Genomic DNA, 72,089 nt, shown 5'->3' on the forward strand with positions numbered 1-72,089 from the left:
TATTGAATTCAAAGCTGTTAATTAGATGTTGTGGTGTGTCCTTTTGATTTTAGATAGTTTTTGATCTTCTAGGTTTTCAGTTCACGAAGCTCATCCCGTGGTTAGATTATTAAATTTTGTTTTTTATAAGTTTAACATTGCTTGATTTAGAATCGCCTCCGTTATGAAACTGATACTACTTTCTTTTCCCAATCCATGATGAGGTTACGCTGTTATTGAATTTATCAACATAAACACATTTTCCAAACAGAAGACGTAGACACTCTGATCGAAAAAGAATCTCCAAACCCGTAATTGTAGTCATCCCTGTTACCTCTCGTGAACCTAAAAGGAATGACTTGAGTTTGGAGGAGTTTTTGTTTTCGTGTGATAGAATTTATAAAATTTCTAAATTTCGGAAATAGTTTATTTATTTCTGGTTTTCTCCTTAGCAGCAGAAATGGTCCGTTTCTCTTCTGTTGGACGACTGTTTTTGCTTCTGCAATTACTTCCAGGAATTCTAGCTTGGGGAAAGGAAGGACACTATGCTATATGCAAAATAGCTGAGGTAAAACATCTGATATGTCTATAATTACTCACGGATTTTGTTGTTGTGGTTTCCTCCCATCAAGTGGGTTATATTTAAGTTGGAACTATTTGTGTTGAAATTATTCCTAGCAAAATCCCATTCCTATAGGTTAATGCACCTTATTTCCTTACATGAGTGGTTAGAAAATTTTCCTTGAATAAATCTCTAGATTTTTTGGAGCGTAAAACGAAAGCACTTTTGATGGATTTGCCTTTGCAAGACTAGAGGTCAGGGTCGCTTCTTATGAACTTTCAATAAGGCTCTAAAACTCTTGCTAGGCCGGGATTAGTACACGGTCTAGAATATGCTGCCTATTTTATCAGATTCACTTGTATCTAGGCCTGATCCTCTTAATTACATTAGATTAAGCATTTAATGGTTTCTAACCATAAGTTCAAGAGTAATCCACCTAAGAATGCATGTATATTGTCTAACTTTGGTGTTTCTTCCTTTATCCATTCTCATGATAAAGAGAAGAAAGAATGGTCCCACATTGGATGCTTAGTAAAATGAGAATAAATTTTTATATTGCATGTCCGGGCTGGTTCATTAATCTTCCTCAATTGTTCACCCTTTTAAACCAGCACATCTCTCTTCTGAGATGTCTCAATCCTTTTCCCTTTTGGTCAACCACCCGTCCGGCTGGTTCAATCCTCCCTATGAATCGGGCTCAGCTCCTCGTACGAAGAGCAAGGAGTCCCTCCTCATACGTTTTCCGTGTCCTTCATAAAACTGAAAACCGATCTCTAAGATTTTTATTTTTATTAATTTTTTAATGAAACAAATGGCACCCACACCCTTCTTCATTTTCTACCTTCTTCGACTTCTTCCTTCAACTTCTTCTTCGCATAAGGACAAAGAAACACCACCGCCCCAACCCCTCTGCTTCCTCCCAATGCATCTGCAACCGCACTCCCAGCACCTATAACCCTACCCTCAAATCCCACGCTGACAGGCTAACCCTCTGTTTCGCCCTCTAATCCCACACTTGCCACTCCCTGCAACCCACTCCTGAATCCCCACTTAGGTAGCTGAACGATGTAGGTTTCTGCTATTGGTGGGGGCATAGTTGTCACGGCGTCACGGCGATCCAAGTCGGTGGAGGGGTGTCACGTCGATATATCGACATGTCGCCCGCCATGGCAACGCGAGCATGTCGACCATGTTTTATTTTTTATTTTCTCTATTTTTAATGTTTTAATAGATGTATACTCAAGCCATGTTTTATTTTTTCTCTATTGTTTCTCAAGTTTTAAGAAGAAAATTCAGAAATCGAAGAAGAAATCGAAGAGGGAAAGAAGAAATCGAAGAGGGAAGAAGAAATCGAAGACAGGAAGAAGAAATCGAAGAGGGAAAGAGAGACAGGAAGAAGAAATCAAAGAGGGACGCCATGGCGTAGGCCGCCATGCAACCTTCTCCAACGCCAGGACGCCATGGAGGAGCCATGGCGGCTATGGGTGGGGGTTTCTTGAGCATTGGATGAGTAGTTGCTTGCAGTCGTTTCTAGAAAAGATGGTGATCTTAGGTTTAGGTTACGGTTCTCTTCATCGGTGGTTGAGTTTGAGTTTCTCCGGTATAATTTGTCCGCCATTAGAAATCTAAGTTTTCACCTATTCAGAAAGAGCCGAAAAAAAAATCAGCTTTTGAACAAACTATATCAATGGAGAAGAAATTCAGAAAATGTAAATATGAGTGTACGAAGAAGATCAGATCGAGATGGGGAAAAAAATCAGAAATTAACTAAATAGAATCCTAATTTCAGATTAAAAAAAAAAATTGCGTTTCAGGAATGAATGACTAATCTGAAATCAGAATTTTCAATTTTGGGTTACCGAGAATTCTTAGTTGTAGATAACTTGACATTTCAATTCACATACAAACACACACATAGCGAACGGGGCAAGAACCTTCTTCCAAATGCTTGCTTGCAGGGCTGGGTGGTGTGGAGTTGCAGATGCGTATGGAGGAACCACTGGTGTTCCGTTGACTTCTACAAAGAAGAAGCAGAAGAAGAAGATGGAGAAGAGGGGTGTGGGTCCCATTTGATTTAAAAAAATAAAAGATTAACAATTAGAAACCGTGAGTGAAAGTAGCCGGTATTGTGGAGTACACATGGCATCCAATTACTGCACAAGGAGTGAGATCTCACTCCTCGTATGAGGAGCTGAGCTGGACTCCCTACCTACTGGGGTAGTCCCTTCCTTCAACCCAGGTGTGGTTGCCTCCTTTGACTCTAATGTAGTCCTAGATAGGTAGGAGACCTACTAGCAGCCAGACAACAGGATCAATCGCAAAAGGGGTTGCTGGTTCGAATGGACAGCACTAGGATTTAGGTTAATTCTAGGGTTTAGGATGGGAATTTGGGAATGGGTCTTATATGGCTTTAATATGCAGGTTTAGGGGGTTATTATTGGATAAAATAATTGGATTTGGAAATGTTTTAAAATTCTGCAATTCTGGACAGAATTGAGTCGCAGGTTTTGGGTTTTAATGGAGTGGAAGACTGGAGGGGATAGAGTTGGAGTTATGAGCTGGGTTTAGGATTGAGTGTAGGGAGAGGTATGGGGGTTGTATGCTGGAAGTTTGGTTTGAAACTGATGGTCAGATCTGAAGTTATGAGGGAGTCCTAGTTAAGGTAGGAGTTGCAGGTTTAATGGAGGTTAGGGTTTGATGGATGGAGGGGAAGGATATATACAGGAAACTAAACTACTTACTGGTTTGATCTCCTTCAAAGGCAGCAGCAGCAGCAGCTTGAAGAAGCTCAATTGAATAAGAAGGACCTCCCGATCTACAAGATGCAAGGAGTCGATCGGAGTCCACCAATTCCTTCACCTTGATATTACCCACAAGGTAGCCTTGATATTACTCACAAGGTTCACTCAACAGAGTAGAGCAGCAGCTATGGCAACAAACAAAAGCTTTTTTATTAATTAAATTCGTATTCAATACTTGGCCCCCTTGCAACCTTATATAAAAGATTCAAAATTAGACTCCTACACTAAAAAGGAAAGGTTTAACCCAATCCTTAACCTATTAGGTAACTTAAACTAACTAGGAAACTAAAATACTAAAAGAAATAGACTCAAAACATGGCTGGACTTATAGAGTCCTAATCCATCCCAACTTACATCATATGACCACTTAAGTTATCACATGATCACTTAACTAAGTCACATGATCACTTAAATTGAACCAATTGGATGTAACCAATTTGAACCGGTTCAATTAAAAAACATAAAAATAAACTAAGTATTGGACTAATCCCGTATGCAACCTATATACCCCTAGTTTAGGCTCATTAAAGTAGCCTAATACATAGAAAACCCTTGGGAACAAAGGCCCAACATGTATATAACCCAACCCTAGGCCTATTTCTAAAGAAATAAGCCAATTTCTAAAGAAATAAGCCAATTTCTATGAGGAACCTACATCAACTCTCCCCAACTTGAAAAAATTCGTCCTCGAATTTTGCAGTGATGGGGGGGGGGGGGGAATCAACATGTGATCAGCAGTTTTGACCATCCTCAAACAAAATTCCGATGAGGCAGGAACATTGGGGATAAAGTTTTCAATGCGTGGAGCTTGCTCTTCGAAGAACCATGGTGGCATAACAAACTCTATGTGTTCTTTCTTTGAATCAGTAGCAACTGTCAATGACTCGTCCATAGAGCCTTCAGTGTTAGCAACCTTCTCATCTAATGCATGAGACACAAGCTCCACCTCTTCAAGAACAGCATCTTGAAGGTCATTGTTTTCCTTTGGAATGCTCCCAATCAACTTTTCATCTTCTACTGTTTTAGCTTTGTCTACTTTGTTCTCTTCAATGTATACCTCTTTAGTAGAATCTTCTACAATTGTGTTTTGGACCTCCACATCAATTTGATGGTCGAGCTTCTCAATTATGATCTCAACTACTGGTGCAGCTTGGTCTTGTTGAATTTCTTTAGCTATCAGTTCTTGAATCTCTTCAACACAAACTGCCTTAGTAGAATCTTCTGTTGGTACATCCGCCATTGGTGAAACTTCAAACACAGTCGATGCCACTTGCCTTTGAGTTGACATGTTCGGCAGTCCCTGTGGTTGTACAGTCAATGTGGTCACCTTTGGTTGTAACCCTTTTAGAGTAAACAAATGGTATAGACGGTGTCGATCAGGTAGGACACATGAGTTATTTTCAGGTTCAATCCAACCTTGTCGCTCGTCTAACCAATTACAACCTACTACAATAACGCTCCTTGGAGATGGTACCGGCTTACACCAAGCACCGTCAGAGTATGAGGAACCCTCAAATTCAACAAAGACTTGACCTGTAGGCATGATGCAAATCTCTCCTGACTGGGACAACATATCAACCACGGATTGTGAAATAATGTTGTTACGTCGCCTCTCATCAACAATTAATATGGCTGTGCTCCCATTGAGTAGACGAACTCGGGTCTTAAAAACGAATGGAAGTGGGTCTTTCGAGGCCATAGCTCTGATACCAATTAATGTAGTCCTAGATAGGTAGGAGGCCTACTAGGAGCCAGACAACAGGATCAATCGCAAAAGGGGTTGCTAGTTCGAATGGACAACACTAGGATTTAGGTTAATTCTAGGGTTTAGGATGGGAATTTGGGAATGGGTCTTATATGGCTTTAATATGCAGGTCTAGGGGGTTATTATGGGATAAAATAATTGGATTTGGGAAGGTTTTAAAATTCTGCAATTCTGAACAGAATTGAGTTGCAGGTTTTGGGTTTTAATGGAGTGGAAGAAGGGAGGGGATAGAGTGGGAGTAATGAGCTGGGTTTAGGATCGAGTGTAGGGAGAAGTGTGGGGGTTGTATGCTGGAAGTTTGGTTTGAAACTGATGGTCAGATCTGAAGTTATGAGGGAGTCCTAGTTAAGGTAGGAGTTGCAAGTTTAATGGAGGTTAGGGTTTGATGGATGGAGGGGAAGGATATATGCAGGAAACTAAAATTACTTACTGGTTTGATCTCCTTCAAAGGCAGCAGCTTGAAGAAGCTCGATTGAATAAGAAGAAGGACCTCCCGATCTACAAGATGCAAGGAGTCGATCAGAGTCCACCAATCTTGATATTACCTACAAGGTAGCCTTGATATTACTCACAAGGTTCACTCAACAGAGTAGAGCAGCAGCTATGGCAACAAACAAAAGCTTTTTCATTAATTAAATTCGTATTCAATACTTGGCCCCCTTACAACCTTATATAAAAGATTCAAAATTAGACTCCTACACTAAAAAGGAAAGGCCTAACCCAATCCTTAACCTATTAGGTAACTTAACTAACTAGGAAACTAAAATACTAAAAGAAATAGACTCAAAACATGACTGGACTTATAGAGTCTTAATCCAGCCCAACTTACATCACATGACCACATAAGTTGTCACACGACCACTTAACCAAGTCACATGATCACTTAAATTGAACCAATTAGATGCAACCAATTTGAACCGGTTCAATTTAAAAACAAAAAAATAAACTAAGTATTGGATTAATCCCGTATGCAACTTATATACCCCTAGTTTAGGCTCATTAAAGTGGCCTAATACATAGAAAACCCTTGGGAACAAAGGCCCAAAATGTATATAACCCAACCCTAGGCCTATTTCTAAAGAAATAAGCCAATTTCTATGAGGAACCTGCATCAGACCCCCTTGCTTCCTCTTTTTGACCAGAGCGAATTGGCCCCCTTTTGCTTCTGGCCCACCCTTCCCATATTCCCGCTATTGGTTCAGCCCCTTTCCCCATCCAGCCCTCTGTTGACCCTCATCTCCCCCTTAGTGTCTATTGCCGTCGCGAAAAAAGCTCCCCTCCTTCTCCCAAGAAGCAATCCCACTTGGTCTTTTTCTTGCCCAGCAATGAGAAACTTTTGCCTCTAAGTATGGATATCCATAGTCATGTCCTTTGCCGAGACATCTTGTCGTGATATGTTGGGTTTATTTGTTGAGCTGTGGTAATGTAGTCCTAGATAGGTAGGAGACCTATTAGGAGCCAACCGACTTGGATCTGTAAGCTGCTGGTTTGATGGGGTAGAATTGAAGTTTTAGGTCAAATTTAGGGTTGGGGTTAGGGTAATGGATAAGTATCTTATATGGTAAAGCTAGGCAGGTTTAGGGGAGTCTAATGAACTAGGTTTTATTGTTATTGGATGAGTAGAAGTAGTTTAGATGTAATTGAGCAGCAACTAGGGTTAGGGTTTTGGGAAATAGGGAAGTGATGGAATCTAGGGTTTAGAGGTGGAGTTAGGGCAAGGGCTTTAGGTTGAGTGTGGGTAGGGTGGAGGGGAATATATGCTGAAAGTTACAGCTAAATCAGATGGTTAAATCTGGAGTTATGGAGGTTTTCTAGTAGAAGTAGAAGAGAGGGGTAAAACTGTAATTTCAGACAATCGGCTGGGTAGATGGTGCTGAAATTTGAATCAAGTCTCTCTTAGGGTTTGAGGAAGATTCGTTCGAATTTTTAGTAGGTTCTAACGGTTAGATTTGGCTGGGCAGAATTCTCACGAAAATTACCTTGCATGTGACCTTCTAGAAGGGAAGAAGAATAGTTGCAGGTTTTAGGGTTCTAATTGATCTATGGTATTAATGGTGGATGAGGAAAGTAGTAATGATTGAGTGTTGGCAATGGGGATTGATGGGGCTGGGTATAGAGGATTAGGAGAAGAAGGGTGATTGTTGAAACTGTAAAGTACTTAATTGAACACCGATCTTTAATGGCAGTAGCTTTGAAGATGAACAATGGGGTCTCCCGATCTACAAGATGCAAGGAGATAAGTAGCGGCCCTCCCGATCTTCACGATGCAAGGAGTCGATTGGAGATCCACCAATCCCTTCACCTTGATATTACTCACAAGGTAACCTTAATATACTCACAAGGCACACTCACGATGGAGTAAAGGCAGCAAGCATAAAGCTGAGTTTTTATTAATCAAATTCGTCTTCAATGCTGGCCTCCCTTACAAACTCATATAGAAGACTCAAAAATAGACTTAGGCACTAAAAAGGAAAGGCCTAGCCCAATCCTTAACCTATTAGCTAACTTAAATTGACTAGGAAACTGAAATAGACTCAAAATAGAGTCCTAATCTAGCCCACCTAAACAACCAAATGAAAAACTAATAAAATCACTTAAATTGAACCACTGGTTCAAACTAGCTTTGGACCGGTTCAATTTAAAACATTAAAACATGAAAATAAACTAAGTATAGGGCTAATCTCGTATGCAACTCATGTACCCCAACTTTAGGCCCATAAAAGTGGCCTATTACATAAAAAACTGTTGGGATCAAAGGCCCAACATATATATATATATATCTCCCAACCCTAGACTTATTTCTAAAGAAATAAGCTTATTTCGATGATGTATCTGCATCAACTCTCCCCAGCTTGAAAAAATTCGTCCTCGAATTTTGTAGTGATGAGGGGGAAACAACATGTGAGTAGCAGCTTTGACCATTCCCAAACAAAATTCTGGTGATCCAGGAACATTAGGGATAAGGTCTTCAAGGCGTGGAGCTTTCTCTTTGAAGAACCGTGGTGGCATAACAAACTCTATGCGTTCGACCTCTGAATCAACTGTGTATGCCCTATCCATAGAGTCTTCAGTGTTAATAACCTTCTTAGACACAACCTCCACCTCTTTAAGGACAACATTTTGAATGTCATTGTTTTCCTGTGGAATGTTATAAACCACCTCTTCATCTTCTACTGTATCAGCCTTTTCTACATTGGTTTCTTCGATATAGACCACTTCAGTAGGATCTTCTACATGTTGGCTTTCCATCTTTGAAGCTATAGGGGTGGTCTCTTTCTTTTCATCACAATTCACTCTCACTTCAGCTTTATCTTTAACTTTTGTTCTCTCAATTTCCTTTGGTAATGGAAATTTGTATTCAGCTACTGATTTAACATTGGTGATGTCAGATTTCCCACTCTTCAACTTGCAAACTGAATCCCATTGATGGAGGCTTTAAGTTGTCTTCAGATTTGAAGGCCTTTTGTCGAAGGGAATTTAAGTTACCTTGTTGTAGAGCTCTTGTTGTTCGTGGTAAATATTTTCTACTTAGGTCTTCCTTCATCTCTACCCAATTAATAGGAGCTTTGCCGTCGTACTAAAGATTCCTCTCAGTAGTTCTCCACCACTCAAGGGCTGGCCCGACTAGATTAGTACTGGCTAACCTCATCTTCCTAGGCTCAGATAGATCATACCAATCAAAATAGTCATCTAAAGCAATTAAACAATCACAAAATACCTGGGGACCTGATCTGCCATCAAAGTCTCTCAACTCATATGCCTCTGGAGGTCTATGGCGTTTCTTGTAGTCTCTGTATCCTCTGTTCCTGTCTTCACTGTGATCTCTGTACCTTTCTCTGTCTTCTCTGTATTGATCTCTACCTGGGGCTCTTTGTACTACCGAATTGACTTGATATCTGTTCTTTTCTAGGGGAATGTTGCTGTCCCTATGAGGGGTAATCCTCTTCTCTTCCAATCATGTCACCTATTCATTCAACTTCTGTAGCATCTCCATTATAGCAGCCATAGGATCAGGTGGAGGGGGCAGAACTGGATTGCCATGTACATCCATGGCTTTGATACCACTTAATGTAGTTCTAGATTGGTAGGAGACCTACTAGGAGCCAATCAACTAGGATCTGTAAGCTGCTGGTTTGATGGGGGCAGAATTGAGGTTTTAGGTCAAATTTAGGGTTAGGGTTTGGGTTAGGGTTAGGGTAATGGGTAGGTATCTTATATGGTAAAGCTTGGCAGGTTTAGGGGAGTCTAATGAACTAGATTTTATTGGTTTTGGATGAGTAGAAGTAGTTTAGATGTAATTGGGCAGTAACTAGGGTTAGGTTTTTGGGAAATAGGGAAGTGATGGAATCTAGGGTTTAGAGGTGGAGTTAAGGCAAGGGCTTTAGGTCGAGTGTGGGTAGGGTGGAGGGGAATATATGCTGAAAGTTACAGCTAAATCAGATGGTTAATCTGGAGTTATGGAGGTTTCCTAGTAGAAGTGGGAGAGAGGGGTAAAACTGTAATTTCAGGCAATCGGCTGGGTGGATGGTGCTGAAATTTGAATCGAGTCTCTCTTAAGGTTTGAGGAAGATTCGTTCAAATTTTTAGCAGGTTCTAATGGTTAGATTTGGTTGGGCAGAATTCTCACGAAAATACCTTGCATGTGTCCTTCTAGAAGGGAAGAAGAATAGTTGCAGGTTAGGGTTCTAATGGATCAATGGTATTAATGGTAGATGAGGAAAGTAGTAATGATTGAGTATTGGCAATGGGGATTGATGGGGTTGGGTTTAGAGGATTAGGAGAAGAAGGGTGATTGCTGAAACTGTAAAGTACTTGAACACTGATCTTCAATGGTAGCAGCTTTGAAGATGAACAATAGGATCTTCCGATCTACAAGATGCAAGGAAATAAGTAGCAGCCCTCCCGATCTTCACGATGCAAGGATTCGATTGGAGATCCACCAATCCCTTCACCTTGATATTACTCACAAGGTAACCTTGATATACTCACAAGGCATACTCACGGTGGAGCAAAGGCAGCAACAAAGGCAGCAAGCATAAAACTGAGTTTTTATTAATCAAATTCGTCTACAATGCTGGCTTCCCTTACAAACTTATATAGAAGACTCAAAAATAGACTTAGACACTAAAAAGGAAAGGCCTAACCCAATCCTTAACCTATTAGCTAACTTAAACTGACTAGGAAACTGAAATAGACTCAAAATAGAGTCCTAATCCAGCCCAACTAAACAACCAAAAGAAAAACTAATAAAATCACTTAAATTGAACCACTAGTTCAAACCAGCTTAGGACCGATTCAATTTAAAACATTAAAAACATGAAAATAAACTAAGTATAGGGCTAATCCCGTATGCGACTCATGTACCCCAACTTTAGGCCCATAAAGTGGCCTATTACATAAAAAACCCTTGGGATCAAAGGCCCAACATATATACATATCCCAACCCTAGATTATTTCTAAAGAAATAATCCCATTTCAATGATGAATCTGCATCATGTGGTTTGGTCTTTGCCTGCTTTGGCCTCCTACCGGTGCGCCACCTCCCTTATTTTAGTTTGTTGTGGTTGTTTGGGGTTCTCCTCCTCATAGTTGTCACGACGCCTAGACGACCCATGGCGTTGGAGAGGGTCCAAAAGCAAGATGGTACCAAATAGACGGCCAAGGCGTTCAAGGCGCCAGTCTAGGCGACTAAGGCGCCTTGTCACGGCCTTAGACCTTACTAAGCAACCGCGCCGGCACTTAGCACTCACTCTAGCACTAAGTCAGCCTTTCACCAACTCTAGCAAGGGACTTGGGAAGAGAACTTAGAGAACACTAGAGAGACTTTGAAAGAATGCACTTGAATTACTTGAAAGCTTTTAGTACAAGACTTGATAGCTTGCTTGCCTGATCCCTTGGCCAAATGAGGCCACCTCTATTTATAGGCAACCAAGCCTATAATGAATGGCTATGATATTTACATGTGTCCTCCATCCAACGGTGGAGAACCGTCTAGAATAGAGTCTAGAATAATCCTAAGAATGCTCTAGAAGCTTGCTAGATCTTTCCTAGCTTCTAGAGGTTCTTCAATACTTCTAGAATGAGTCTAGCCTCTTCCAGTATGGAGAGTTCTAGACCTTGGTTCTTCCTTGGCCCAAGGTCCATGTCAATGGGCCTTGCAAGTCTTAGCCTTGGGCCATAATTAGGCGGGCTGTGACAGCCTGGACGCCTAGGCGATGCGACACCTTGACAACTATGCTCCCCCCTTCTCGTTTTCACTCCCTTGCCTCCTCTATAAAGGCAAGGTCTTGTAATTTTCTTTTCTATAATCTGTGTTCTCTCCCCCTCCCTTTCTTCCCTTTGGTAATGAATTTTTTATTCACCCAAAAAGAAAAAAAAAAAAAAAAAATTGATGCCTTCTAAGAAATCAGAGTCAGATTTCCTTAAATTCGTCATTTTTTCTTCCACTCTAAATATTTGTCAATGGATCAGTGCTTTGAACCTTTTGAATATTTCCTATATGGGGTTACGGTTTACCTCTTTAATATCTTTGCAGATAGTTTCCATTACAGAAAGCAATCATTTTCAACAAGTCAATCATACTATATAGCTACTGCAAAGGTACTACAGGAGTCATCCAGTGCGTATACATAACCTCAGTATCTATATGCTCCAAGTTTAGATGGGCTTCATATCTAATAAATGAAAAAGAAAAAGAAAATATATAGCAAAGAGGTATCCATGTTAGAAAAAAAAAGTTCTCCTAGCAAGTCTTGGAATCAGTGATATCTTATAATCTTTGACCTGGAAAGGGAAAAATACAAATAGAAATGTATTCTTTTGTTGATGTCTATCAATATAAACTAAAAGTGAAGGTCAAAATTTTGAACTTTATAAAGAAGTTTTGTAACATAGCAAAGATATTGCAATGGGAGAATAGCCATTTCCCTTCCTCTATTTGCTTGTTTAGTTCAAATTTCTCTTTGAAAAACTTTGTATAAACATTGAAATTGAATCTTTGACCTGTAACTATTAAGTATAGGATTGTGAATTACAATTCCGAACAAGTCATTTCTTTTGAAAAATATGCAATAATATTCTGGAAACTGTACTAGACATACATGTGTATTATATTAGGGTCTTCTGATACAACTTTCAGCTTATAAAATGCCTAAAAAAGGGCGTACTCAGTGCACAAGGCTCCCATCACTGCGGGGTTTGGGGAGGGTCATACATACGCTTACCCCCGCTTCATGGAGAGGCTGTTTCCCGACTAGAATCCCTGACCACTAACTTGCAATGGAGCAACCTTACCATTGCGCCGAGGCTTCAATGAATCGTAGAAGTAAGTCACTAAGTGACAATCTGAAGAAAGTTAATTTATATGGTTTGATCACGATTTACGTAAAGAAATGGATGCGCTGCTGGGGAGTGATATTTTGCAAGTTGAAGATGTTAAAGAGACAAGTGGAAGGCCAATAAAATTATTTGGGTTGAATTGGTGAGGAAAGAGATCATCAGTTATGAATGCATTGTCATAGGTCTTACTGAATCGAGTCATAATACTTAAATTGTGAGGGCATAATATCCTCATCCTTCCAATTCTCCACTGTGATTTGAATCCGCCTAAGAAATCTAATATGAAGCTTGTTGCAAGTCTTCAGGGACTTATTAATCAAGAAGCTGCTGCTGCCGTGAAAGTTCTGCTCCCAGAATACGCGGAAGGTGAGCTTGCTGCTGTTTGCTCCTGGGCTGATGAGATTCGCTTCCACTATCACTGGAGTGGGCCTTTGCACTATATAGACACACCAGATTTCATGTGTAACTATGAATACTGCAGTAAGTTTTTCATATCTCTTGTCTTGGCTAGTTTATTTGTTCCATTATGACTTTTTATTTTCATAAGATGATGTTTTTATGAGATAACTTCAATGAACTGCACAGTTCCAAGAGAAATTTGTGGCTTGAACCACCATGCATGCTGTCCTTATGAAGCTTGGTTTGCACTATATTATCTGATCAACTGTTAACCATTCTATAGATGCACAAGACCCCTAGGTTGAGGAGATTAGTCCCATCTGTATGAAAAATGGAATATATCATTGTAAATATGAATATATCCTTGAATATTTTCAGTGCTATATTTTCTTATGGAGTCGTGCTGTTTGTATTCTTTCTACTGAATTATCAATGCTTGTTTCCAGTTATCAAACTTGCAAATCACTATTTTTTTTAATATTCTTTTAGGTTCCAAGTTTATGAAATAGATGGTCCAAAATCATTTTTGCTTAGCTTGGGTTTGCACGTAGCATTTCTACCCTTCTTCCTTTTTTGCTATTGCATGCTATGAGATCTGATTGACATGATGCATATTAATTTTGTACCATTTTTTTTGCATTCTTGTGGTGGTTGCTCTTCCCTCCTTATAGGACTTTCATCTCTTAGTGTTAAAGTGTCTAGATTCAATGAATGTGTCTAGATACAATGTGCACATGTTCCACATGTCAGGATTAGGATTGTGACTCATCCTTTTCTAACATCCCATAATTGTAAGGTCTCTGTCATTGTAGACAAACCAAATAATTCTTCCATAATTCAACTCTTAGCAATGCCGCCTTTATTCTAATTGTTATACATGTAATTTTTCTTTTAATGCAGGGGACTGTCATGACTCCTCGAGACGAAAAGATAGGTGTGTCACTGGAGCAATTTACAACTATTCAGAGCAGTTAACAACTTATCAAGATCCTATTTTAAAATCGAAATGTAATGACAGTTCATAGTTTTTTTTTTTAAGTTTTGGTGCTTTCACTTGCAGTTGCCTGAGTTTTTGCATAACATACAGTGTCTGGTATTTATTAAGCAGAAATATTTCTCTGTTCAATGCAGATAATTTGACAGAGGCACTGATGTTCTTGTCACATTTTATTGGAGATGTCCATCAGGTGTGCTTTTCTGACTTAAGCTGTGAAAATCCAAGAATAATCCCGAACCACATGCTGTGTTCATTAGAAGATTTTTTTTTTCGGGGGGGGGGGGGGGTTGGATAAAGAACATTTATGTGATCTTTTGCTTACTCAAAGAGAAAGATTCTGCATTTGAGATTACGTAGGTTGTGCCATGAAAGTAAACTTTATGTGAGGTTTAACATTGTATCAGTGCATAATATATTAAAAAAATGTGTCAGTGCATGAGTGTGCATTTGGTGCCATCTTTTGGGGTGCGATAGCCTATAATTCTTACTAGTTAGCCGTGTTAATGGTCAACAGGTTGAGGAAATTTAGGATTATCCCAAATGGAAAATTGTTGGTGATTCCCTTTTAAAGAAGGCCCACCAAATGCACAGTACAGATCCACTCATAGTTGGGCTGTAGATTTGGTATAACAGGACTGTGTTAACCATTTGCGTTCTTCACAGTGCTGAACTCTTTGGGATATAGTGGATGTTGAGAATGGGCCCTTGTGCCGTGATGGTACAAGGATAGTTTGGCTAATTTACCATGAATAGGGGGATTGTCCCTATCTTGGTTTCTTAGTTTGTTTCCACCATTTTATGTTAGTTTCCCTGTTAGGGTTAGTTTCTTATTATTTTTAGTTTCTTGGTTGATAAGGAATGAGTTTCCTACTTTGATGTAATTGGTTATTATTATAAATACAAACTGTGGGAGAGGAACTCAGAGCATCGAGTTCTCTTCTTTTCTTCCCCATCTCTTCTTCTTCTGTTGTTTCTTCTCTGGTTTTTCCTTTTCTTCTCAGGATTTGTAACATGGTATCAGAACTGATGGTTTGAATCGATCTGGGTTCAAAACGTTGCCGGTTCGAGAGTCATTTAAAGGTCTCCATTATGGTTTTGTATGCTGATGATTGAAGTGTTAAGATTTTGATGCTGCAAAGTGTTCCTTTTATCTATCGCTGATGTTGCTAATTTGCTACATCATCGGGTAATGAAGACAACTGCTACTGGTGTTTTGTTTCTTAAACTACTGATGATCGAAGGAAGTGTTGCAAGGTTTGGTGATCGAAAGAGGGCTTTTGTTGATCGTATGCTGCCCCTATTTGAGAGATGTGGTCTCCCTACCCCTCTGATTTGCTTTTATACCTCGACTGCTATTAATCTCTGTTGATTTGTTGTGGTCTGGTGTTTCGTTGAGTCCAGAGGTTGAATACAAGGTTTCCGTCTCTGTTGGAGCTTTTCTGTTATTGAAACCCCTTCTGTTTGATTTCCGCCTCTGATTTTCTGATGTTTGAGATTTGCGATTTGTTCAGTTGCGATTCTCTTCCGATGCTGCTGTTCTAAGGCCATAGCTACCATCTATTGATTTAGATTCTTCGAATCTGTTGGGGGTTAGAAGTTTCAATTTGGCCTTGCTTCTACCGCCAGGTCTGTTTTCATAACTGTTTACTCATTTTTCATATTGGAGAATCAAGCTTCTTGTTGGTGTGGGTATAAGGGTCCTGAGTTACGAACTCATCCCTGAATTTCAGTCCAAATAAGATTTGTTTTGAAGGAGTTCTTTCAATTGGGGTCGACATGGGTTACCGCTGGACTGCATTCTTCTCCCATCGTGTGAGGTCGAAGACAGCGTTATATTGTGAATATTTTAATCCTCAACTCTCCAGAATTACCCATCCTTTCTCCCATCGTGAGGTTGAACTGTTGAAGACAGCGTTATATTGTTTTGGCTGGTTGCGTGAGGAAGACATCCAATATCTCAAAGTGGGTTTCCTTTTATGAGTTGGTTTCCTTTTTGGTTACTCTACTTTATTCCTAGCGTTTTATTTTATTCATTAAGTTCCCTTTTATGCCCTTATCATCTTTTCTTATCTACCTTTGTCCTTATTTTACTGCTCATTCCAACATTACCCTTTTGCCTTGGGTGGTATTTGTAATTAATTTTATCTAAATTATCTACCCAAGAGCCACTTGAAAATTCTGGTTAATTACCTTATTGCCACTACTTCCTTGTACTTATGTTTTACCTATGTTGGGTGGATCAATAATTGGGTTTAAGTCTAGAATTGCGTTGGGATTGATGGATTAATTGCAAATTTGCCATTGGACTTACAAATTAAATGGTGGACCCGGTCATATCAATTTGGAGTTCCAATTTTTTTTTAAAGATTGACATTGTTGGCACACTCTGGTTGTCTCCCATTGGCTTTACCTTATATGTCCACGTGTAATGCTACACGTGAGGGGGAGATTGGAGATTATCTTGGTGATTATTGGTGCTTGTGGTTATTGCGTTGCTCAAGAATTATTTGGAAATTTGTCTGATTTATCTAGCCATCAGCATGATGTTTCTACATGATTGAAGACTTATTTACTTCAGTCACACATTCTTGAAGATTATTTTTATCTATACGTGTCATCTGCTCGTATCCACAACAACATTACGAGATTATGTGTTTGCTTCAGCAACAGTACAACTTTTATCTACTTGGTCCATGGCTGCCTTATGCCGAGTGGTTCGTAAGCAACCATATGCTGTCTTTGTGTGGTCGGTCAGCAACCATATGCTGTCTTTGATTAGTCGGTCAGCAACCAGATGCTGTCTTTATGATTTGGGTCCGCATTTACAAGCACCGAGCTGATGTACAAGTATCGCAGTAGTACCTCTGAGACAGTAGCCTTTTGTAAAATGGTGCCTTTGAGCGAGTTGCGAGATTCTTCTTGTGATGTAGCTGTTGAAGTCGTACTTTTACTTGTCTTCTTTGAGAAGATACCTATCTACTACCTGTCTTCCTTGGGAAGATTTTGTGATGTTGCTGTTGCTGTTATGTGATCTTTTGATCGCGGTTGGGGTTCTCTGTCGCTTATTATTGCTTGTTGTTGTTTGGTTCTATTCGACATGGTTTCTTGTACTTACTGTTGTTGATTGGTGGCCATTGTGCTTGAGTTGGTAATGGGCTGCTGGGTGGTGCTACAATTGTTACCTTGTGCTTTTGTTTCAAGAAGGAGATTTTTTTTTGCTATATGTGTACTCCAGCTTGAGGGGGAGTGTTGAGAATGGGCTCTTGTGCCGTAGTAGTACAAGGGTAGTTTGAGTAATTCACCATGAATAGGGGGATTGACCCTATCTTGGTTTCTTAGTTTGTTTCCACCGTTTTATGTTAGTTTCCTTATTAGGGTTAGTTTCTTGGTTGACAAGGAATGAGTTTCCTATTTTGATGTAATTGGTTATTATTATAAATACAAACTGTGGGAGAGGAACTCAGAGCATCGAGTTCTCTTCTTTTCTTCCCCATCTCTTCTTCTTCTATTGTTTCTTCTCAGGATTTGTAACAGTGGATATTTGTTGTTTTGCGATTTGCATTCTCTCAGTCTCATTAGTTTTACTTTAAAGTCTCATCTTTACTTTACGGTTTAGTATTTATAAAATATGTTAAGACTTAAGAGTGCGGGTCAAGATCTTGATTACCCTTTTGATTCTTGAATTCAACTTAAGAAACTATTAGTTAGCATATATTGATTGAGTTTGCTACTGCTGTAATATTGTTGCTTTGTTGGGTTGTGAATTTATTCATGAATCTGTAGCTTTAATGGGATGTTAAATTATGCTTCTTTAGCATAATTATATCATATTGCATTGATATGACTTTTATATTGATGCTTGATGTAGCATGTAAGCATAATTATATCATTGCTATACTGGATATATTAAAGAAGAACTAGGGTGCCTTGTCACCTAAGCGCTTAGGCAGTCCTGCAACGCCTTGTGTCGCCTAGGCGCAATGGCAACTATGGTTTTGCCAGTGTTCACGGTTGTGGCGATCCTTGTCATCGCCATAGTATTAAATCTCGGTTTGGAAGGCCATTTCGGCCGGACTGAAATTTCCGAGATACCGTCGAAATATTGTATTTTTTCTGAGTTTTGCTTGGCCATTTGTGGGTGTAAAATGCCGAAGTGACCGAAACGAAATGACCGAAATAACTGATATTTCGATGAAACAGTACATTTTTTAGACCGAAATTACCGAGATTTTCAAAATTTCCAAAACGAGGTGACCGAAATTTCCGAAATATTGCATTTTTTCAATTCAATGCTGCATTTCGTTTCGACTCGACTGAAATACTCGAAATATTCAAAATTTCGACAAAAAAGAAACGGGATTTTGAACTATGGTCATCATCATGATCAGCACCTCATCTGATGAGGTAGGTTAGGTTGAAGCAAAGCAAACACTAGCAAACCTATGATAAACCAGAATCACAGTGAACCAGAAAACTGAGAAATAGGGGGAAAAACTAAATGGAGTTGGAACTAACAAACACTACATCTGCTAGAGATGAAATTAATATAGAATCAAGGCCATAATTGTGTGACTGTGGTTAAAATATCAAAAAAAAATGACTGCTAGATTGGGAGAAACAAGCAAGGACAGAAAATAGAAACTAAAAATCCAGAATTAGAAACTCAAAAGAAAAACAACCAGAACTCACAAGTGTCCTGGTTGGATGAGCACCAAACTTGAATCGAATGTAGAGGGGAGGGAGTAGAACAACATTCTAAAAATTGAAGATCATCCGATCATGGGTTAGAGAGGAATGCATGTCTGAAGTTCTGTTGCACAAAATGGGTAGAACAAAATATTATTGAGGTATACTTGATGAAATCCTGCAGTCTATTAGATGAGAAGCAAAATCAATAATATGACTAAGAATAGAAGATGAGATAGAAGTTAGAAATCACCATTACAGGCCGCTGTTGACAGTATATGGTTGCTGGAATTTCCACAGAATAATGAAGAAAAAGAAGGAAAGAAGATAAAGTGGAAGAGAAGAAGAAGAGGAGAAAGGAATATGACCAAGGCTTCAGCACCTATTGCCTACGGTTGGGATTCACCACCTAGAGATACTACGAAGAGGAAAAGACGACCAGTGATGTTTCCCCAGTTCACAGGCTTCACACTCAAGACGAGAGACGGACTTGCAACTTGGAACCATGTGCTGAAGCTTGGATAAAGATAGATGTCCCAGATGAACATGGCATTGAAATGGTAAAGGTCCACTAGTAGTTGTAGCATCAGTGGTACAAGGTCCAGTGCCATTCAGGTAGTATAGTCCAGCCTGCTCAAACCCTCCACCAATTGTCCCCCTTGTCTGAAGGTCCTAAAAGCAATGTCTTAAATGAAGTAGGTAATACTGTACCATGACCAGTGACATTGGTGGAGGAACCAGTGGCAAGGATTATAGGTGAAGAGGTAAAGTTTGGATAAAAAAAGAAAATAATTCCGACTTACCAGTCATATGGGTAGAAGCACCATAATCAATAATCCACAGAGTGGCAGTTATAGTGGATAGAAAAAAGCTGAGGTACCTGTGTGGGCTAAAGTGGTTGTAGAAGTGGATGCAATAGTCTCAAGCTGTTGGAGATGCTTGAGGATCTAAGTATAATCATCCCGAGGCACAGAAACAGTGGAGGAAACCCTAGATGCAGATGCAAAAGCGGTGTCACCAGAAGACACTCTCTCTGTACAACTCTCAATGATGGCCGTGTTAGCCAACTCATTAGCCTAGTCTGGTAGTCCGTGTTTGGCTCAACATGTATCAATAGTATGGTTGGGCTTGTCACAAAAAGAACACTGACATGAAGATTTGTCAATATACTGCCCACCTGTTCTGTGTGCACCTGAATCACGACTGCGGCCTATTAAATGCCCACGACCTCTTGTAGTAGAGGATCCACGCCCTCGGTTAGCAATAAATGCAGAACCTTCTTTCAGAGAAGAAGGATAAGTACCCTTTAAGGGAGTCTCCATCTTCTGCAGCCAAGAAAAGGTTTCATTGAGTGAAGGTTCCTTTTCTCCTGTAAGTGACTTTTAACAGATTTGTAGTCTAGGTGGTAGGCCAGACAAAAACTCAACTACATGAAATTCAGCCTTCTGTATCTTTAATTGCTCCAGGTTGGTAGTAAGAGGTTGATGCATCTGTAGTTCTTCAATATTACCCTTATAGCTGTTGTAGTACTCATTAAGTGACTTGTCTCCCTGTGTAAAATAGAACATCTTTTCATAAAGCTCATATATCAGAGAGATATTCTTCTCTTGAGAGAAATATTCACGTAGATCAACCCGAACTCCCTTAGCAGTGGTGTGAAACATGACATTAGATACAATAATAGGATCGATACTGTTCCATAACCATATTTTTAATGTTTAATTCTCGTGCATCAATCCTCATATGCATTAAGGGAAGCTTGGTCTTTAGGATCAATAGATGGAGGGTCATCAGTAAGTTATTTCATCTTACCCTTGGCATGAATATAAGCTTGAACAGCTTGGGCCCACAACATGTTATTAGAAACCCCATTGAGTTTAATGTTTGTAATCTGAATATGAATACCATCCACTAGTTTTTTAGGCCTTTAGGGTCAGCCATCATGCAGACCAATCAATCAGTAAAGCAGTAGCCACGAAAAAAATCCAGAACTCAGTAGTGAACTTCAGTCCAGAAAATCAAGCCCCAAGGTACACTCAGGCAGTATTAGGTAGTAACCAATCAATTCTGGAAAAGAAATAGTAGCTGGCAGCAACAGAAAATCAATTTTGCAACTTAAGAAACCAGATTTATGGTGATTATATATTACCAGAGATCAACAGGTCATATGAACCTGAAATTGCAGTCAAGTTGGCCTCTGGAAGAGGGTGCTGATATCCCAAAATCTTAGCCTGATCAGGTGCAAGGATCAGAAAGAATTGAAGAATCAATTGGTCTGAATTCTGACCCAAAAACAGTGTACCGCAGGAAGATGGGAGAAATTTGATTTCAGAAAATCAGACCGGTAAAAGAGGCTAGACTTTGGTCGAGTGCTCCTTTATGTCTTCAATCTTCAAAAAATCACTATCATCAGGTGGCTGAATAATAAGCACCATCAAATCTCGATAGCTTGAGAAAAATTCCAGAACTGAAAACCGCAACTGATATAGGCATAGAACTTGAAATTATCAACTATATATCTTCATAAGCAGCAGTAGATGGTTGAAGGGCCCTTTTTTAGCTTTGTATCTTCATGAACTAGGGCAATAGTTAGCAGATAGGCAGAATAGGCTGCTGCAGCCAGAAACCGAAGGCTGAACTTGAAGAACCAGTCAAACCAGTATTTGAAGAGGATCAACTGCTGGTTTATTAGAGCTCTGATACCATGTAACAACTAACAATATTAAATCTAATAAACCAGAAGAACTACAAAGAAAGAAGAAGAAGTCGTCTTGTTCCAGCATGAGCAAGTCTGTTGTATTCCCGCATCAGTGGGATTAAAGCCAATAGCATTTGTTGGAAGGCGGCATGGGAAGTGTTGCGTCAAGAAATCGTTCCGCGGTCCTTCGAGTGTTGTAACCTGCAAAAGACCCTGGGTGACAAAGGAGAACCGGTGTGATTCCGGCCTAGGACTCTCCGATGCCTAAGTTAGATCTCTCTGAGCAAACAGATGAGTGAATAGTAGTATTCAAGATGAGTTTAGATGTCCCTTGATGGGGCTGAGTACCTTGCCTTTTATAGTAGAGCATGGCGGTGTGGAGAGTCCCAGTTGGTGTAGAGTGTCCGTCGTAGGTGATAGAGTCCCTAAGTAGCAGGGCTCATCCTTGACTGGTTGTCTTCCCGTGAAACGTGGTGTCACGATAGACTTGGCAATCGTCTTCCTGAGAGACGTAGTGTCATGATAGACTTGGTAGTCGTCTTCCTGAGAGACGTAGTGTCATGGTAGACTTGGTAGTCGTCTTCCTGAGAGACGCAGTGTCCTTGATAGACTTGGTATCCTTGATGGATAGACCTATCTACGTGGTAGATGAGGTTCCTGGTGCATGAGTCCATTCAGACTACGTGACTTGATAGGCGGTGGCCTAGAGTCCTTGGTGATGCGCTTTGTGTCTCGTTGATGGCGGTGGTTGCTGCCGTGTTCGAGGGAGACTGTGCCCGGGGATGACGTGCTCGAGGTCTTCATCCATGCCTGGTCTGCACCCAAGGCAGTCCGCTCCCAGATTGTTCCGTGCCCAGGGCAGTCCGCGCCCCATAGTCCGCGCCTAGATAGTCCGCGACCGGGGACGGTCCTCGCCCGGGGCGGTCCGCACCCGGGGTCATGCGGTCCACGCCCGGGCCCGGCTTGGGTCGACTCTCTCCTGGGTTTGCTTGCTTGGTTCTGGTCCTGAGCTGGTCCTCTTTCTTGGGTTAGGACATGTGGCAGTCCCTGATTGGTTAGGGTGATTTTGGGTTCATCAGGAAGTACCAAGGAAATTCTCAGTTTTTAGCAGCCTCCCCACCAGTGGATTCATTTCCATAATACAACTTCCATCCCGAATACGATCAATTATGGCAACGGGTGGTCCTCCATCTGTCCCAAGAATTCCTCCAAACAATCCCTACCCAAACAAATAGAGAACGAGAGCTCTCTGATCTAGACTTTTGATCGGGATTGATCATTTCGACCGGGAAGGAGATAAATAAATAAAAAATGTCATTCGATTCTGACGAGCGGATGAGCCTTGGTTAGTAAAATACTAAAATCTCACAAAAAACATCACAAAATAGCCAATAACATCAACATTTCATGATTAAATCACTGAGTGCAGGCTAACATAACGATTTTTACCACTAAGGCGGCAAGGCTTGACAAGCTGCAAACCCACATGATGCAGTGAATGCGCTCCATGGTTAGGAATGGGAGGGGAGCTTAGTCCCACATCGGTCGGGTAGTGTGCGGCAGTTTGGCTTATGACCTTGGAAGGGCCTCTCCACCCTAAAGCTCGGGCTTTTGGGTTGGACGCCATTAAGTGGTATCAAAGCGGGTTGTGTATGCACTGTCCATGTGGGGGGGCTGTGGCCCAAAGCTGGGGGAGTTGATGCAGTGAATGTGCTCCATGGTCAAGAATGGGAGGGGACTTTAGTCCCACATTAGTCGGGTAGTGTGTGGTAATATGGCTTATGATCTTGTAAGGGCTTCTCCACTTTGAACCTCGGGCTTTTGGGTTGGATGCCATTAAGTGGTATCAGAGCGGGTTGTCCATGCACCGGTTGTGTGGGGGGCTCGTGGCCCAAAGCTGGGGGGAGTTGATGTAGTGATGCGCTCCATGGCCTTGAATGGGAGGGGAGTTTAGTCCCACATTGGTCGGGTAGTGTGCGGCAGTTTGGCTTATGACCTTGGAAGGGCCTTTCCACCTTGAAGCTCGGGCTTTTGGGTTGGATGCCATTACCACAGGTCAGAGGAGCTGTGAGGTGCTGAACTGGACCTTGCAAATGGTAGAATAGACTCCACTTGTTGAGTTACTGCTACCAATATAGATGGTCTCTGAATTTGATGTTCAGGCCACTAGAAGAGCAACCTAGAGTGACCTAGTAGGAAATAATCTTCAGCCATAAAAACTCTGCGGTGTGTGAAACCAGATTCTGCAACCAAGAACGGGCGGCAGAATCTTTCCTCAATGTTGGAGCTGCTGCACCCTCACTTTTTTAACCTTCGAAAGGGAAGTTTATGCCACAATTAAAGACCTTAGGGAGATTTGAAATGTCTCATTTTCGTGCATTAAAGCTACTGATTATTGAGAGAGAAAAGATTGCAACTCCAACCATGCAAATTTCTCTGTAACCCATGTTTCAGTTTGGATTCATGTTGGATGATCCCAAGCTGTATCCGCAATTCTTCAATTGCATTTCCAAGGATCCAAGAGTTGGAATGTATAAATGAGTTAACTCAAGGAAGAAAACAAGAGCAAGAGCTGAGTGAGGAAGAAGAAGAGAAGAGAAGAAAGGAGAAACGAGAGAATCGATTATGTATGTTGAGTGATTCTCAACACACATATTAGTTTTATTAATTAACTTCTATAAATTACACAGACCTCCCTAGGGAGGTAAAGGGAAATAAGAAAAAGAAAGAAGAAATACAACTTAGTCATGTCTTATAACAAGACTGTGACAGAACTACCCTTATACAATAAATATTCTAATAACAACACTCCCCCTCAAGCTGGAGAATAAATGTCATACATTGCCAGCTTGCACAATAAACTACTAAATAGACCAGGAATGCGACCCTTGGTAAGATATCTGCTACTTGATCACCTGTCTTCACAAAAGGACTACAAATGCAACAAGAATCCATCTTCCCTTTGATGAAGTGTCGATCAACTTTAATATGTTTGGTTCGATCATGTTGAATAGGATTGTGAGCAATACTTATAGCAGCTTTGTTGTCCCAATAAAGTCTCATTGGTCCTTCAGTGTCAAAACTCAAATCTTGAAGTAGTCTCTTTAGCCATATAAGTTCACACACTCTATGAGCCATGGCTCTAAGCTCTGCCTCCGTACTGAATCTAGCTACAACTGATTGTTTCTTGCTCCTCCAGGTAACAAGGTTACCATCTACAAAAGTGCAGTACCTAGAAGTAGATCTCCTATTAGAGACGGAACCAACCCAATCAGCATATGTGTAGCCTTCAATCTTCAAATGGTCATGCCTAGCAAATAAAAGACCCTTTCCTGGGTAGGATTTCAAGTACCTAATGATGCGATAAACCACATCAAGATGTCCCCTCCTGGGAGCATGCATTAACTGACTTACTACTCCAACATCATAAGTGATGTCCGGTCGAGTCAAGGAGAGATAGATCAGTTTCCCAACTAATCTTTGATACTTGCCTGCATCTATGATTGGAGCACCACAATCATCACCAAGCTTATGATTCGGATCAATTGGGGAGGTTGCTGGTTTACACCCTAGCATTCCTGTCTCTTCCAGAAGGTCCAAAACAAATTTCCTCTGGCAGATATCGATGCCTTTCCTTGATCTAGATTCTTCAATACCTAAGAAATATCTGAAGAGTCCAAGGTCTTTGTTCTCAAACTGTTTAGCCAGATAAGACTTCAATCTATTTATCTCAGCGACATCATTCCCAATTACTATAATGGCATCAACATAAACAATGAGAGTTGTGACCGTACCATTTCCTCTCCTGATAAACAAGGTGTGTTCAGCTTGACTTTGATGATACCCATTCTTTAAGATGGCTTATCTAAATCTCTCAAGCCAGGCCTTAGGAGACTGCTTGAGGCACACTTTCCCTTCGATTGAGGGATACTTAAAACCAGGTGGAGGCTGCATTTACACTTCTTCTTCTAAGTCTCCATGAAGAAATGCATTCTTCACATCTAATTGGTACAATGGCCAATCTTTATTAGCTGCCGCTGAGAGAAGAATCCTGATTGAGTTATGCTTGGATATAGGGGCAAAAAGTCTCTTGGTAGTCAATGACATACACTTGACTATACCCTTTTGTAACCAGCCGAGCTTTATATCTTTCCACTGTACCAGCTGATCTATATTTGATGGTATAAACCCATATGCACCCAACTGGTATTCTCCCCCTAGGAAGATCAACCGGAGTCTAAGTACCATTCTTCTCTAGAGCCATCATTTCCTCAGATATTGCTTGCATCCATTTTGGATCGGATAAGGCCTTTGTGACATTTTTGGGAATGGAGGAAGAAGTAAGGGCAGTAGAGAAAGCAATACCTGTAGGAAATATAGAATCATAGGAGACAAATTGGGCTATGGGATTAGTACAGGCTCTCTTCCCCTTTCTCATAGCAATGGGAAGATCTAACTTAGGAGAAGAAGTGATACCTGACTGGGGAGGGTGAGACTGAGGATGAGGATCCAAAGAGGGCTATTGGCAGGGCTGCTTTCCTTTTCCCTATTAGCATCACCACCACCACTAGCACCATAATCAACAACACCATCAACATCAGCATCAACATTAACATTAACATCAACAACATACACTTCTTTGTATTTTCCAATATCAAATAGGAAGGGGGAAGTGGAGGTAAGCAAGGGAGATAAAAAAGGAGTGACATCAACAACATTCGCATCCTGTTCAGTTCTAGTAATGCTCTCCCCCTGAAGAGGATGCTGAGGAGAAGAAAAGAAGGGAATATACTCAAAGAAGGTGACATCTTTTGAGAGAAGTTGCCTTCGAGAAGGAGGGTGGTAGCATTTATACTCTTTTGTTGAATCAAAGTAGCCCAAGAAGATGCACTTGAGGGCTTTGGAATCAAGCTTAGTGCGGTCTAATTTATTGACATGAACATAACAAACACAACCAAACACTTTTGGGGGCAAGGAGAAGACTGAGGATTGACGAGAAAGAAGTGCCAAGGAAGATTTGGAGTCAAGGAGTGGAGATGGCATCCGGTCAAAAGGAAGGCAGCAGTAAGAAGTGCATCTGACCAAAAAGTCTTAGGCAAATGCATACCAAAGAGAAGACTCCTAGTGATTTCCAACAAGTGGCGGTTTTTTCTTTCACCTACCCCATTTTGTTGAGGGATGCCAACACATGCTAGTTGATGGATGATGCCATTATCAGTAAAGAACTGTTGAAGCCCCCCATTCATGTACTCACCCCCTTATCAAACCTAACAATTTGAATTCAAGTACCAAACTGAGTACTAATAAATTGATAAAAAATTTTGAAAGCATCATGAACATCACTTTTTTGTTTCAACAAAACAATCCAAGTAGACTTAGAATGGTTATCAACAAACGAAACAAAGTAACGAAATCCAGACAAGGAAGTAGTGGGAGAAGGCCCCTAAACATCAGAATGAACAAGAGAAAAAGGTTCAGTAGATAGATCTATTACCACGATAAGGATAAGGTGTTCGATAATGTTTAGCAAAAATACATGATTCACACTGAAAACATAAGAAGAAGGAAAAGAAGTAAACAAATGTGGTAATTGTCTCCTCATAACAACAAAAGAGGGATGATCCAAACGTTGATGCCAAAGCATCACAGACTCCAAAGTACTACTATCACTCTGACCACAAATATAAGTTGCAATAGTAGATGAATCAGATAGTCGTAGTTTAAGTAGATAGAGTCCTCTTTCCTTACGCCCATTGCCAATAACCCTCTTTGTCTCCAAATCCTGAAAAAGACAATAGGAAGGAAAGAAAGTGACACAACAATTTAAGGATCTGGTTAGATGGCTCATGGATAGTAGGTTAGTAGCAAAATCAGAGACATGAACAACAGACTCAAGAGAAATAGAAGGAGTAACCCTCACATTACCCTTACCAGAGACAGAAGAAGGGAACCATCAACAACCCTTACCTTGTCCTGGCTAGAGCAAATGGAATAGGAATCATAATCCTGTGACATACCAGTCATGTGGTCGGAGGCTCCAGAGTCAATGATCCAAGAAGGAGCAATAGAAGGTGCAGACGAGACCTGCAATGCTGAGGCAGAAGAAGCTAACTCTCCAGGGGTAGAACTAGTAGAGGAGTGGCCAAGGTGGGACATCAACCAGCGGAAAGCTGCAATATCATCTTGTGAAAGAGAATCAGGAGCAAGCTGTGGTCCAGATGTCTTAGTCTCAGATGTTATAGAGTGGGCCCTAGCTCTCCCTCGCCTACCACCACGGGCACCAGGTGATCTACCATGCATACCAGGGGGCTGCCCATGAAGGACCCAACATGTATCCTTAGTGTGCCCCAATTTTCCACAGTGATCACATTTAAATCTCTCACGGTGATCTCCGCGAGTTGGCCCTTGGCCTTTCCCCCCACTTCTCCAGTCTTGGTGGGAACTAGAAACAAGAGCAGATCGCTCCATTGATGGTGTAGTATCCATGGTTGCTCTCCTGGTTTTCTCACTTTGAAACTTCATCCAAGGATGGAAAGGGAGACCTCCCCTAAGGTCTGTAGATGAATGGGCTCATACTCTGGATTGAACCCACCAAGTAGAGAGAAAATCCTTTCAACTTCCTGGTTCTTGTAGACTTTAATTTCATCTTCAGAGTTGGAGAGTCGAAGGTACCTGTAGTGATCATATTCCTGCCACAGGTTGATAACAGTGTTGTAGTAGTCAGAGATGCTCCTATCACCCTGTTTCATACTGGTGACTTTTTGGTGGATTTTGGTACACGTTTGCATAGTCACTAACTTGATCAAAGGTCTGGGCGACACTATCCCACATATCCTTTGCAGTTTCCTTGTTCATAAACCTCCTACTTATCTCAAGTTTCATGGAGAAGACCAATCAGGTCATAACTGTTGAGTTCTTAGTCTCCCATTTCAAATATCTTGGATCAGTAGTGGCAAGCTCCTTAATAGAGCCAGTAATATACCCCAACTTTCTCCTACTTCGCGGGGACATCTTCACAGAATGAGACCAGTTTAATAGTTGGTATTGTCCAACTTCACAATAGAGATTTGGGTGTTGGGGTTATCAAAGGAGGTCATAGTAGGGAAACCACTACTCAGGTTGCTATCAGGAGTTGGTCCACTGACCTCCCAATCATTCCCAGATATAGTAGACATAATATGCAGACACTTCAATAGGCAATATAGTGTTATGCTCAAATGGGGAGTTTGCTCAACCCAAACAAAGGTGGCAAACCAGTAAACAAATGGCTCCAAATCAACCAAATCAACCAGACAAGGAGCAAATAACAAAGCCAACTGGCATACAGAAAGCAAAAATCTTGTAGAACACTAACCAAATCCTTCTAACACCCTAGAGTCTTCAGTCCATAGTACCCAACAAGGATAAAAGGGTGTAACTCTTTCATTCTCATTAACTAATAAGCATCCAAGGCATCCAGCTTTCAAAAAAGATTCAACCAAAGAGCCACAAACAGAGCTGGCAGTACCTGTACAGCAGCAAAAAAGAGAGCAACAGTCTCTAACCTTCTCCCTTCAAGAACCGAGCCCTTGGGGCTTTGACACCTCTAGGCGACTCAAAGGAGCCTAGCTTCAAGGCAAAATAACCTGCCAAGAGGCAGAATCCAAACTGAAACAAGAATGGTTGGCGGAAATTCTGGGTTCTTCTCCAAGTGCTTTAATGCAGTTTTCCAGCCAGGAGACCTCCTCCATTCATCATTTCTTTGAAGATCTAACCACAATAGATAATTTTATGTGAAGTACTTTACATAGTATGGTCTCTATGGAACCCTTTACATTTCTAGGGTTCCAAAGAGAGTTGAGAAGCAAGAGGATCTAGGTCGACTCTCAAAATCTTCTCTAATAAATGAGTTAACTCAAGGAAGAAAACAAGAAGCAAGAGCTGAGTGAGGAAGAAGAAGAAGAAGAAGAAGAAGAAGAAGAAGAGAAGAGAAGAGAGGAGAAATGAGAGAATCGATTATGTGTGTTGAGTGATTCTCAACACACATATTAGCTTCATTAATTAACTTCTATAAATTACACAGACCTCCCTAGGGGGGTAAAGGGAAATAAGAAAAAGAAAGAAGATTTACAACTTAGTCATGTCTTATAACAAGATTGTGACAGAACTACTCTTATACAATAAATATTCTAATAACTCCCCAACACCAAGATGTCAACTCTCGCATACTATAGGTCTAGAGGAACCCTCTCTTCTTTGTCGGTTCCTTACTGAGAGTGAGAGCTATGAAAGCTCTACTGACTCTCAAGACAGTGCAAATGTTTCAGCAACTCTTCATTTGCACTTCCAAGGATTCGAGATGTCAATCCTTACATACTCTAGGTGTAGAGGAACCCTCTCTTCTTAGTCGGGTTCCTAACTGAGAGAGTGAGAGCTTTGAATGCTCTACCGACCCTCAAAACAGTGCAAATGCTCTGATACCAAGTACAGTTATTCCTTTGTAAGTAACACTATTTCCCTCATATACAATTTACATCACTATGCACAAAGTACCCTCACTACCCATTCCTACAGTTTTAGCTACACCAGAGTTTGTGAAACTGAAATTGTGTTTTAGGGGCAGCTTATTATGTATGAGTTTCTAGTATTGTATTTTTGGTAGTTTGTTCCTAGAACCTAGGGGTCTTTTCCATTGATTGTATTCTTTATTCATAGAAAAACCAAAAAATTAAAGACAATGTGGCAGCCTAAGGTTGCTGCTTCTGTCATTTGTGACTCCCTAATGCTGGCTAGGTTGATTGGCACATGGCAAGAGTATCTTTTATCATCCACATGTACCATTGCCTTCAGAAGGCTTGGGCTTCCAGATTTCTAGCTGGCTACCAAATTAAAATTTACTTTTTCTTCTTGGTTTTTCATCCATGTTGACAGAGCCAATTTCATGACAGAACTCTTACAAGAATACATGCTCCTGGTTGTTGTTGTAATTATTTCCTTGTTAATGCAGCCGCTTCATGTTGGTTTCACTGGAGATGAAGGTGGGAACACTATAATGGTCCATTGGTACCGAAGGAAGTCCAATTTACACCATGTGAGTGCTGAGAATTTTCTCTAGTTAAAACCTTTATACTTTTTCACTCCTTTTTTTCTTTTTTTTTTGTGTGTGTGTGTGTGTGTGTGTGTGTGTGTGTGTGGTGGTGGTGGTTTTACTAGTTTAAGTCTTCAGAAACCATAACATTGATAATGGAAGTAAATTAGGTGACACATGCTAATCTATACCTGCAATGGCTGAGTAACCTGTTCTTTTTAATCAAATTTTCTTTCTTTTTTGCTAATATGCTTCTATTTAGAGGAAATCTGATGTAGGACAAAACATGAAGAAAAAGAGGTCAAAACACTGTTCACGTGAACAATGTCAGCCCCTATATTGCCTTGGTGTGAATGCTACTAGAAGATCCTGTGGGGCCCAAGACCAGATCGTGTGAAGACTTTTTTAGAGGAGTCAATTTTGTCTATTCGTGGGGATTTAGAAGTTAGTTTAGTTTCTATTTTAATAGTTATTTTGTTTCTATTTTCTGTTTTAGTAACTTAGTCAAGTAGGCTTTCTATTTCAGTTAGTTTATAATTCAGTTTAATACTTGTAAAGCAAGTCTCAGCCATGTAAAAGACTGCTATTTTATTTCCTTCTATTTTTGATTCATCCCTTGAGTCTGTTTATATGTAACAGCCCATAGAGGCTCCCCACGATTTAGTGAATGATTGAGTATTGCTTCGAGCATGTTTCTTATCCCATTGTGAGGATGAAGGGAAGAGGGCCTAGCTGGTGAGAGACGAAACCCATGAAGGGCTGAGAGAGCCTGGCTGGTGAGAGCCGAATCTCCTTATCCCCTTTTCTTTTCTTCTCTTATCTTCTTTTCTTATTCCACTCGATCTCCCTGACCTGCTGCGATTGCTGTGAAGATCCTTAAAGGTTGCAATCATTTTCCAATACTCCAAGTTGCTGCTTTTGCTGATTCAGCAAAAGCGAGGCTACACATACCCTACGATTACAGTTCTGCCCTGGGTTTTGTTGCAGACTTCAAGCTTGCATATCTCCTTATTCTACCATCATAATCTGCTGAGTTTTGGAGCACAAACCACATGCATCAGGGCCTCGACTCGATCCAGATTTGAGCCCAAGTTGTTGGCTGGTTTGGCCTGCAGGGATTAGCTTTCTATTTTGGTGTCACTTTCATATCTCCCAACATAGCCATTGGAATTGACCGTGAATTTCAGTAAGGCTCCCCATCACTGCAAGCTCCACTCGATCCAAGTTTGGATCCATTCCCACTGTTGGTTTGGTTTCTACACCCATTTCTATACTTTCTAATTTTGGTGCTCTTGGTAGTCTTGTTTCTGGCCATTCAAATCAGCCCCTACTTGGGGGGGTTTGCTGAGCATTCTCAGCCCTGCACTCGACCTTGATTACAGTCCCATTACTTGACTGAAATCTGAGTTTCTGTTTGCACCCTAAATCTGATTTTTGGGTCTGGTTATACCCTACTGTTGGGGTTAATGTTAGTTGACTGCTGTGAATTATTGTGGTTTTAATTGGGGCTAGGTTAACCCTAATCTAGTCTTACATTAAAATCTCTTCATCACGTTATACCATCTCCCCTAACAATTCCTTTGACAGTTGTAAAGAGTAAGAGATAGTCATCTCTTCTTTTAAATAGAAGTTTCCTAGCCATGACCATATCATTAGCATAGTTGTGCAGAGCTAGGTGAAAGACAAATAGTGAGATCCATAAAAGATACTGATTGGCTGAACTTGTGCTGCTTCTTTTCATATAGTAAACAGGTTATTTATTTATTTATTGAGAATGGCGGGAGGGGGGGGGGTTGTGTGATGGTGTGAGAAGGTTATTCTTCTTTGCTTGCATGTCTGATCCAAATTTATTGCTTTCTTTCTAGATATGGGATACCATGATCATCGAGTCTGCCCTGAAGACATTCTATGATTCAGATCTTGCAGTAATGATACAAGCCATTCAGAGGAATATATCAGTAAGTTTTCTGTTTCTTCTTCAATCATTTTTTTTTTTTTTTTTGAGAATTCAACCGACTTACGGTACTAAATTACACAGACCAAGATTTTTAATGGTGTTTATAACATATGGATACCTTCCTTACATGCCCTTTGTATGCAGTGGAGATTACAGTTATTTTCCTTCATTTCTGTTAAGATTCAGAGTTTTTACTGCAGGGGTATACTTGTAATATCTTTGCTGATTAGGGTCTTATGTGTGTGGTACATAAGTATTAAGGGGATACTAGTAATTCCTTACACTTTTAATCATAAATATACCCTACTACTATCAATTGGAAATTTGGAAGGTTAAGCTATTCTCTCCAATTGGTGGTTCCAAATTTGCTCTCTATTCTCTTCCTCATTTCTTCTTATAGTTGTCATTGTTGGTTGTTTTAAGTTTGGAACTATCACATGGTATCCGAGCATTGAACAACCAGCAGTTGCGATCCATCTTCTTAGTTTGAGAGTCCCATTAGGGCTTTCTTTTGCTGTGGATTGCAGCAACGTATGTTGTTTTGATTTTGTGTGAAACCCTAGTTGATTGAAACATGAAAAACTAGGGTTTCTTATGATGATGATGAAGATTGATACTTCCATGGAGCAATGTTAATACCTTGTGCAACGTTGGATCACCTTGGGGAGAGAGAGAGATGTTGGGGGAAAGTGGGGTAAAATGATAGGTATTAAATGCCCCAATGCCATGACATCATCAAAAGGTTCCTAGAATCACCACTAAGGGTCTACTAAATCACCACAACTGGGAGCATTTTGAATCACCACATAACCAAAGGAAAAAATCCGATTTCTATTCATTAAATTCGTGTGCAGGGCTGTACTCCCCTACAAACTTATATTAAAGACTCAAAACAGGTCTCAAACTAAGCCTAAAACTCCTCCATAGCTTACCTTAGAGGTAGTCTTAACCATAGTTTGAATTTTGATCGAGATGTTAAAATTTTGGAGAAATAATTTGGTTCGACATGAGTCGAAACAAAAACCTATGTGAAGCACAGGGATGTCCAGATTTCGGTGAAATTTTGACTCGTTTCAGAGAAGTTTTGTTCATTTCGACTCATTTCACGAAATTTCGAACATGAGCCTGTATATAAAAGCAAGAATTTGGCAAAATTTTGCGGTTTTGCCCCTTTTTACTTGAGAGCTCTATTACTGCAAAAAAACCTCAATTTTTGGCAATATTCTTCATTCTACTACTGAATTAAGGCTTGATGGTCAACTATGGATCATCCATTTTAACATTTGGGTGGATTTGAAGTAGGCATTTGTCCAAATTTCTCTTAATTTCATTTCCCACCTATAGGGATGTTGTGATGGACTTTGAGAGATTTTTCAAGCAGAGTATAATATGGTCATCATATGTCATAAGGTCCGTTGACAAACTACCACTTTGGGTGTTCTTTTCCACTGGTCTAATGATTCAAACATGCTTAAATAAGTACTCACTGAAGTTTTAGGAAAAATTCCAGGTTTTGGTCACCGAATGGTCAATTTGAAATTTCCATTGAAATGGACCTAATTTCAATATCAAAATTACCGAAATGTCGAAATGTCAAAATATTGGAATATTTTAGTTTCGGTTGGGATTGAAATTCCACCAACATCCAAATTTTTTAACCTTGGTCTTTACCGACTAGGATACTGTAAAATAATGAAGGAACAACTTGAAACAAGGCTGGAGTCATAGAGACCTAATCCAACACGACTAAAACACTTAAATAACAGTTAAAAATAAATAGGACTCGAATACCCCAACTTTAGTAATTAATAAATTTCGTATTCATTACTTGTACCCCTATTTTATGCCATTAAATTGACCTATTACAATAAAAACCAAATGGACCGAAGGTCCAATATATATGTAACCCGACCCAAGGCTTATTTCCACTAAAATAAGCCCACTTCCATAGTTGTTACAGTGGCTAGTCGACCCAAGGTATTGGAGAGGATATGGACACAAGGTGACACCAACAAGGTGCCCACCTAGGCGATCAAGGCACCCGCCTAGGTGATCAAGGTGCCTGGACACCTTGACAACTATGCTCACTTCTGTATCAATTCTACTCATCCACAATTTTCGTAGTGATGCCGAATCAGACTCGCATAATCATTCTCCAATTTGAAGTTGAATTTTGACTTTTGGCGAACAATAATAAAGAAATCAGCAACCATTTACAGTCCTTTAATAGCTCTGATATCAAATAGTGCAGTGCTAATCCCGAACCAGTGAAATTAGATCAGTTTGCGACAGGATCGCAGGTATAGGAATAGAACAAGGTATGACAGAAAACCAGATAACTCGATTTAAACAATTCTGATCAGCCTGAAATTTGCAGTCGAATGAACAATACAAGCATTAGATCGAGTCTGTAAAGTATGATCTGAATCTGACGGACAGATTTGAGGTAATGAGAGTATCCTTCTGATGCTAGGATTCTTAAAACCCACAAAACTAGAGAATTTGATAGCAGAAATTTTATGTCTCTTTAACAAGAACGGAAACTGATATGCAATTTTGGGAAAGAAAAGATATCATTGAAGAATCAACACTTGATCTGCAGAGCTAGGATCACCACTAGTACTACAACGTCAGAATCACCACCAGGGGTCCTACTATATCATCACAAGAGGGACCATTCTGAACCACTACAAAACCAAAGGCCAAAAAGGCTGACTTCTACTCATCAAATTTGTGTGCAGGGCTGTAACCCTTGCAAACTTATTAAAAGACTTAAAACAGGACTCAAACTAAGCCTAAAACTGCTCCAGAACATAGCTTGCCTTGGAGGTAGTCTTAACTAACTAGGATACCAACAAAATAATGAAGAAAACAATTTGAAACAAGGTTGGACTCATAGACCTAATCCAGCCCAACTAAAACATTTAATAACAATTAAAAAATATTGGAATAGGACTCTAGCTAAACCTTAGTCACTCCACAACTTAAGTAATTAATAATCCCGTATTCATTACTCCTACCCTATGTTAAGCCCACTTAATTGCCCTATTACAATAAAAATCCCACTGGACCAAAGGCCCAACATATATGTAAATTAACCCATGGTTTATTTTTGTTAAAATAAGCCCACATGTGTTTTATCTGTATCTGTGAGTGCTGGATCAAAAAGACATCCACCCTCTTTGAATGAAGATCTCTTATTCCTGTTAATTCTTTTAAAAAAGTTTACCAACAAAAGAATCGGAATCATTTCTAACTCGGTTAGCTGGCTCGTCAACAACAACAAACTAAGCCTTATCCCATCTAAATGGGGTTGGCTACATGGATCCTGGCAAATCAAAGTAAGATAAAAGAAGAAATGAAGACACAAGAGATGAGAAGTGCGAAAAGAGAAATGAAGTAAATGAAAGCAAGAGGAAATAGGACCAGCCCAGGAAGTCAAGGAAATATCAGCTATATGGGGTTGGGAACATGGATCTTTGACCTTCAAAAGGCTCTATTCGAGGTCATACTTGGTTCAAGACCCAGATTACGCATGTCATTCCTCGTTCACTCTCGTATGGTCATTTTCGGCCTGCTCCTAGCTCTTTTAGCTTCTTCAATCAGAATCAGATCACTCCTCCATGTTGGGGCATCCTTAGGCCTCCATTGAACTGGCTCATCATACCCCTCAAATCCCCAGCTACAGCCCACAGGATTAGGGACCCATGTTTCTTGTCCTTGTTCTTGAAATGCTGCCTCCTAAACATATGAAAGAGTTCACGAAACTCTTATTGCAGTATTCAGTGAACACCAGTCTCCTCCAAGATGCCTTATCCATCACCTTATTAGCAAACAGATATCACTACCAAACATGAGAGACAGACTTTGCAGCCCCTAGACACAACAGACAGCACTTGGGACTAATTGGCCCTCTGTATGATCCTTGATGTTTTCTATTCTATACTGGTGTTTTGATGAATAATTGCATCTTAATAGGAGATCCCTTCACCCAGGCAGAGCTTTGGAGGAAATCCAAGTGATTCAGAAAGTAAGGCATCTCTATCAACAGCTGCACTAAACATAGCAGTAAACTCATTCTTGGACTTCTATTGGGGCACATGCCAATACACTGTTTTGCCTCTTACCACCTTAATCTCACACCTAGGGTTATGGAATGGAAAACTACACTATGAGCCATGGAAGAATGAAATCCCCATCCTGCCAAACTTGTAAACCTTTCTTGTCTGTTTGACTAGTTTTGTCAATAGAGGTCTAGTAATGTTGAAAGAACTTGTAAAATGGCCAGGTTCCCCATTTCTTGTCTGCCTGTGTGTTGTGTTGCTGTAGGCATGGAAAGATGAAACTTTCATCCTCTTATAGGCCATTCTATCATAATGCTTGAGCCTAGTTTTTCATGATGCCTTTTCGAAGGCCCGTTCCATAGCTAGTCCTAATCTCCCACTTGTTCAAAAGCCCTTAATTTGCTATAATTATCCATAAACATTTAGACCATAAGGCCTTGTTCATTTTTGTCTTCTTCCCCCTTTCTTCCTCCTCTGTTCAGGATTACAAACCTGACTCCACTAGACAAGGCTGTAACTAGAAGAATCCCTCCATCCAAACATAGGAAATCATGTTGAATTTGATCTAATCTGTTCATCACTAAGCTTGAATGTTGAAGAGGCAAAGAACATAGGTTGGCACTGAAATAGAATAAGAAGAAAGAAGAAGATGAGAAAGAAGAAGAGGGGAGGAAGAAAGAACTGCTGCAACAGATTGGGAGTCACAGCTGTAAGAGAGGCTGCCCCCAAACAATCACAATTAATAACAAAATCAATAGGGTAGAGGCCAAAAGACCAAAATACCCCCAAGAGGGAAATTGTGGACTAGTAATAGAGCTAATCAACGGTAACATCTAACACTCCCCCTCAAGCTGGAGCATATATGTTAATCATGCCCAGCTTGTTACAAATATAATCTACTCTCACACTCCCCAAAGACCTTGTAAACAAATCAGCAAGTTGCCCCCCCGTTCGAACATGAAGAGGAGAAATAATTCCTTGTTGCAGCTTCTCACAAACAAAATGATAGTCAATTTCAATGTGTTTCGTTCTCTCATGAAACATAGGATTAGTGGAAATATGAATGCCAGCCTGACTATCACACCATAATAACATAGGAGTCATCACCAAACCCAAGCTCTGTCATCAATTGTTTAACCCACATCAGCTCACAAGTGCCATGCGCCATAACACGATACTCCGACTCAGCACTGGACCGAGCTACCACAGTCTGTTTCTTGCTCTTCCATGAAATAAGGTTCCCTCCAATAAACACACAATAACCTGAAGTAGATCTTCGATCAACTTGAGACCTTGCCCAGTCAGCATCAGTGAAACCATCAATCCTCCCATGACCGTGATCAAAATATTGAAGACCACGTCCTAGAGCTTTCTTGATATAGCGTAAAACCCTTATAACTGCATCCCAATGAGACGTTCGAGGAGCGGACATAAACTGACTCAGTACACTGACAGGAAAGGAGATGTCAGGTCTAGTCACTATCAAATAGTTGAGTTTCCCTACAAGTCTCCGATACTTCTCTGGATCATCAAAGACATCGCTATCATCTGCCATAAGTTTCAAATTAGGATCCATAGGAGTATCCAAAGGTTTAGATCCCAGTAACCCTGTCTATGAAAGCAAGTCAAGAACATACTTTCGTTGTGATAGCGAAATCCCTTTCTGTGATTAAGCTACCTCAATATCCAAGAAATATTTCAGTCGTCCCAGGTCCTTAGTTTGAAACCGCTGTCCCAAATGTGTCTTCAAGCTCTCAATACTTGAAGAATCATCTCCTATGATCATAGTTGTCATGGCGTCGCCATATTGGCATATCATCCACCGATATGGATGATGTAAGAATATCGACGGATATGGCCTCTATGTCGTCGCCATGGCGCCGCCATACCATGACATATGGCCATATCGGGCGACATGGTTGTTTCAAATTATAAAACTTAATTTTTTAACAATAATTTTTTTTAACCATTTTTTATTTTAATGCTTTTTCCTTAACATAAAAAAAATTTTAAAAAATATCAAACAGAAAACACTAATACACTATTGACTAATACACAATCACATATTCACATCAACAAATTTTTTTTTTATTTAGATGGGTTTTATATTAGCTTTATTCACTCAATATAAATTACGTTCTTGTAATTGTTTTTTTGTTTTGTTACTTTTGTAGTCACTTTCATATGAATTATATCTCAACTCTCATGATTTTTCAACTTTATTATCAGCAAGACTATTACTATCAATTATTTGATAATCCATGATTTCATATACACTAATGGATATTACACTTTCATGAATTAAATCATAGTAGATTAGTAGTACACTTTCATGTTAATTTTTTATGTTATAGGGTATATATTATAGCATACTAAATGACATAAAAAATAGAGAAAATAAAAAATAAAACATGGTCGATATGATCACCATGGCGGGCGACATGTTGATATATCGACATGACACCCCCCCACCGACTTGGATCTCCGTGACGACGTGACAACTATGCCTGTGATGACAATGTCATCAACATAAACTACCAAAAACATCCTCCCTGCATCAGAGTACCGGAAAAACACCGAATGATCACTCTCAGACCGAGTCAATCCAAAATCTAACACAACATCTGTAAACCAGCCAAACCATGCCCGTGGCGACTTTTTCAGCCATAGAACGATTTCTTCAGCCTACACATCTTACCAGACTCTCCTTGAGCAACAAACTCAGGAGGTTGCTCCATATACACTTCCTCATGGAGATCACCATGCAAGAATGCATTCTTCACATCTAACTGAAACAAAGGCCAGTGGTGTGTAGCAGCCAAAGAAATAAAAATGCGAACAAAAATAAGTTTCGCAACAGGAGAAAAGGTATTTAGGTAGTCAACACCATAGACCTGGGCATACCCTTTAGCAACAAGACGGGCCTTCAATTGAGCTACAAACCCATCATGATTGACTTTCACCACAAATACCCACTGACAACCAATGGCAAACTTACCAGAGGGTAAAGAAATAAGGTCCCATGATTGATTGTCCTTCAGCGCAAATAATTCCTCAGTCATAGCAGCTCTCCACCCAGGGTTAGACAATGCTTCTGCCACAGACTTAGGAATAGGATGACACTCAACAGTAGACAAACAAGCAACAAAAGTAGGGGACAAACCAGCATAGGACACAAAGTTAGATATAGGATGTTGGGTACAACTCCGAATACCCTTACGAAAAGCAATAGGAACATCTAAATCAGAAACATCAGGAATGGGAATGAAAGAGGAATTACCGATTAGAGGATCCTGAGGCGAAGAAGACGAGGTAGAGGCATCCAACTGGGTACTATATCTCTCCATAGGGGTAATGCGAGTTATCAGCTTGTTGAAGGAGCAATGTTGGAACACAACAACTGGATTTGTAGGAGGTGGCACTACTGGTAAAGGATCCTACAATGGAGAAGAATTTTCGATAACATAGACGGGCAGATCATCGTCAAAATCTGAACAAGGCAGCGAAGATTCAACAAACGGAGTAGATCCAAAGGAGACATCAGCTGTAATAAAGTATTTCTTTAATCAAAAGAGTAACACGATAACCCTTTTGAGTTTTAGAATACCCCACAAAAGGCATTTAAGAGCCCTAGGATCCAACTTAGAGCGACTAGGATGATGATCTCGAATAAAACAAACACTCCCAAACACACGAGGGGGTAAAACAAACAAAGGTTGAGAAGGAACCAATAAAGAAAATGGGATACCCCCACGTAGGACTGAAGACGGAAGACGGTTAATAAGATAACATGCTGTCAAAACGGCATCAGCCCAAAAAATTTTAGCCACTTTCATCTCAAACAAAAGAGATCGAGTGACTTCCATCAGATGTCTGTTTTTCCTTTCGACCAAACCATTTTGTTGAGGTGTGTCCGAACAAGAGGACTGATGAATTATGCCATGCTGAACCATAAATGCATTAAAAGGAGCAGAGAAGTACTCTTTAGCATTATCACTATGAAGAACTTTTAATGAAGTATTAAACTGATTCTGGATTTCAAGTTAAAATGGAGAATAACTTAGAACGATTCTTCATTAAATAAATCCAGATAACCCTGAAATAATCATCAACAAAAGTAACAAAGTAACGAAAACCCAACTGAGAAACAACTGGACAAGGGCCCCATACATCAGAATGAACTAAAGAAAAAGGGTGGGCAGCCCGTTTATTGACTCTGGGGGGATAACTTACACGGTGCAGTTTCTCAAACTGACAGGACTCACAATTAAGACTAGAAACAGACTTAAAACGACTATCCAGAATTTTCAAACTCTCCAATGAAAGATGACCCAAACGACAATGAATCTGATGAGGAAGCGCCACACTCGAACATGCCGCAGCTGATGTGTCTTCAAGTAGATATAACCCCCCAGATTCACGGCCTCTACCAATCAATTGTCTTCTTCAACATAAGATCCTGAAACACACAGTAGCCGGGAAAAAAGGTAACAGAACAATTATGTGTTTTGGTGAACTTGTGAACAGACAATAAATTAAAAGGAAACTTAGGCAAATAAGAAACAGAAGATAAGGACAAGGATGAGGTAGCATGCATAGTGCCTGTACCCCGAACCTGAGCTAAAGATCCATCAGCTAACACAACATTTGAAGAAGACTCGCGAAATGAAGAAAAAATACCTGAAACCCCACTCATATGATCCGAAGCACCTGAATCAATGATCTAGCGACGAGAAGTGGATGAAAGGCATGCAGTGGCATTACCTGTCTGAACCAAAGTAGCAGAAGAGAATTGAGATGACTGGGAATTTTGAAACTGAGTAAAGCGCTGATAATCTTCATCAAACATCGTTACAGTTTTACCCTTAGACTTGGAGGGAGAAGGGACAACCGGATCACTACTAGCAGAGTTGGCAAATTGCGGTGGTTTACCATGCAGTTTCCAACGAAAGCGTTGTATGTGGCCAGGCTTACCACAATGATGACAAGTCCGCACTGGACCTGAATTCTTAGAAGCATCAAAAGTGGGAGCTTTACTAGTACCAATCCCACGACCACGACCAGCACCACTGGTACCTATTCCACCCTTAATACCACGGTTTGGTGGAAAAGAAGCAAGTGCAGAATTTTCAGCATTGGTGGAATCTTGACTGCTCTCCCGTGAAGCACGTAAAACCCTAGAAAAGGTCTCTGAAAGAGTGGTGACCTTATCCCCACCAAGAATTTGAGACCTCACCGATTCAAATTCATTACGAAGTCCACCCAAAAACACCATAACTGCAAACTGCTCTCGCTGATTTTGCATTGCCTGTACATCCGACGTAATTGGAAGGACGGAATTCAGCTCCTCGTACAACCGTTTGAAGTCAGCAAAATATTTTGTAACATTAAGATTCTTTTGATCCACTTTATAGAAAGCCTGAGACAGATCATAAATACGTGACAAGTTGTCCTGTCTAGAGTACAGGACATTCAAATAGTCCCATAATTCCTTTACTGTATCGATATGACTCACCAAGTCTGCAATCTGATTTTTCATTGAATTCAGCATTTGGCTCAATATCCTTGCATCCACAGTGTCCCATGTTTGATCATCAACAGTTTTCATTTTTGTCAAGTGATCCTGTTGATCACGGCCAGTCAAAGTCAATCTGACCACCTTCTTCCGTTGCTGAAAATTCGATATTCCCTCTAACTTTCGATCAATAATACGATGAGAAGATGAAAGTTCAGTCACGGTAGTCTTGGTCTCAACCATTGTCACAAATCAAAGTAACTGTCAAACCACAGAGACAGCCAACAAATAGGCCACCAAATAGACACGATTAAAATAAAAATCGTGAATCACCTCCAAAGCATAAACTAACTCACCAAAGAAAATCCACGATTGGATACTTCAAGTATCGCTGACTTCCATCAACTTCACTGCTCAACACACTTCATCAAAATCACCAAAAATCAGACGTAGTTCATATAATCACGAACTAGTCCTTAGACAAACATAAAAAACAGCATAGGGTGCTGCACCCCTTCAAATGAAAGCCTGAAAAATCTTCAAACCTATCAAGTTGTAGAAAAAGATTTCAGCCACTGTAAAACCTTGATCAAAAGAGAACGACTGATCCTTGGAAGCGTGAACCAGTCCCTATCGATCCTGCTCTGATACCATGAAATAGAATAAGAAGAAAGAAGAAGAGAGAAAGAAGAAGAGAGGAGAACTGCTGCAACAGATTGGGAGTCACAGCCGTAAGAGAGGCTGCCCCCAAACACACTATTAATAACAAAATCAATAGGGTAAAGGCCAAAAGGCCAAAATACCCCCAAGAGGGAAATCGTGGACTAGTAATAGCGCTAATCTATGATTTCCCTCCCCCTTACAACGATAACATCTAACAGGCACGATTGATTCAACTTCCAATTACCCTTAATGACATTAATCTTCCCTCCCTGTGATAAGTCCTTCATGTTCCAAGAGACTGATATTTTGTTACTAGAAGCTCCAAGAAGAAGTAAATTAACTGGAAGATGAATAAATGGACATCAAAATACAAGAAATATCCCTCACTGTTATTTCAGTTTTGGCATTGTTGATTTCTAATCCTGATATTGCTTCAAATCATCTCAATGTGCAACCCAGATAGTTTTTATTGATAATGAGAAGCCCACAAAAGATTGACGAGGCATTAACAAATTGTAAATGAGAATTTGGGAATAGAGTATCCTTCCACCCATTCCATCCTTTATAGCCTTTACTAGCGTTTCACCCAAAGCCTTAAGCGACCAATACAAAAGAAAAGGAGATAGAGGATCTTCTTAGAACCCTTCCACTTAAATATTTCAAGCCACTCCATCCACTATGGAAAGTAGTTACCTGATGTTCGGTAGGCATGTCTCTGTCCGTTTCCTCCATTTCTTACCAAGCCATTCTCTACACGCCAATGTGTTATGAGAAGTATTGGTCACATAGTGTTGTAATATGGAATTCAAGAGTAGAATTGTCCTAGGAATAATATTGTAATTGTTCCCGTTCTAGATTCTTCTATTTTCTATTATAAATAAAGCTGGCCTGTGTCATATTAACACAAGTCCTTATTTTCTCTCAAAGATTTTGTTAGTATAAGAGCGGGCAAAATTATTGGGATTCACACCCTAGTCGATGAACCTGCCGAAACCCTAAACTAGTCGCCGACCACCATCCTTTTGCCTCCCTCTCTCTCTTTCTCAACTCTACTCCCTCTCTCTTTCCAACTCTCTCGTCTCTCTCGCCTCCTCTCTCTCTCTCTCTCGACCCTCTTGTTTCTCTCGCCCCTCACTCCTTCCGCCTCTCTCACCTCTCTTTCTCACCCTCTATCGAGAGCCTCTACTGAAACAGCCCTCGGTGGTTGTTCTTCTCTCCACCGAGGGCCCCTTTATTGTTGCTGGTTTCTCTATGAATTAATCTAGCCACTTGCATGATTGCTGATTTTTTTTAAGTACAATTTGCTACCGTAGCGCATGGTCGTGATATTTGATGTGCTGCGGCTGCTATTTTTGGTGATTTTCTTTGATCAAGGTTGATCTCCTTCTTCACAATGTCTGATGGTAGTGTTACTTTGACTGGAATTGAAGGAGTGGGTCAGGTACCCAAAATATTTTTCCCTCCTTCCCGATTAGTCCCATAAAGCTTGATGGGAGTAACTATCTCATGTGGTCCCGTTTGTGTTTCCTTTCAATCGACTCTCATGGGTATACTAGATACCTCACGGGTGAAATTGCGAAACCTACTGATACTGGTCCATTGTTGAAGAAGTGGAGTTTTGACAACTCTCTGGTAATTTTTTTTTTGATCAGTTCTATGCAACCCAATATTGCCCGTGGCTACTTCTTGTTGGATTCTGCTGAAATAATTTGGAAGGCTGCCAAGGAGACATACTCCCAGCTTGGTAACGCTGCCCAAGTATATAAGTTACTCAAAACGGTTCATGATATTAAGCAGAAGGAGGTTTCCCTTTCACAGTACTATTCTGAGTTGCGCAGTCTTTGGCAAGGGCTGGATTTTTATGAGACCTTCCGGGCTACTTGCACTACTGATGCTTCTAATTTCAAGAAGTGTGAGGACATGTTGTGTGTTTGCGATTTTTTGGCTCGTCTGAATATTGAATATGACCAGATTCGTGCTCAGGTGCTTAGTCGCAACCCATTCCCTACTCTGGAGCAGTCATATTCCCTTGTTCAGTTAGAAGAAAGCAGGTGTGCTGCTATGATGCAGCCCATTACTCAGGCAAGGTCAGCGTTATATACAGGGGCTGGATCTCAGCCCAAAGGTGGTGCCTCTCGTTCTAGTGACCATTCCTCTTCTGATTGGGGAACCTGTTAAATGTGAGTATTGTGGGAAGGAGTGTCACACGAATGATTATTGCTGGAAATTACATGGCCGACCGGCCAATGGTCGTGGCCATGGTCGATGCCGTGGCTCTTCTGATTTATCACAGGCTAAGCATACTGAAGCAACTCCTGCTGCACCCATAGGTACCTCACTCTCTGAGGATGAGCTTACTATTCTCAGGCGTCTTATGACCAAGCTTGAGCCTTTACCAGCCATGTCTTATATTGCTGCCAGCTCTGCTCCACCTTCGTCTTCAGCTTCTTCTTCCTCTAATTTTGTCCACTTAGGTATTTCTTTTTCAGGTCATAGTGCATCTGTAGCTCCTAGTCACTGGATTATTGATTCCAGAACTACCGATCATGTGACCAGACTGCCTAGTAATTTTTTCAAGTATACTCCCTGCTCAGGTAACGAATGTGTGCGGATTGCTGATGGTTCCCTTTCCACACTCTCTGGAAAGGGGTCTATTCAGTGTTCTTCCACACTTCCTTTAACTTCGGTTCTTCGTGTCCCTAATTTTAACACCAATCTCATTTCTATTAGCAGCATTACTCATGATTTAAATTGTGAAGTCACTTTTTTCCCTTCTCATTGTGTCTTTTAGGACTTGGAGATGGGGCGAATGATTGGCTGTGGTAGAGTTAGTGCTGGTTTACACTTGCTTAATGACTCTCCTAGTTCGGTTTCAGCTTCTTCACATGCTCCTCAAGTGCATCAATTGGATTCTGCTTCAACAGCCCTTTTGGAATTATCTCAGTGGCATAGGCGTTTGGGACATCCCCCTGTCAGAACTTGAGCTCAGCTTTTTCCCAGTTTATTTAAACAATGTAATCTGAATAATTTTTTTTGTGATGCTTGTGTTTTTGCCAAGCAAACCAGAAGTTCTTATTTACCTTCCGATAATATTAGTTTTGAGCCTTTTATTTTGATGTTTGGGGCCCTGCCTGCTGTGTGCTTGAAACGGTTACCGCTGTTACTTTCATTGATTGTAATACTTGTACTACTTGGGTCTATCTGCTTCATTCCAAGAGCGAAGTGTTCTATTGCTTTAGAACCTTTCACAATAGATCAAGACTCAATTTGCTGCCAAAGTAAAGTTTCTTCGAAGTGATAATGGCACAAAGTACATGGATGGTGCATTTCAGTCTTATTTGGCAGATCAAGGTATTATTCATCAAACAAGTTGTGTTGACACGCCTGCCCAGAATGGGGTTGTCGAAAGGACAAACTGCCATCTTTGGAAGTGGCTCGGTCATTGATGTTTGAAATGAATGTACCCTCACAATATTGGAGTGATGCCATTCTCACAGCTGCCTATTTAATCAATCGAATGCCATCTCGTGTTTTGGGTGGCAGTTCTCCCTTAGAGGCTCTTCAAGGAAACACTACTTTCATTGTCCCACCTAAAGTGTTCAGCTGTGTGTGTTTCGCCCATCAGAAAGGGAAATTTGATCCTCGTGGGCTTCGCTGCATTTTCCTTGGATATTCACCCACTCAGAAGGGTTACAAATGTTACCATCTGCCGTCTCGCCGCCTACTGGTCACAATGGATGTAATTTTTCAGGAGACCGAGGCCTATTACTCGCGGGCAGCACCTCTTTAGGGGGAGTCAAGCACTAGTGAAAATGTGCTGATTTTTCCCTTGACACCACAGTTGATGATTCCTTGACTCCTCCAACTGATGCCGATCCTCCTGTTCAGAGGGAGTCCACTGGTGTTGATCCTTCAGTCCAAGGGGAGAATAAAGGCAGCAAATCCATGAAGACATTTGTTTGGAGTCGCTTTCACAAACAGCAAGATAACACCACTTCCACTACTGCTCTACCACCTCAGTCCTAGCCCTCGGATCCAAGCCCTCCTCCTACTGAGTTTGGTAATGTTCTTCCCTCGCTTGATCCTTCACTTGAATTACCCATTGCTGTCCGTAAAGGAAGTAGGACATGCACTCAACATCCTATTTCCAAATTTATATCTTATGATTCTCTTTCCCCTTCCTCTCGTGCCTTTTTGCTCTTTCCTTGTCTTCTGTTTCTATTCCTCAGAGTTGGCAAGAAGCTATGACACACTCTCGCTGAAAAGAAGCTATGCTAAAAGAAATGTAGGCGCTTGGTAAGAATGATACTTGGGAACTTGTAACTCTTCCTTGGGGAACAAAACTTGTGGGCTGCAAATGGGTTTTCACCGTAAAACAGAAGGCCGATGGCACTGTCGACAGATATAAGGCTAGATTAGTGGCTAAGGGCTTCACCCAGACCTACGACGTAGACTATCAAGAGACATTTGCACCTGTTGCAAAGATGAATACCATTCAGGTAATTTTATATTGTGCAGTCAATCAGGGTTGGGAACTGCAACAACTTGACGTAAAAAATGTTTTCCTTCATGGTGAGCTTGAAGAGGAAGTTTACATAGAATTTCCTCATGATTTTGCAAGCAAAGAGATTCATGGGAAGGGATGCAGGTTGAAGCGGGCATTATACGGGTTAAAGCAGTCGCCCAGAGCATGGTTTGGCCGTTTCCACAAGGCGATGATATCCGTGGGCTATACACAAAGCAATGCAGACCATACCCGTTTGATTAAACAAACTGGCCCGCATATCACTGTTCTCATTGTGTACGTTGATGATATAGTTGTGACAGGAACATAGTTGTCATGGCGTCCTGGCGCTGGAGAGGGTTGCATGGCGACCTATGCCATGGCGACCCTCTTCGATTTCTTCTTTCCCTCTTCAATTTCTTTCGATTTCTTCTTTCCCTCTTCGATTTCTTCTTCCTGTCTTCTTTCCCTCTTCGATTTCTTTCGATTTCTTCTTTCCCTCTTCGATTTCTTCTTCGATTTCTGAATTTTCTTCTTAAAACTTGAGAAACAATAGAGAAAAAATAAAACATGGCTTGAGTATACATCTATTAACACATTAAAAATAGAGAAAATAAAAAATAAAACATGGTCGACATGCTCGCCTTGGCAACGCCATGGCGGACGACATGTCGATATATCGACGTGACACCCCTCTACCGACTTGGATCGCCGTGACGCCGTGACAACTATGAACAGGAAGTGACTCTACAAAAATCTCAAACCTTAAAAAAATTACTTGGCGCAGGAGTTTGAAATTAAGGATTTGGGTCAGCTTCGATATTTCTTGGGCATAGATCAAGTCAAGGTATATTTTTATCCCAAAGGAAATATACCTTAGATCTTCTGTTAGAAACTGGGATGCTCGGGAGTCGTCCAAGTGATGTACCTATTGAGGCTAATTCTCACTTAAAGAGCAATGATGGAGATCCGGTTGACAAGGGTCAGTACCAACGATTAGTTGGTCAGCTGATTTATCTTTCCCATACTTGGCCTAATATAACACATGCGGTTCTCTCTACATGGCCATATGAAAGTCGAAGCCTTCACTGATGCTGATTGGGCTGGTTCATCGGACGATCAGAGGTCCACCACTGGCTACTGCAGCTTTGTTAGAGGTAATCTTGTGACATGGCGAAGCAAGAAGCAGACTATGGTTGCAAGATCAAGTGCAAAAGCTAAGTTCTGAGCAATGGCACATGGTATTTGTGAGTTGCTCTAGCTAAAAGGCCTTCTACAAGATCTTGGTGTTCCTCCACAGGCAAGGTACTAAAACTTGGAACTTGACCCTAGGAAAAATCGAGATCTCGGTCGAGTTCTCGAGATCTCGATCGAGTTGGTGCATTTTGTTTTTTCAACTCGAAACCTCAACTCGGTGGGTTTTAGACCTAGTTTGGGTCTGAAACTTGGTATTTAGCCTATTTTAGGCCATTTAAACACAATGACATAATCAGATTTTGCAAAAACAAAGTCCAAATAGGAGTTGTACTTCGGACCTTAAGTTGGTAGGCGTCATGTACTAAAATACCCTACTCTACACATAATTTAGTAATAGAAAGCAAGCAAAACATTCAATTAATAGCTAAACAACTTAAATAAGCATTAGAAATGTTAAAGTGGTAAATCAAACTGTTTAATAATGTTACAAGTTACAACTATCATCCCATAAATTGAGTTTGAATCAAGTATTCAGTCCTCAGTAGTGCCACATAGTCTTCCCATGACGTAATGTTGTTGCACTGTTGCATATACTCTTCCTCAGTCCCCAGTAGTGCCACATAGTCTTGAAGATGTGTAGTTGAATCTTTCAAATGTACAGCTGAATCTACTCTCCCGTAGGTTACAACTTCAAATCCAGAGCTAAAATGAGTCACAACTTTCAAATGGGGAAGAAAACAGCTTTTGGACAAAACTCGATCGAGTTCTGTCGAGTTAGGTGACTTTTAAAGAAGTAGATGGGTCGAGATCTGGGTCGATCCAAGATCTCGACACGACCGAGAAAGTGTAATTTTTTAACTCGTATACCAACTAGACTCGACTTCTTAAAAAAACGCGATCTCGGTCGAGATCTCGCGAGTTCTTGAACTATGTCCTCAGGTCCCTTTGATGTTGTATTATGATAGTAAGTCAACTATTAACATTGCCCATAATCTGGTACAACAAGATAGAACCAAGCACGGGGAGATCAACCGGCATTTTATCAAGGAAAAAATTGAGCAAGGACTTATTTGTATACCCTTTTTTAATTCTGCAGATCAATTAGCAGATGTCTTTACCAAGGGTCTTAGTAGTAAAATTTTCCAGTTTGTTATTTCCAAGTTGGGTATGTGTGATATCCATGCACCAACTTGAGGGGGAGTATTGTAATTAGGGGTGCAAGTTTGGCCCTGTCGGCCCGAACCCGCCCTGAGTCTGAACAGGGTCTGGGCTGAGATATGTGGCCCTGAGGGTCAGGGCTGGAAATTTCTGGCCCTGAGTCAGGGTCGGGTCGGGCCAGGGTTGAGGCCTCAGGTTAAGCTTGGCCCGGCCCGGCCCGGCCCAACCCTGTTTTAAGTTATAGTATAAAATATATATTGATATAATATATATTATAAACTTTAAACGTTACCCACATTTGTTATATAATATATTATATATGAAGATAATAAGAGGTATAATACATTTTATTATAGTGTTGTTTTTCATAAAATTTGTAATTTTCTCCCCAGCCCATTCTAGGCTTCCAGCCCAGGCATTTCTTTCCCCCTCCCCATGATCATGGTACTAAATCTCGTTTCGTTTCGGTGTTTCGGTTTGACCGAAATTTCCGAGATACTGAAATTTCGTCGAAATATGGTATTTTTCTGTGGGTGTAAAATGCCAAAAATGATCGAGATTTCCGAAATTTTCGAAACGAGATGACCGAAATTACTGAGATTTCTGAAATTTCCGAAACGAGATGACCGAAATTTCCGAAATATTCGAAATATTGCATTTTTTCATATCGGACTTGCGTTTCGTTTCGGATAGGTCGAGATATTCGAAATATTCGATATCTCGACCGAAATTTCGCCAGTTTTAGTACTATGCCCATGATCAGGGCCAATCAGGGTCAGCCCGGCCTGACCTCAGGGGGGTCAGGGTTGGATTTTTCAGGCCCTGAGTCAGGGTCGGGTCGGGCCAGCAAAGAGGACTCAAGGTTGGGCTAGGGTTTTGTAAAGCCTGGCCCAACCCGACCCTATTGCAGCCCTAGTTGTAATACGGGATTCAAGGGTAGAATTGTCCTAGGGATAATATTGTAATTGTTCCCATTCTAGATTCTTCTATTTTCTATGGTAAGTAAAGCTGGCCTGTGTCACATTGACACAAGTCATTATTCTCTCCCAAAGATTTTGTCGCATAGGTATATGATGTTTTTTTTTTTTTTTGGGGGGGGGGGGGGGGGAGCAACATTGCATGCAACACTTGGGATATCATGTCAGATCCTAGAGCCAATGTGAGAGCAGATCCAAATATTCTAAGAGATCCAGAAACTCAAAGTGATGTCAACCCTGCACCACTCTCCAATTGGATGCCTGATTTCTTCTTGTAGTCTCTGATGCTTTAATGTTGTAAGAATGATTTCTGTAATGCTTGTGACTCGAACTAACTGATGACACGAGTATCCTCAGCAAATTTAAATATTCTAAGAGATCTAGATACTCTTATTGAGGTCAACCCAGCATTGCTCATGGATTACATGCCTGATTTCTTCTTGTAGTTTCCGATATTTTATTGTTGTCAATTATTTTGTAATGCATGTGACTTAAACTAACTTCTGTTTTCAACTCTATGAGAAGCTTTAATTCAGTTATAGTGTATAGTGATTGTAGTTTGTTTGAGGTTTACGTTAAAGTATTTAAGTGTGCATGTCTCTGTGTATTTTCTCAATTATTTTCTTTTATTTTATATGAAGGATGGTTGGTCTTCAGACATTTCGTCATGGGAAAATTGTGTTTCAGGATATGTTGCTTGTCCAGACCCGTAAGTGATTCCTCTTGTTGTGTCTTTCAAATCTGACTTTATGCAGGATATAAAAACTCTAAGCTTGAGTCCTCCATTCACAGTATAGAACTAATATGCAAAGCACTAATAATGAAGTTATGTGTGTTTAGTTATTAATTTATTATGTATGCTGGGTTTGTACTCATGACACAAGATTTTGGTTCGTGATGTCAAAATACCGATTCACATAGATTATAAAATTAAGATGCTAAAATGGGCCAAAATGGGAAAGCAAAATACTAGCATTGAGCCATTTAATCATAATTTTATTTTCATTCCATGTTAATGTGGCTGTATTGATGAACCATTCACATGTGTTCAATACTGAAGTAGAACAAGCAACAAGAAGTAAAAGTTTTGGAAGAAAATGACTAGATTAAACAGTTACAGTTGAAAATATGGAGCAATAATAGATGTTTAACCATGTCAAACATGCACTTTCACATAGGTTTGTCTCTACATCCCTCAACCCTGAGAATGCTTCTTTTTTTATTTATTTTTAATATGGTTTTTGGATGGCCTAGAATGCTGGAGGACATTTTATGCAAATGTCCACGGCATATGTGTATGCTGCATGCACTCAATTTACATTAGTTATGGCAGATGCTCTGACATACAAAACAACATAAACTAAAAACATAAATGGAGTTTCTTCCGTCTCTCATGTTATAAGAATAGGGTGTTTCAATATGGTTGAGTGACTCATTTTTTCAGGTATGCTTCTGAAAGCATTAGTTTGGCTTGCAAGTTTGCTTACAGGAATGCAACACCAGGAAGCACTCTCAAAGGTATTCTGGACTACTATATTTTCTGTCAACTGAAAATTAATTCTTTGGTGGTGAACTTACTACTTTTTCTTTGTTTTATAAAATAGGTTACGTAGACAATCATTTTATTCAGGTAATGGTTCAAAATTCACCAAGAAATACTTGACCCTTGTTGTCATATTATTATGGCCGCAACAACAGATTGACACAACTCAGTGTCCTGGACTGGTAGCATAAAAGTCGTTTGAGGTGGGGCAAGGGGTGTGTCAGAGGCCAAAAAAGGCTATGTACTGGAATTCAAACTTCAAAGACCTGTTCATAGAATACGTGGAAAAAAACATGCAGAAAATAAAGTCATGTTCATTGATATCAGGACAGGTAGTTGGGATAATGTAGTCCTAGGTTTGAATAGTCAAACGAGGAGCCAAATAACCAGGATCTGCTATGAACAGTAATTCGGGTAGGTAAAAAGTTGGTGTTTTGGTCAAATTAGGGTTAGGGTTTAAGGGGACCTAGGGTTTGATGGTAGGGTTAGGGTTAGATGATGCAGGAGTCTTCTGGTGAAGGACTTGTTGAGGTTTTTAATAAGTCTAAGACTGCTAAACAAAATCGGCAGCAGGTTTTTGACTCTAGGATTATGTTTATGGAAGAAGGGAGAGTAAGGATTTCTAGGGTTTGGGTGTTTAGAGGATTAGAAGAAATGCTAGAGTTTGGGATGATTCAAACTTACTAGTTGTTGAAGCAGTACTTGAAAACAACAGCTTGTTTGAATGAAAGATCCTTGAAAAATCAGAACTTGAACTCACAATCTGCTGGCCGACTGGGGCAGAATTGGGAAATTAGGGCAGAATTAGGGTTAGGTTTAGGGTAATAGGGTTGGATCTTATTTAGTAAAGCTAGGCAAGTTTTTAGGAGTCTAATGATGTAGGTTTGGTAAGGTTTGAGTGAGGATTTGAAATTTAGAAATTTAGGGTTTGGGTTTTAGGGAAGAAGGGGTTTTAGGATTTAGGGTTGTAGGTTTTAAGGAGGGATGAGGGGAATTAGGGTTGCAATGATGGGAGTGGTTTGATAGTCATCCCCTTCTTCTCCTAATCCTCTACAGTCTACCCTAACATCCCCCCTTTTATTTTATTTGAATCCTTAAACCCAAAACCACTTACAGCCTTCATTCATCATTAAAATTCCTCCATAATTAAATTACAGCACCCTCTCACCAACTCTTGTACTCGATCCAGTTCCCACCCCAGCTGATGCAGATCCAAGCATCCACAAGCTGAAGAAACTGCCCTAATCATAGGGCCATAGTTAGGAGCCTTAGTTATTTCCATACTTTGTTTTTTCAGCTTTAGTTATTTCCTATACTTAGTTTCTTTTTTTTTGCAGTTTAATTGACTCCTCTGATGTTCCAGAAGAGCACTTTCATCAATTACTTTCTAGTTTTTGGGGAATTGTCAGGCTTGCTCGTCTGACCGCCCTTGTTTTTCCTCATAGCCTGCGAAGGTCGAGGGATACCTTCCACCTGCTCTCTCTCTATAGTGACTTTATCAATTACCCCTACTTCTAAAGAAGCAAAGTCTCTACGAGCACCCATGGAAGCACCACCCCTTAGATTAACCCTCTTACCACCACGCCCTCTGGAATGCTGAGCACTGTCCCCACCATGCTCCACCACATTCCTAGTTTCGTACCTTCATTGAGGAGCTGCCATTGCATTTGACTGAACTTCTGAGCGGCCGTAAAAATCAGAAAGAGGTCTAGGGCAAAAGCAGAAGCCTGATTTGACTCACCAGAACCAACATCCACATTCGAGTTCTCATCAGATTTGTTTCCATCATCCCCACACCATCATTACAGTCCTCCTCTTCCTCCTCTGAACCTGAAGAGTCTGAAGTGCAGACTTGAGCAGCCACCGGATCATTCAAAGCTGACCCAGGATTTGACCCGCTCCATTTGAACCGCCCAGCTCACCCCTTCCCTGGGTCGACCCAACCAAATCAGAACCCAACTGACTATCCACTACCCTTTCAAGAGCATGAGAAAAAATGGGATCTGTTATAACCTCCTTTCCTAATGTAGAAACGTGATTGGCAATCATGTTTTCTCCTACCAAAGGAGGATCACTCCTATTAGGAAAAGTAATCTCAGAATCTTCAGGAAACTTTTCAAAATTTGAAGATCTTCCCCTCTTAGTTACCAGATGGAAAGAAGGAACACGATCCTCCACCTCACGCCTTTCCAAATTCAGATTATCCTGAGTCAACTCAGCTCCAGACCGTGGAACCTGTGGAGAGACGGCCATGGTTGCCTGAGCCTCTTCACCGACCAATTTTGAAGCAGCCTCATCCTCCTTCGTGCGGCTGGTAGAGATAGCATGTCCAATCTTCTTACAGTAACCACAGCGACCAAGTTCATCTTCGTACTCAGCGACTTGTTTGACGTAATGAAGCTCTTCCGAACCCGGTTGCTGACGTTCAACCTGAAACTCATAAACTCTATGAGCAACAGCAGAATTTTCCACTTCCACCAATACACGCGCACAATGCCCCAAAACACCGTTCCGAGTTCGACGATTCAAAGCTACTGGACAGTCAACAACCTTGGCCATGGAGAGGACATTTTCATGCCAATACTTGAATAGAAGATCTGGAAATCTTATCCAGGCCTTTCATATCGACATTGTTCTCATGAATATTTAAGTCCGGCTTCCATTGCTGAAATCGGATGAGTTGGTTGCCAAATGTCACCGGAGACCTTCTCCAAACCTGAGCCATATCATTCTCCATTGAAAATTGAAAAACCACATAACCTTTGCCGAAGGGGGTCATGGTCACACCTGCTTTAAAGTTTCAGTGCTCACTGCTTCCTGGCTGAAAGCCGCAAATCGTCGAGGGAGCCCAACCAGAAGTTAACCCTGCCAATCAATGCAAAACGGAACTTAGCAAGGTTCTTTTCATGGCCCTCTTGGGGAATCACTATCCTCGTGATATTCCCCACAAGAATTGGGTCAGGCAGAGAGTTGATGTTCGGCAGGAAAGACCCTCCCACTGCCACTGCATAAGAAGTTGGCTTTGCCGCTCCACCACCACCGGCCTGCTGGCTGATGTGTCTCCTTGCATCATCCACTGGAAGACCCCTCCTGGCCATCAAGAGCTCATGTCCACTAAATTTGGGCACAAATCTAAGTGCCACATGGCAATTATAGTGGGTATATAGGAAGTAGGAGCCGCCCATTCCCTGCTTTTAAGTTTCCATTCTTTTTCCTACCTCAGAATGTTCATTTAAGTGTATACTTGCTTGGCAAAATACTAATACTTTTGTGACATTTTGTTCTTGCCTCGGGACTGTCTCTAAAAAAGTGAGATTAATGGAAATTCTCTTGGGATATTTGATATGGACTAATAACTCTTTAAGGTATGAGAAGTGGATTTTATTGGTACTTCTCCCAAGAATATGGTTAATTTTATCATTGACATTAATATGCCAGGGATCTCTAATCTGTAGTTTCAAGCAGTGTAAGCTGCTCATTTTGGGGATGCAGGGGGGGGGAGAGGAAATCCTGCTTAAATTGGAAGATTCACATTCCGTTCTTGATCTCTCATTTTCTTGTGTTTCTTGCTCTGTTGTGGTGTAGATGATTATTTCCTCTCTCGGTTGCCTATTGTGGAGAAGAGGCTGGCCCAAAGTGGGGTCCGTTTGGCAGCCACCCTGAACCGTATCTTCACTTCCCAGCCGGCCGTCTCAGAAGTGTGACCCACAGGTGGAGGAGAGAGAGAGAGAGGCTCAGGGAACCTTCTCCATTATTTATACTCGTTTGACCTATTAAAAACAAAATTCAAATAAAGCCCCATATTTGATAGGTTAATTGCTCTTTTATTCCTATCTACCCAAAAAAAAATTCTCTTGTATTCCTGAGTCTACAGAGAGGATAAGATAAGAGGATCAATTGTTGGAGAAAAAATAATTACGGTAGTGTTGAGGTGCCTCATTGCGCTGGTGAAAATTTAAAAATGACTTCTTCTCCACTAAAATTCTGGCCTATTGCACACACTTAGGTCCTTCACGGATTGCCACGTGTTGCCTTCCGATGATAATTTGTAGATTAAGTAGATTGAAAACCAAGCATGATCAGATGGTTTCAGCTGAAAGTTATGGTTATATTTAGATCATAAGGTTTCTTTAATGAAAAATAAAAATAGATTAAGATAAAATAAATTTTTTTTTTTTTGGTTAAAAGGAGCTTATAGTAGTAGGGATCTAATTTAAAAACTTACAATCTGTAGTGTGTCATTCCATTAGCATAATTCCTTAGTAAAGTGGAAAGAGCCTCTAGAAGACAATCAGGACGAAAAATAAATTCATGTGTATGATGCACAAAGCCTACCAAATAGTCCTTAGCTATTGATCTCCTTGACATGATGAATAAGGCTACAGCTGTGGAAGCTGTCACGCAAGTCACGGATTTTCTTAATCAACCATAGATTCCCATTGGGATTGGAATGTCCCCACAATCATCTGAAACGCCACAAGAGAGTCAGAGTGTACCTGAACCTGCTGAATATGTAATAGCTTTTAATAAACCAGCTCTTATTGCAAAGAGTTCCACCCGAGTAATATTGCTATCCCATATCCCTCCTGGCAACACAAAAAGAGGCTCACCCTAATGATCCAGACCGATTGCACCATAACCATCCATCTCTTGTTTGATGGATCCATCACAGTTAACAGCAACATCTCTTGTTTGATGGATCCATCACAGTTAACAGCAACCCAACCACGAGGAGGGTGAGGCCAAACAAAGGGAGAAGGGGAAGGGTGTGAAAAGGACACCGAGGTGCCCCACCTATTGAACAAATCCCTATTACTACTGTTGTCCAGAATAACAGAGTGAAAATCTGAAAATTTCTGCCTTGTGTCCAACAAAACTCGTTGGAATACAGAATCAGAAGAGGTAGTTGTGAGGTAGACAACTACTGATGAACCCTGACATTCCTTGTGGCCACGAAACTAAACTTCCTAACACTGGAAATAAGAGTATTACCTTGAAAATGCAGAACCAGCGACACAATTTCCTCCCGTCCAAGAACTTAAAGGCTCTCTAACAAAACCATTCAACCTCAAGATCTTTTTCCAGATAGAAGTAGAGAATCTACACCGGAAAAAGTGATGATCAATGGTTTCAGCAGCATTAAGACATAAAATACAAGAGGAATCTAAAACCAAACCCCAACGCTGTAGTTTGCAACGAGTGGAGAGATCGTCAACCAGGCTATTAAAGAGAACCTTGGCTGAGAATAAGAAAACCAAACCAGGTTACACCAATCCACCTTATCACCATGTCTCCTAACCGCATCCCAAGCTGATTTGAAAGAAAACTTACCATTCGAGGTGGGTGTCCAAACGACAGTGTCCTCCCCAAGTCACCTATGAATCTTAGTATTCACAATCTCAGAATTTCTATCTCGTAATGCCATATCCTAAATTGGGACATCCCACTGGTTCTCTTCAGACCAAAGCAAGCTAACAGGATCAAAAGTGTTTCGGCCAACCGCCTCTGCAATCAACATTCCTGGTCTACCAGTGGGTCCATTGGTTAACCATGGATCCGACCACAACAAAGTCCTATCTCCCATCTTGATCAGATACCGAGATCAGCGAACAGCCACCGCCCTTGTCTTCAAAACTTCATGGAAAGTTGCTGAACATTGTGTAGGAATTGATAATGACCAAATAGAATGCTTCTTCAACCAACGCTTCTTAACAAATTCAACCCAGCAAGTGTTGTCATTTGAGGAAATAGACCAAATATGTCTCATTAAGGCAACCGTGTTCCAATCTTGTATGCTACGCAACCCAAGACCACCCTCGGCTTTTGGTCGACAAACCATAGACCATGTAATCTTATGCTTTCCAGATGTAGAGTTCCCTTTCCATACAAATCTAGCAATCATCTTCTCCAAAGTATCAACTGTATGTTGAGGAAGACGAAAGACATTTAACCAATAAGAAATGCAACCCATCACAACAGATTTGATTAAAACCAATCTGCCAGCAAAGAATAGAGCTCTTGCCTTCCGCGAAGTCAATTTGTTCTCCACTTTGGTGATAAGCTCAGTGAAGTCATTGGCTTTAAGGCCACATGAAGCAAGAGGAACTCCTAGGTACTTAATAGATAAAGTACCTTCAACAAACCCAATGGTAGCTTCAAAGAGTGATTTAATCTCCACTGAACAATTTGCAAAAAAGATTGAGAACTTGCTGAAATTAACAGAGAGACCAGACAAGTCTGAAAAGCCCTTAAGCAGGCACCTCAACGTAGAAGCATTGGCCTGGTTTGCTTTGCCAAATACAAAAAGATCGTCAGCAAAGCAAACCGAAGTTATTCCAGGCTTGTCACAATACTGATGATAAGCAAAAGAGCTCGCCTTTGCTGCTGCTGCCAAGGAGTCAGTAAACACTTGTAGAACATTATTAAACAAGACTGGGGACATAGGACACCCCTGTCTCAAACCCCTATTGGCAGAAAAGATAGGTGATCGGACACCATTAATAGAAACAACATAATTGGGATTTACAATACAACGAGAAATCCAGTTAATAAAAAGAGGGGGAAAATTCAATTTGTGTAAAAGAGTGAAAAGGAAACTCCACTACACGGAGTCATAAGCCTCTTTAAGATCAGTCTTTGCAACAAATCTAGGCATTCCACAACTAGAATGATAGCCATGCAACAATTCTTGGCATAAAGGAATATTATCAGCAATGTGTCTCCCCTCAATAAAAGCTGATTGGTTGCTATCCACCAATTTGTTCATCACCAACTTGATTTTATTAGCCAGCAACTTTGCAATAAATCTATAAATAATTGAACTTACTGCAATAGGCCGGTATTCATTGAAAGTTGATGGAGAAACTCCCTTTGGCACTAGTGTCAACCTTGAAAGCTTTACCTGGTCAGGTAAAATGAAAGAAATCCAATAAACCATTGCATAAATCAACACCAATGATCTCCCAAGCCTTCTTGAAAAAGTATGCCCCAAAACCATCTGTTCCTGGTGAACTATCATCATCAGCTGCAAAAACAACTTTGATCTCCTCTCTTGAGAAATCCTTGGAAAGAAGAGAACTCTCAAATGCATCCAATGATCTATTGAAAGGGAGATCAAAGGAAGAGCAAACCACTTGAGGGGTTCCCATGAAGGCATTCTCAAAAAACTTCGCTGCTTCTAGCCGAATCAAGGCTTCATCAGTTAAAAGATCACCACCAGAATTTTGAATAGAAGTGATCCTATTCATGCTATGCAAAGTCTTCAAACATCTATGGAAAAATTCAGAGTTGCTGTCCCCATTCTTCAACCATCGGATCCGAGCTTGTTGCCGAAGCTGTGACTCCCTAACAGTCAAGAGACTCCGCAATTGAGACACCGCCACCTTTTCGTGCGGAACAAGATCATTATCCAGAGGGCCAGTATTAGTAAGGTTTAGAAGGTGCTCAACTTTAGCACCCACAGAAGCCACACGATCATCCAATCTATAGAACTCCCTCCTACTCCAATTCTTCAACTCAACTTTAAGGGCCTTGAGCTTTGCCAATAAAGAGAACAAAGGAGAACTTGAAGTCGACATACACCAACCCTCACGTACAAGGGGAAGGAAGTCTGAATGATCCGCCCAATGGTTGTAGAAGAAGAACTGCTTACTTCGCTTCTTGAAAATTGAGGAGAAGGAAACAATCATAGGACTGTGATCAGAAACCCTGGGATTCTGAAAATAGGCGGCAGAAGATGGGAAAGAGCCAAGCCAAGTCGAGTTCACACAAACCCTATCAATCTTGGAAGAAATCCTATCAACACCACGACCACGGTTACTCCAAGTATGGTGACAGTTAGCCCACGTTAAATCAATAAGATCAGCTGCAGACAAACAATCAGAAAGAGGTTGTATCATCTGAGGAGTTACAGCCCCCCCCCCTCGGATTTATCACTTTGAACTAAAATGGAATTGAAATCCCCCAATACAATCCATGGTAGAGAATTGCAAGCATGGAGATGTGAAATGGTATTCCAAAGATCCACCCGTTCAGGTGCAAAATTAGCACCATAAACAAAAGATGCACTAAAAACATGCTGGTTCTCTGTAACAAAAACTTGGACATGAATTAATTGTGGAGTTATTAGAATAGGTTGAAGAGAGACCAATTCAAAATTCCATAGTACCCAAACCCGACCAGAGTCTACAACATCATTAATGTTACGACAATTCCATCGGTTGCTAAACAACCGATAACACATGTTAAAATTTTTCTCCTTAACACGTGTTTCCATCAAAACAAAAACCGCTAGCTAATTCTTAGAAGCCCAATCAAACACTGCTCTACGTTTACCTGGGTGATTCAAACCCCGGGTATTCCACGCTTCTACTTTAATCAGGGCAAGTTAGGAGAGGTGGAGCATTGCAACAGGTTGCCCCGACCCGGACTTCGATTATGTACACGAGAAACAGCAGAGTCCTCAGCAGCAACTCCCACATTCTTAGTAGACTCCTTGTCTTGTCAAGCAGCAAATTTGTTCCCATCAATAGGCCTAACATCTTTCCCCTCAGAAGGCCTATTAACTAAGTCTGAACCAGACTAGTCTGAAGGACCAGAAACATTAGACCCAGAATGGCTAAACATTTTTGGAATAATTTTCTCAGAATTGCAGTTATTAACAACCACCATCCCCTTCCCACGTTCTCCAACTTTCTCAGATTGCAGCTATTAACAACCACCAGCCCCTTCCCACGTTCTCTTACTTTCTCCTTAGCACTAGTAGGAATCTCCTTGCCATTTGCTATACCACTAGACACCTCACGAATAACCAATGGGTCATTCCTCCCACTATGAACTGTAGTTGGTTTCTTTCCCGTAAGTGTGCCATATGTAGCTCAACTTCCATCCTAGCAGTTGCAACTCCATCATCCTGACCAGTACTGGAATCGTTGACTTTGGAAGGCGGCGTCACCGGAGCTTTTGAAGTTGGAGCTACGATAAACTCTAGCAGCATTGTTCGCTTACCACGAGCCCGACGTCTATTAGCAGGTTGCCAAGGTTCTTCAATTTGCATTTCATCTAGATCTGAAGCATCAGTAGATGATACTTGATTCACTGCAGCAACTGGACAAGCCTTGTCCACATGACCAAAAATCTTACAAGTACTGCATAATAGGGGAACCCAATCGTAGTGCACAGATTGTTCTACTAAAGTCCCATCCTCCATTGCAATATGGATAGTAGAAGGTAACCCATCAGCAACATTAATAGAAACACAAAACCTTGTAAAAGAGAGTCTCTCCCGTTGTATGGTCCTCATATCAGCACATATTGGACGACCCAAAACATCGGCTATTCTTCCCAATGAACGCTTACCCCAGTAATGGAGATTAAGTCCATAGAGACGAATCCATAATGGTAATTCAGTCTCCTTCCTCTTAGAGAGCGAGACTTCAGGAGACCAAGGCCTTAGGATCAAAGGTCTAGTGCCAAAAGTCCAAGGATCATCATCAAGGATTTGATGACTCAAATTAGTTCCTTGGATATCAAAAACAAAAATACCACTTTCAAGGCTAAAGACCTCCAACTCTCCAACATGACTCCACTTATCCTGGACGAACCTTTTCATGGAAGAGAAAGACGGTTTGGGACCAAACACATACCCAATTAAGGCTGCTTCCCATCTATCAGACTCCTCTGCCAAGTCATCTTTACAACACACAACAACTTTCTTACCAGCAACCACCGCCGGCTCAAAATAAGGAATTTCACTTGCACCAACACCTTGTCCAACACCATTATCAGCAATGGTAGTAGAGTCAGCGTCTTGGGTCACCGGTAAAACAGATCCGATGACCATGAATTTCAGAATCAGAAACTTCAAAGCACACAATTACTTCAGAGCCAAGAGTCGCTCTCTTCTTCGCTTTATGTTTCCCGTTTTTGAAGATAAAATGTTATTTACAAAGCCTGTCCATACGCATTCAAACTCCAACAACTCTTCCTAGCCCTATAAGTTAGCAAATGCATAAGGTGCATTATATTGTTAGGGTTGGCATTCTCTGTGGGGGAGCGTGGCCCCTGCGCATGTGCTGGTGTAAAACCCGTGCCCAAAAATACGGGCTAATTTGAAATTTTGTTGAAGGTCCAAAACCCGAGGTCAATGGCACCAGTACCTTGTGGAGTGTTGAACGAATGATCGAGAAAAATATGCAATGTAATGCCCACATCTTTGTTTTAAAATTTTCCCCATTAACTTTGGTTGCCAACTAGTGCATCATCGGTCTAACCTGGTGATCGGTAAACAATAAAACAACTTATATTTGTAATATAGGGGCATTAGGGTAATTATACCAACTCATGAAAAATTAAGTTTTGACAATGTGAAATAATTCTTAGGATCAATAAATTATTGAGAAGCACCTTAAAACGAAACCTATACAACTGACGAAAGTCAATTCCGGGATTCCTAGACAAAATTTTGATCAAAACGGTAGGAATAAAAGGATAAATGAATTTATTCTTCAAAAGATAGCAAATTAAGTTCTTAGCCCAATTGGTTGTTATTTTTGCTATTTAAGTGGGAGGTTTCAGGTTCAAAACCCCACCCATGTATACTTTTACATATACATAAAGGTTTAAATAAATTAAATAAAAGACATGTGGTGAGGTGCAAATTTAATTTTAAAAACAAATATGTATGTGGGGCCCATCTAAAGTGGTAGCCATGTGGCACACTCAAGCTATGACATATGTTGCATGTTGAACATGCATACAATGGTTGGAGGACACATGGCATTCCAGGTGAAAGGATCCTATTGGTGAGAATTAAGAAATCAAATTAATAAATAGGTGGCAAGTTGGGATAGGCTAGATATAATTGAAATAAAACATAAGACTAATGGGTAATCAAGTCTTTTCACTTTATAAGGGTACCTTAATCAAAGAAGAAGACTAATCCCTATTGGTGGAAAATGGAGACAAGAAAGGGTAGGACTGGAATTTTATAGGTTTAGGACTTAGAGACTTTTCATTTAAAGTGTGGGGACATTCATGTCCTTACACATTTAGATGGGTAACCAAGATACTAAATAAACAAAAAAATATATTGGTTATACAAGGATAAAGAAGGGGTAAAATTGTAATCTCATAAATCAAAAATAAAATAAAATAAAATAAAGTATATAAGGGAACCCTTTCCCATATTCGTTGGGTTTAGTTTAGCAAAACTTAAAAACAAAAAAAAAAAAAGAGAAGAAGAAGAGAAAGAGAATGAGAATAAAGAAAAGAAGAGAGGAAGAAGAGAATGAGAAAGAGAAAGAGAAAGAGAAGAAGAAGAAGAAGAAGGAGCCTTACTCACCTCTTGCCCTCAAGACCCAAGGTAAACACCACTATAATCCAACCTTCTTATCTCATAAATCTTCTTTATAAAATTCTGTTTTGGGGAAAACAGTTATAGAATTTAACCCAAACTCCTACCTTGCACGCTACCATGTATGAAATGCTTAGATTGGTAACTAGGATGCATGATCCTCTTGCATAACCTCTCCCTCCTACCTCCTACTTTCTTCTCAAACTTGGAAAGTACCTGAACTTAAGTTCCAGCCATGATTTGGCTAACCATCATGATAAACTATGAATGTAAGCCATGATTTGCAGGATAGAACCATGGATCCTTGTATGCATGCCATGGATTCTATGCTATTGCTCTTCATCCACATTCTGAAAAACTCAGAATTGTTTAGACCTCAGTTCCAGCCATGAATATAACTTAGTTTATACCAAAACATATGCATAAAACATGAATAGTAGGATAGAGCCATAGATCCATACATGCATGTTAAATTCCAACAAAAATATCAAATTCTGCTACTCTGCAGATTGACCTTCTCTTAGTTAAAATGATATAACTCCACCACCTGAACTTCATTTGTGTTGGTTCTACTTTTTTTAGAAACTAGATTCATAGGGATGCATTTTATTAGCAGACACCGTTACCTAGTTCTATCTCTAAGTTAGTCAAAAGTTTGGTTCAAGTTGCTGTCAAAATCGGATTCTGCTGTCTTGACAGATTGACCTTTGCGTAATAAAAATAACATAACTTCATCATCCAATCTTCATTTCCTTTGATTCCAGTTTTTATAGAAACTAGATTCATAGATATTCATTTTCTTAGAAGGAACTATGATCCAATTATAACTATAAATGAACTGAAATTTCATTTCAATCCAAACAATTCTGCATATGAATTCACTGGGCAATAGCACTGGGCGATGCACACATCACCCAGAGACATCACCCAGAGAATTAAAGTAGACTGTTTTGCAAATCCGATTTGAGGGCCTCCACATATGGACTATAAACAGTGTAAGGAGGTGGAAAAGGACCAAAATACCCCTCCTCATATCTGTCCATAATTATGAACACCTTGGGTACCCAAGTGGGCTCCGCAGGGCTTGGAAACCTTGTCTGTGTTGGTCCAGCAGCACTACTGACCTAGGGACTGTGTTGTAAGACTATTGTGACCTAGAACTATGTATTACAGTGGTAAAATACCATATTGACCTTAAGCCACATTCTCCAGATGATGCACCAAGACATGGGCCTAAAACCCAGTGCAAGGCCCAGAGAATTCAAAGTGATCTCGGACTGAGCACCAAGTTAGATCTAGGAGCCTAGACTAACACTGGGTTATCCAAAATAGTTTTAAATAATTAAAATAACATATTTCTGATTTATTACTTTAGGATTTGTTTCCATGCTCGAGGTGCATAGCCAGATATCGATCGAAACTGAACAAACATCTGAACCAGTAGGATCAAACCAAGGTGAGTGGAATTACACCATGAGTGTAGGTGTAACATGAATGATGGGTCATGACAACAACAACAATATTTACTGTCTTTAATTATTTTAAATTATTTTATATTCTCATTTGAATTCTGAATCTTATCTGATGAACATTGGAAATGTATGATAATGCTTGTATGTGAAATTGCTAGATTAGATGCCGTAGCTGGCTTGAAAATGAGGCCTATGGTAGCCCTATTATGGGATATGGTTAACATCGCCTGACTCATACGAAGCCATATAGACATGGGGCTAGAGTTTCATCACCCGTGCTACACACCCTTGCCAACAGGGGTTAAGGTGTTGGATGTCTGTGGGAGCCACAATTAATGTCAGGAGCTATATGTCGGGCTTTTACGCCATAATTAATGTTAGGAGCTATATGCCGGGCTTTAAGCCACAACTAAATCATGAGCTATATGCTGGGCGTTAAGCCACAACTAAATCATGAGCTATATGCCGGGCGTTAAGCCACAATTAAATCATGAGCTATATACCATTTGGAGGCGACTCATCCCAACCCCACTTGGGATCAGTTCAAGGAAGTCTTCTTTAAGACTTATTTTCCTGAGAGTTTCAGAGACAAGAAGGAAGCTGAATTCTCTGCCCTCGTACAAGGATCAAAGACAGTGTTAGATTACCAGTAGCAAGTTGAGGATTTGTTCCATTTCGCATCGAAACATATGAAGGGGGAGGCTAGCAAAACGAAGAAATTTGAAAAGGGGCTCAAGCCTGAGATCGGGTCCATCCTGTCAGTCATGGATATTCAGACCTATGCACAGATGGTCGATAAAGCCAAGACGATAGAGGATAGACTGAACGAAGGGACCACAGTATCAATGGGGCTAGGCAAGAGGCCTAACGCCCTCCAAAATTTAGAGTGGCCCAACGAGACCTTTCAAGGATCTAGCTTAAGCCCTAGCCTGGCACAGAACCGTGGGCTTGAAATGGGTCAAGCATATCAACCCAATCACCCAACATTTGAACAGCTACATAGTATTGTGGCCATGCTTTGAGCCAATCGGCACAATTTACCGCTGTGCCCCGACCATCTAAGTCGAACAATCGATGCTATGTCTACAAGCAGCCTGGACACATGGCTAGGGATTGTCCTCGTCGCAGATTTCGTGCGCCACGACAAGATCCACTTACTACTCGGTCTTTCCCGTCCCAAAGCAATGGAGTCCAAAAACAAGTACATGCCTTGGACACAAGGGAAGCTGAGACGAATTCAGAATAATAGCAGGTACTCTACCTGTATCATCCTCACCTGTTGAGTATTATTTGATTGCAGTGCATCACACTCTTTTATTCTACTAAGTTTGCTGGTAAGAGGAGGATGCCCTCGAAGAACTTAGAACACAACTTGGTGGTTAGCATTGTCAATTGAAATGTTGTGAAATTAAATGAAGATTATGGGTCCTATCCATTTGGAAATTCTATAATCGTATGTAGATTCTGGGAGGACGATAAAAGACTATAGGCACGTAGTTAGGTCATGGTAAAGCGTTATACCGCAAACCAAACGAATAGAACAATCAAGATCAAGATGAAACTGGAACTAAAGGATCCGATAAAACCTTGCTCAACAATAGGTATAAAGGGGGTAATGGGTCACCGAATGTCCCCTCCATTATAGGGAACGAACAATAGGGATTCCATTAATATCCCAATTCATCCTAAAGTTGAGACTAAGTATTGGGGAACTAGAAGTTAAAGGGTTCATAGGAAGGGCTGTGTAGGAAAGATGGTGTAGATTTATACCACACAACCCAAAGTCGTAGGAGTATAGATTATTAGGCAAAATATGCGGGGGTAATTGGATCGTTTGACTTCTTTTGAGGTATATGTCGGGAGTTCAATTTTTCTTAGGCCCTCAAGATCAAGCTGGACTTTAGATCAATCAAATTTGGGAGTAATCTAGGTAACCTATTGGGAGTTGGATATGTTTGACGACCAAAGCTTTATAGCTCAATAGAAAAATGAGCGATCCCGATACAAGATGAAAGGGCCTGAAGTATGTCATGGGTAATCAAGTATTTTCTTGGGAATCGCCAACCAAAGGGGTGGTGCAGTTTGATAAAAAGGGAAGTTGAATTCGAGAATCATGACCAGTGGCGTACTGATTGGTAGAAGCCCATGACGTATTCCATGCATCGATGTTGAAGAAGGATCTCCCAGACTCGACTCATGTCTTCACTTAGGAACCGCTTAGACTCGTTTCCGCCATGACCTATCAAGAGAAACCGGAAGGCAATGTGGGATGTGAGAAGTACAATCTCCACAACTAGATTATCTTGTGGTAAAGGTACTGAGGAATAGTCGGCTCAATCAAGGAGTGTCCGGTTGACGAGAAGATGAAAAACGGTCGAAGTATCCTAGTCTACTTGAATCCCCAGACACATTCAATTTTGAGGACAAAATTTTTATAAGGTTGGGGGAATGTAAAACCCGTGCCAAAAAATACGGATTAATTTGAAATTTTATTGAAGGTCCAAAACCCGAGGTCAATGGCACCAGTACCTTGTGGAGCGTTGAACGAATGGTTGAGAAAAATAACGTAATGTAATGCCCACACCTTTGTTTTAAAAATTTTTCCATTAACTTTGGTTGTCAACTAGTGCATCACCGGTCTAACCTGGTGATCGGTAAACAATAAAACAACTTATATTTGTAATATAGGGGCATTAGGGTAATTATACCAACTCATGAAAAATTAAGTTTTGACAATGTGAAATAATTCTTAGGATCAATAAATTATTGAGAAGAACCTTAAAACGAAACCCATACAACTGACGAAAGTCAATTCCAGGATTCCTAGACAAAATTTTGATCAAAACAGTAGGAACAAAAGGATAAATTAATTTATTCTTCAAAAGATAGCAAATTAATGCCTTAGCCCAACTGGTTGTTACTTTGGCTATTTAAATGGGAGGTTTGAGGTTCAAACCCCCACCCATGTATATTTTTACATATACATAAAGGTTTAAATAAATTAAATAAAAGACATGTGTTGAGGTGCAAATTTAATTTTAAAAACAAATATGTATGTGGGGCCCACCTAAAGTGGTAGCCACGTGGCACACTCAAGCTATGGCATATGTTGCATGTTGAACATGCATACAATAGTTGGAGGACACACCCATGTATACTTTTACATATACATAAAGGTTTAAATAAATTAAATAAAAGACATGTGGTGAGGTGCAAATTTAATTTTAAAAACAAATATGTATGTGGGGCCCACCTAAAGTGGTAGCCACGTGGCACACTCAAGCTATGACATATGTTGCATGTTGAACATGCATACAATAGTTGGAGGACACATGGCATTCCATGTGGAAGGATCCTATTGGTGAGAATTAAGAAATCAAATTAATAAATAGGTGGCAAGTTGGGATAGGCTAGATATAATTGAAATAAAACATAAGACTAATGGGTAATCAAGTCTTTTCACTTTATAAGGGTACCTTAATCAAAGAAGAAGACTAATCCCTATTGGTGGAAAATTGAGGCAAAGAAGGGTAGGACTGGAATTTCATAGGTTTAGGACTTAGAGACTTTTCATTTAAAGTATGGGGACATTCATGTCCTTACACATTTAGATGGGTAACCAAGATACTAAATAAACAAAATAATATATTGGTTATACAAGGATAAAGAAGGGGTAAAATTGTAATCTCATAAATCAAAAATAAAATAAAATAAAATAAAGTATATAAGGGAACCCTTCCCCATATTCGTTGGATTTGGTTTAGCAAAACTGAAAAAAACAAAAAAAGGGAAGAAGAAGAGAAAGAGAAGGAGAAGAAAGAAAAGAAGAGATGAAGAAGAGAAAGAGAAAGAGAAAGAGAAGAAGAAGGAGCCTTGCTCACCCCTTGCTCTCAAGACCCAAGGTAAACACCACTAGAATCCAACCTTCTCATCTCATAAATCTTCCTTATAAAATTCTGTTTTGGGGAAAACAGTTACAGAATTTAACCCAAACTCCTACTTTGCATGCTACCATGTATGAAATGCTTAGATTGGTAACTAGGATGCATGATCCTCTTGCATAACCTCTCCCTCCTACCTCCTACCTTCTTCTCAAACTTGGAAAGTACCTGAACTTAACTTCCAACCATGATTTGGCTAACCATCATGCTAAACTATGAATGTAAGCCATGATTTGCAGGATGGAACCATGGATCCTTGCATGCATGCTATGGATTCTATGCCATTGCTCTTCATCCACATTCTTACAAACCCAGAATTGTTTAGACCTCAGTTCCAGCCATGAATATAGCTTAGTTTATACCAAAACATATGCATAAAACATGAATAGTAGGATAGAGCCATATATCCATACATGCATGTTAAATTCCAACATAAATATCAAATTCTGCTATTCTGCAGATTGACCTTCTCCTAGTTAAAATGATATAACTCCACCACCTGAACTTAATTTGTGTTGGTTCTACTTTTTTTAGAAACTAGACTCATAGGGATGCATTTTATTAGAAGACATCGTTACCTAGTTCTGTCTCTAAGATAGTTAAAAGTTTGGTTCAAGTTGCTGTCAAAATCGGATTCTGCTGTCTTGACAGATTGACCTTTGCGTAATAAAAATAACATAACTTCAGCATCCAATCTTCATTTCCTTCAATTCCAGTTTTGATAGAAACTAGATTCATAGATCTTCATTTTCTTAGAAGGAACTATGACCCAATTAAGGCTATAAATGAACTGAAATTTCATTTCAATCCAACCAATTCTCCATATGAATTCACTGGGCGATAGCACTGGGCGATGCACACATCACCCAGAGACATCACCCAGAGAATTAAAGTGGACTGTTTTGCAAATCCGAGTTTGGGGACCTCCACATATGGACTATAAACAGTGTAAGAAAGTGGAAAATGACCAAAATACCCCTCCTCACATCTGTCCATAATTATGAACACCTTGGGTACCCAATTGGGCCCCATAAGGCTTCTAAACCTTGTCTGTGTTGGTCCTGCAACACTGCTGACCTAGGGACTGTATTGTAAGACTATTGTGACCTAGAACTATGTATTCTAGTGGTAAAATACCATATTGACCCTAAGCCACATTCTCCGGATGATGCACCGGGACATGGGCCTAAAGCCCAATGCAAGGCCTAGAGAATTCAAAGTGATCTTGGACTGAGCACCGAGTTAGACCTAGGAGCCTAGACTAACACTGGGTTATACAAAATAATTTTGATTAATTAAAATAACATATTTCTGATATTACTTTAGGATTTGTTTCCGTGCTCGAGGTGCATAGCCAGATACCGATCGGAACTAAACAAACATCTGAACCAGTAGGATCAAACCAAGGTGAGTGGAATTACACCATGAGTGTAGGTGTAACATGACTGATGGGTCATGACAACAACAACAATATTTACTTTCTTTAATTATTTTAAATTGTTTTATATTCTCATTTGAATTATGAATCTTATCTGATGAACATTGGAAATATATAATAATGCTTGTATGTGAAATTGCTAGATTAGATGCCGTAGCCGGCTTGGAAATGAGGCCTGTGGTAGCCCGTATTATGGGATACGATTGACACCTCCTGACTCATACGATGCCATATAGACATGGGGCTAGAGTTTCATCACCCGTGCTACGCACCCTTGCCAACAGGGGTTAATGTGTTGGATGCCTGTGGGAGCCACAATTAATGTCAGGAGCTATATGCCGGGCTTTACGCCACAATTAATGTCAGGAGCTATATGCTAGGCTTTACGCCATAATTAATGTCAGGAGCTATATGCCGGGCTTTAAGCCACAACTAAATCATGAGCTATATGCCGGGCGTTAAGCCACAACTAAATCATGAGCTATATGCCGGGCATTAAGCCACAATTAAATCATGAGCTATATGCCGGGCTTTATGCCACAATAAAATCAAAAAATAAAAGGGAAAAGAATTGAGCTAAATATCGACGGTTACCCCACAGGTTAATCACAAAGGGCTGGTCGGGCTGACCAAGGACTAGTACGCTGGGGCTGACTGGTCCTCTCCGACAACTCAATGGGTGTATCGCGGGAAGGGATAATCAAGCCCGCACCAGGGATACATGTATTGGGGATTGTAGTAGCACTAACCTGCCTTAGTTGTGATGTTAGGTGGCTAATAAATAAAATGAACTGCACCTCATGTAGGACTCATTTGGTTGTGCTTGCATGTGCATGCATGGTTTATATTTCATTCACGGGTTCGGTGAAGCTCACACTCTTGTATATTCTCTTTTAGTTGATTTTGCAAATACAGGTTTGCCAATAGGCGAGGAAGCTGTTGATGGAATTGCAGATCTTCCTCATGTCGTTGCTTAGTGACGATTTTGTTATTATTTAAGTTTCTTTCTTTCAAGAAGTGTAATTACTAACACAATGTACTTATTAGACATAAAAAGATATGTATATAGTATAACATAGGTATTTGGGATTTTATTATTGAAGATATAAATCATCTGTGGGTAATTCGATCTTCCGTTGCACTCTGACATTCATTTATTATCTTTTTCCTCATTGTGTGGTTTGTGACGTGTAAGTATTGCTTCTTGATCTTTGGGGATTGGTGGATGTCGTGGGATATCCGGTCACTTGCCTAAATCCTCCCAGGGGGTGGTTTGGGGTGTGACAGCTGGGGCCATTGAGAGCACATGCGTTAGCATCATGAGGGTGTGATTTCATCTTTCATGGGGTGAAATGCCTCTTGTCTGGGTGTGGGTGGTACACTCCCCCCACAAAGAGCTTTTCTCCATATTTTTATTATAATCCTTCGTTGAAAAAGTTTTGGAAACAAACCTAATAGTGTCACACCATAATCCCGACATAAGGGAGAGAGCTTCCCTCACAGGTGAAGATTGTAAGATCTTAAATAAATCATCACTACATTATACAAAATTTCAATATTAAGTAAGCATATCATACTAGCCTCTATTCATATATAGTCCATGTTAACCCCAAAATTCACAAAGTTCATAGCAGCAGAATCAAACAAAAGGGTCATCGTAAATAATAAAACCTTCCTATCTTGATCGCATTTGGTGTTGTAAGTACACCCCTGTTGTCCCTTCCCCATATTTACAAGCTAAAACATTGTTTTTTACAAATTCCTCATCAAAACATAAGCACAAAAGAGCCAAAACCCAAATCTTCATATATAAACAAATGGAAGTCTCATTTGTCCGTTCCTCAGTAAGCAAACCTGTTACCTTCCTCTTCTAAAGGCTCTGTAAAAAGAAATTCCACGAGAGGTGAGCTACAAGAGCCCAATGAGTAAAAATTACTCTAAAACTATCTTGCCATTACAAACATTAATACTCAATCATAATATATTCTTATGCAAATCATCCATCCATACATGCT

The 72,089-nt window shown here is 40.4% G+C and overlaps 1 protein-coding gene across 2 annotated transcripts; it reads left to right on the forward strand.

The window, feature by feature from the left end:
* Positions 1–399: 399 nt before the first annotated feature.
* Positions 400–55,603, forward strand: LOC122646120 (endonuclease 4-like). 2 transcript variants are annotated; one of them, XR_006330776.1, is made up of 10 exons: positions 400–547; positions 12,751–12,925; positions 13,745–13,852; positions 13,976–14,031; positions 30,212–30,295; positions 32,158–32,250; positions 50,969–51,036; positions 51,661–51,720; positions 51,763–51,845; positions 55,456–55,495. XR_006330776.1 is itself a non-coding variant. In XM_043839938.1 (9 exons), the coding sequence occupies exons 1-9, from the start codon at positions 440–442 to the stop codon at positions 55,572–55,574; spliced, it is 885 nt and encodes a 294-aa protein (XP_043695873.1). In that variant the 5' UTR covers positions 400–439; the 3' UTR covers positions 55,575–55,603. The 2 variants fall into 2 exon arrangements, 1 of the variants encoding a protein (XP_043695873.1); XM_043839938.1 differs by lacking the exon at positions 51,661–51,720 and having other exon boundaries at positions 51,772–51,845; positions 55,456–55,603.
* Positions 55,604–72,089: the final 16,486 nt, after the last annotated feature.

Source organism: Telopea speciosissima, chromosome 1, assembly GCF_018873765.1.
Source record: "Telopea speciosissima isolate NSW1024214 ecotype Mountain lineage chromosome 1, Tspe_v1, whole genome shotgun sequence".
Taxonomy (NCBI): Eukaryota; Viridiplantae; Streptophyta; class Magnoliopsida; order Proteales; family Proteaceae; genus Telopea; species Telopea speciosissima.

Bases quoted from the DNA above. Each gene is read 5' to 3' on its own strand.
- LOC122646120 (XM_043839938.1), top strand. From the start codon at position 440: ATGGTCCGTTTCTCTTCTGTTGGACGACTGTTTTTGCTTCTGCAATTA. The intron at 548-12,750 runs GTAAAACATCTG...GCAAGTCTTCAG, and splicing joins CTATATGCAAAATAGCTGAG to GGACTTATTAATCAAGAAGC. The intron at 32,251-50,968 runs GTAAGTTTTCTG...TTTTATATGAAG, and splicing joins CCATTCAGAGGAATATATCA to GATGGTTGGTCTTCAGACAT.